The sequence below is a fragment of the Narcine bancroftii genome, chromosome 13 (genome assembly GCF_036971445.1).
Source record: "Narcine bancroftii isolate sNarBan1 chromosome 13, sNarBan1.hap1, whole genome shotgun sequence".
Lineage (NCBI taxonomy): Eukaryota > Metazoa > Chordata > Chondrichthyes > Torpediniformes > Narcinidae > Narcine > Narcine bancroftii.
The window spans coordinates 93,580,899-93,650,874 of record NC_091481.1 but is presented as its reverse complement, the minus strand read 5'-3'; positions in this window follow the sequence as shown (position 1 = coordinate 93,650,874).

Genomic DNA, 69,976 nt, shown 5'->3' with positions numbered 1-69,976 from the left:
ACATAGTGGTTGGAACGTGTGTTGAAAATGAGGTACACAGAACAGATCAAACAGAGTTGTTGAAATTGAGGGAGGGAAAGAGAGGCGCGGAAAGAGTGTAGGGGAAAAACGGAGTCGAAAGAGAGACATACAGACAGAGGTGGGGAATCAGAGGCGGGGAATCAGAGGCGGGGAATCAGAGGCGGGCAATCAGTGGCAGGCAATCAGAGGTGGGGAATCAGTGGCGGGGAATAAGAGGCCTGGAATCAGAGGCGGGGAATCAGAGGCGTGGAATCAGAGGCGGGGAATCAGAGGCGGGGAATCAGAGGCGGGGAAACAGAGGCGGGGAATCAGAGGCTGGGATTCAGAGGCGTGGATTCAGAGGCTGGGAATCAGAGGCGGGGAATCAGAGGCGGGGTATCAGAGGCGGGGAATCGGAGGCAGGGAATCTGAGGCAGGGAATCTGAGGCAGGGAATCTGAGGCAGGGAATCTGAGGCAGGGAATCTGAGGCGGGGAATCTGAGGCGGTAAATCTGAGTCGGGGTATCTGAGGCAGGGGATCTGAGGCAGTGAATCAGAGGCATGGAATCAGAGGCGGGTTATCAGAGGGGGCAAATCAGATGTGGGAAACTAGATGCAGAGAAAGAGGCACGGAAATAGAGGCAGGCAAAGAGAGGCAGGGTATCAGAGGCAGAGAATCAGAGGCAGGGAATCAGAGGCAGGGAATCAGAGACAAGGAAAGAGAGGCGTGGAATCAGAGGTGCGGAATCAGAGGCAGGGAATCAGAGGCAGGGAATCAGAGGCAGGGAATCAGAGGCAGGCAATCAGAGGCAGGGAATCAGAGGCAGGGAATCAGAGGCGGGGAATCAGAGGCAGGGAATCAGAGGCAGGGAATCAGAGGCAGGGAATCAGATGAAGGGAATCAGATGAAGGGAATCTGAGGCTGGGAATCTGAGGCAGGGAATCTGAGGCAGGGAATCTGAGGCGGGGAATCTGAGGCGGGGAATCTGAGGCGTGGAATCTGAGGCGGGGAATCTGAGGCAGGGAATCTGAGGCGGGGAATCTGAGGCGGGGAATCTGAGGCGGGGAATCTGAGGCAGGGAATCTAAGGCGGGGATTCTGAGGCATGGAATCTCAGGCAGGGAATCAGAGCCGGGGAATCTGAGGCGGGGAATCAGACACGGAGAATCAGACGCGGGGAAACAGAGGCAGGGAATCAGAGGCGGGGAATCAGAGGCGGGGAATCAGAGGCGGGGAATAAGAGGCGGGGTATCAGAGGCAGGGCATCTGAGGCAAGGAATCTGAGGCAGGGAATCTGAGGCAGGGAATCAGAGGCGGGGAATCAGAGGCGGGGAATCAGAGGCATGGAATCAGAGGTGGGTTATCAGAGGGGGCAATTGAGATGTGGGAAACTAGATGCAGAGGAAGAGGCACGGAAATAGAGGCAGGCAAAGAGAGGCAGGGTATCAGAGGCAGGGAATCAGAGGCGGGGAATCAGAGACACCGTCAGAGAGGCGTGGAATCAGCCGTGCGGAATCAGAGGCAGGGAATCAGAGGCAGGGAATCAGAGGCAGGGAATCAGAGGCAGGGAATAAGAGGCAGGGAATCAGAGGCAAGGAATCAGAGGCAGGGAATCAGAGGCAGGCAATCAGAGGCAGGGAATCTGAGGCAGGGAATCTGAGGCAGGGAATCTGAGGGAGGGAATCAGAGGCAGGGAATCTGAGGCAGGGAATCTGAGGCAGGGAATCTGAGGCAGGGAATCTGAGGCAGGGATTCTGAGGCAGGGAATCTGAGGCAGGGAATCTGAGGCAGGGAATCAGAGGCAGGGAATCTGAGGCAGGGAATCAGAGGCAGGGAATCTGAGGCAGGGAATCTGAGGCAGGGAATCTGAGGCAGGGAATCTGAGGCAGGGAATCTGAGGCAGGGAATCAGAGGCAGGGAATCAGAGGCAGGGAATCAGAGGCAGGGAATCAGAGGCAGGGAATCAGAGGCAGGGAATCAGAGGCAGGCAATCAGAGGCAGGGAATCTGAGGCGGGGAATCTGAGGCGGGGAATCTGAGGCGTGGAATCTGAGGCGGGGAATCTGAGGCGGGGAATCTGATGCGGGGAATCTGAGGCGGGGAATCTGAGGCGGGGAATCTGAGGCGGGGAATCTGAGGAGGGGAATCTGAGACGGTGAATCTGAGGCGGGGAATCTGAGGCGGGGAATCTGAGGCGGGGAATCTGAGGTGGGGAAACTGAGGCGGGGAATCTGAGGCGGGGTATCTGAGGCAGGGAATCTCAGGCAGGGAATCAGAGCCGGGGAATCTGAGGCGGGGAATCAGAGGCGGGGAATCAGAGGCGGGGAAACAGAGGCAGGGAATCAGAGGCGGGGAATCAGAGGAGGGGAATCAGAGGCGGGGAATAAGTGGCGGGGAATCAAAGGCGGGGAATCAGAGGCAGGGAATCTGAGGCAGGGAATCTGAGGCAGGGAATCTGAGGCAGGGAATCAGAGGCGGGGAATCAGAGGCAGGGAATCAGAGGCGGGGAATCAGAGGCAGGGAATCTGAGGCAGGGAATCTGATGCAGGGAATCAGAGCCGGGGAATCTGAGGCAGGGAATCAGACACGGGGAATCAGAGGCGGGGAATCAGAGGCGGGGAATAAGAGGCGGGGAATCAGAGGCGGGGAATCAGAGGCAGGGAATCTGAGGCAGGGAATCTGAGGCAGGGAATCTGAGGCATGGAATCTGAGGCGGGGAATCTGAGGCGGGGAATCAGAGGCTGGGAATCAGAGGCGGGGAAACAGAGGCAGGGAATCAGAGGCGGGGAATCAGAGGAGGGGAATCAGAGGCGGGGAATAAGTGGCGGGGAATCAAAGGCGGGGAATCAGAGGCAGGGAATCTGAGGCAGGGAATCTGAGGCAGGGAATCTGAGGCAGGGAATCAGAGGCGGGGAATCAGAGGCAGGGAATCAGAGGCGGGGAATCAGAGGCAGGGAATCTGAGGCAGGGAATCTGATGCAGGGAATCAGAGCCGGGGAATCTGAGGCAGGGAATCAGACACGGGGAATCAGATGCGGGGAATCAGAGGCGGGGAATAAGAGGCGGGGAATCAGAGGCGGGGAATCAGAGGCAGGGAATCTGAGGCAGGGAATCTGAGGCAGGGAATCTGAGGCAGGGATTCAGAGGCGGGGAATCAGAGGCAGGGAATCAGAGGCGGGGAATCAGAGGCGGGGAATCAGCGGGAGGAAAAGCGTTGTGGGGAAAGAGAGGCAGAGAAAGAGGTGCGGAAATAGAGGCAGGGAAAGAGAGGCGGGGAATGAAAGGTGGGGAATCAGAGGCGGGGAAACAGGCGGGTAAACAGAGGCAGGTAAACATAGGTGGATAAATAGAGGCTGGGAAAGTGATGGCTGAAACATTGTGGTTGGAACTTGTGTGTTGAAAATGAGGTACACAAAACAGATCAAACAGTGTTGTTGAAATTGAGGGAGGGAAAGACAGGCACGGAAAGAGTGGAGGGGAAAGAGTGGAGGCGACAGAGAGGCGTCGAGACAGAGGTGGGGAATCAGAGGCGGGGAATCAGAGGCAGTGAAACAGGTGGGTAAACAGAGGCGGGTAAACATAGGCGGAAAAATAGAGGCGGGGAAAGTGATGGGTGAAACATAGTGGTTGGAACTTGTGTGTTGAAAATGAGGTACACAGAACAGATCAAACAGAGTTGTTGAAATTGAGGGAGGGAAAGAGAGGCGCGGAAAGAGTGTAGGGGAAAAACGGAGTCGAAAGAGAGACATACAGACAGAGGTGGGGAATCAGAGGCGGGGAATCAGAGGCGGGGAATCAGAGGCGGGCAATCAGTGGCAGGCAATCAGAGGTGGGGAATCAGTGGCGGGGAATAAGAGGCCTGGAATCAGAGGCGGGGAATCAGAGGCGTGGAATCAGAGGCGGGGAATCAGAGGCGGGGAATCAGAGGCGGGGAAACAGAGGCGGGGAATCAGAGGCTGGGATTCAGAGGCGTGGATTCAGAGGCTGGGAATCAGAGGCGGGGAATCAGAGGCGGGGTATCAGAGGCGGGGAATCGGAGGCAGGGAATCTGAGGCAGGGAATCTGAGGCAGGGAATCTGAGGCAGGGAATCTGAGGCAGGGAATCTGAGGCGGGGAATCTGAGGCGGTAAATCTGAGTCGGGGTATCTGAGGCAGGGGATCTGAGGCAGTGAATCAGAGGCATGGAATCAGAGGCGGGTTATCAGAGGGGGCAAATCAGATGTGGGAAACTAGATGCAGAGAAAGAGGCACGGAAATAGAGGCAGGCAAAGAGAGGCAGGGTATCAGAGGCAGAGAATCAGAGGCAGGGAATCAGAGGCAGGGAATCAGAGACAAGGAAAGAGAGGCGTGGAATCAGAGGTGCGGAATCAGAGGCAGGGAATCAGAGGCAGGGAATCAGAGGCAGGGAATCAGAGGCAGGCAATCAGAGGCAGGGAATCAGAGGCAGGGAATCAGAGGCGGGGAATCAGAGGCAGGGAATCAGAGGCAGGGAATCAGAGGCAGGGAATCAGATGAAGGGAATCAGATGAAGGGAATCTGAGGCTGGGAATCTGAGGCAGGGAATCTGAGGCAGGGAATCTGAGGCGGGGAATCTGAGGCGGGGAATCTGAGGCGTGGAATCTGAGGCGGGGAATCTGAGGCAGGGAATCTGAGGCGGGGAATCTGAGGCGGGGAATCTGAGGCGGGGAATCTGAGGCAGGGAATCTAAGGCGGGGATTCTGAGGCATGGAATCTCAGGCAGGGAATCAGAGCCGGGGAATCTGAGGCGGGGAATCAGACACGGGGAATCAGACGCGGGGAAACAGAGGCAGGGAATCAGAGGCGGGGAATCAGAGACACCGTCAGAGAGGCGTGGAATCAGCCGTGCGGAATCAGAGGCAGGGAATCAGAGGCAGGGAATCAGAGGCAGGGAATCAGAGGCAGGGAATCAGAGGGAGGGAATCAGAGGCAGGGAATCAGAGGAAGGCAATCAGAGGCAGGGAATCTGAGGCAGGGAATCAGAGGCGGGGAATCAGAGGCGGGGAATAGGAGGCGGGGAATCAGAGGCGGGGAATCAGAGGCAGGGAATCTGAGGCAAGGAATCTGAGGCAGGGATTCTGAGGCAGGGAATCAGAGGCGGGGAAGGAGAGGCGGGGAATCAGAGGCGGGGAATCAGAGGCATGGAATCAGAGGCGGGTTATCAGAGGGGGCAAATGAGATGTGGGAAACTAGATGCAGAGAAAGAGGCACGGAAATAGGGGCAGGCAAAGAGAGGCAGGGTATGTGAGGCAGGGAATCTGAGGCGGGGAATCAGAGACACGGAAAGAGAGGCGGGGAATCAGAGGCGCGGAATCAGAGGCAGGCAATCAGAGGCAGGGATTTAGAGGCGGGGAATCAGAGGCAGGGAATCTGAGGCAGGGAATCTGAGGCAGGCAATCTGAGGCGGGGAATCAGAGGCGGGGAATCAGAGGCAGGGAATCAGAGGCAGGGAATAAGAGGCAGGGAATCAGATGAAGGGAATCAGATGAAGGGAATCTGAGGCAGGGAATCTGAGACAGGGAATCTGAGGCAGGGAATCTGAGGCGGGGAATCTGAGGTGGGGAATGTGAGGCGGGGAATCTGAGGTGGGGAATCTGAGGCGGGGAATCTGAGGCGGGGAATCTGAGGCGGTGAATCTGAGGCAGGGAATCTGAGGCAGGGAATCTGAGGCATGGAATCTCAGGCTGGGAATCAGAGCCGGGGAATCTGAGGCGGGGAATCAGACGCGGGGAATCAGAGGCGGGGATACAGAGGCAGGGAATCTGAGGCAGGGAATCAGACACGGGGAATCAGAGGCGGGGAATCAGAGGTGGGGAATAAGAGGCGGGGAATCAGAGGCAGGGAATCAGAGGCGGGGAATCAGAGGCAGGGAATCAGAGGCGGGGAATCAGAGGCGGGGAATCAGCGGGAGGAAAAGCGTTGTGGGGAAAGAGAGGCAGAGAAAGAGGCGCGGAAATAGAGGCAGGGTAAGTGAGGCGGGGAATGAAAGGTGGGGAATCAGAGGTGGGGAAACAGGCGGGTAAACAGAGGCAGGTAAACATAGGTGGATAAATAGAGGCGGGGAAAGAGGCGGGCAAAACATAGTGGTTGGAACTTGTGTGTTTAAAATCAGGTACACAAAACAGATCAAACAGTGTTGTTGAAATTGAGGGAGGGAAAGACAGGCAAGGAAAGAGTGGAGTGGAAAGAGTGGAGGCGAAACAGAGGCGTCGAGACAGAGGTGGGGAATCAGAGGCGGGGAATCAGAGGCGGTGAAACAGGTGTGTAAACAGAGGCGGGTAAACATAGGCGGAAAAATAGAGGCGGGGAAAGTGATGGGTGAAACATAGTGGTTGGAACTTGTGTGTTGAAAATGAGGTACACAGAACAGATCAAACAGAGTTGTTGAAATTGAGGGAGGGAAAGACAGGCGCGGAAAGAGTGTAGGGGAAAAAGCGGAGGCGAAAAAGAGGCATACAGACAGAGGGGGGAATCAGAGGCAGGGAATCAGAGGCGGGGAATCAGAGGCGGGCAATCAGTGGCAGGCAATCAGAGGTGGGGAATCAGAGGCGGGGAATAAGAGGCCTGGAATCAGAGGCGGGGAATCAGAGGCGTGGAATCAGAGGAGGGGAATCAGAGGCGGGGAATCAGAGGCGGGGAAACAGAGGCGGGGAATCAGAGGCGGGGATTCAGAGGCGGGGATTCAGAGGCTGGGAATCAGAGGCGGGGAATCAGAGGCGGGGAATCAGAGGCGGGGAATCGGAGGCAGGGAATCTGAGGCAGGGAATCTGAGGCAGGGAATCTGAGGCATGGAATCTGAGGCAGTGAATCAGAGGCATGGAATCAGAGGCGGGTTATCAGAGGGGGCAAATGAGATGTGGGAAACTAGATGCAGAGAAAGAGTCACGGAAATAGAGGCAGTCAAAGTGAGGCAGGGTATCAGAGGCAGGGAATCAGAGGCGGGGAATCAGAGACAAGGAAAGAGAGGCGTGGAATCAGAGTTGCGGAATCAGAGGCAGGGAATCAGAGGCAGGGAATCAGAGGCAGGGAATCAGAGGCAGGGAATCAGAGGCAAGGAATCAGAGGCAGGGAATCAGAGGCAGGCAATCAGAGGCAGGGAATCTGAGGCAGGGAATCTGAGGCAGGGAATCTGAGGGAGGGAATCAGAGGCAGGGAATCTGAGGCAGGGAATCTGATGCGGGGAATCTGAGGCGGGGAATCTGAGGTGGGGAATCTGAGGCGGGGAATCTGAGGAGGGGAATCTGAGACGGTGAATCTGAGGCGGGGAATCTGAGGCGGGGAATCTGAGGCGGGGAATCTGAGGCGGGGAAACTGAGGCGGGGAATCTGAGGCGGAGTATCTGAGGCAGGGAATCTCAGGCAGGGAATCAGAGCCGGGGAATCTGAGGCGGGGAATCAGAGGCGGGGAATCAGAGGCGGGGAAACAGAGGCAGGGAATCAGAGGCGGGGAATCAGAGGAGGGGAATCAGAGGCGGGGAATAAGTGGCGGGGAATCAAAGGCGGGGAATCAGAGGCAGGGAATCTGAGGCAGGGAATCTGAGGCAGGGAATCTGAGGCAGGGAATCAGAGGCGGGGAATCAGAGGCAGGGAATCAGAGGCGGGGAATCAGAGGCAGGGAATCTGAGGCAGGGAATCTGATGCAGGGAATCAGAGCCGGGGAATCTGAGGCAGGGAATCAGACACGGGGAATCAGAGGCGGGGAATCAGAGGCGGGGAATAAGAGGCGGGGAATCAGAGGCGGGGAATCAGAGGCAGGGAATCTGAGGCAGGGAATCTGAGGCAGGGAATCTGAGGCAGGGATTCAGAGGCGGGGAATCAGAGGCAGGGAATCAGAGGCGGGGAATCAGAGGCGGGGAATCAGCGGGAGGAAAAGCGTTGTGGGGAAAGAGAGGCAGAGAAAGAGGTGCGGAAATAGAGGCAGGGAAAGAGAGGCGGGGAATGAAAGGTGGGGAATCAGAGGCGGGGAAACAGGCGGGTAAACAGAGGCAGGTAAACATAGGTGGATAAATAGAGGCTGGGAAAGTGATGGCTGAAACATTGTGGTTGGAACTTGTGTGTTGAAAATGAGGTACACAAAACAGATCAAACAGTGTTGTTGAAATTGAGGGAGGGAAAGACAGGCACGGAAAGAGTGGAGGGGAAAGAGTGGAGGCGACAGAGAGGCGTCGAGACAGAGGTGGGGAATCAGAGGCGGGGAATCAGAGGCAGTGAAACAGGTGGGTAAACAGAGGCGGGTAAACATAGGCGGAAAAATAGAGGCGGGGAAAGTGATGGGTGAAACATAGTGGTTGGAACGTGTGTTGAAAATGAGGTACACAGAACAGATCAAACAGAGTTGTTGAAATTGAGGGAGGGAAAGAGAGGCGCGGAAAGAGTGTAGGGGAAAAACGGAGTCGAAAGAGAGACATACAGACAGAGGTGGGGAATCAGAGGCGGGGAATCAGAGGCGGGGAATCAGAGGCGGGCAATCAGTGGCAGGCAATCAGAGGTGGGGAATCAGTGGCGGGGAATAAGAGGCCTGGAATCAGAGGCGGGGAATCAGAGGCGTGGAATCAGAGGCGGGGAATCAGAGGCGGGGAATCAGAGGCGGGGAAACAGAGGCGGGGAATCAGAGGCTGGGATTCAGAGGCGTGGATTCAGAGGCTGGGAATCAGAGGCGGGGAATCAGAGGCGGGGTATCAGAGGCGGGGAATCGGAGGCAGGGAATCTGAGGCAGGGAATCTGAGGCAGGGAATCTGAGGCAGGGAATCTGAGGCAGGGAATCTGAGGCGGGGAATCTGAGGCGGTAAATCTGAGTCGGGGTATCTGAGGCAGGGGATCTGAGGCAGTGAATCAGAGGCATGGAATCAGAGGCGGGTTATCAGAGGGGGCAAATCAGATGTGGGAAACTAGATGCAGAGAAAGAGGCACGGAAATAGAGGCAGGCAAAGAGAGGCAGGGTATCAGAGGCAGAGAATCAGAGGCAGGGAATCAGAGGCAGGGAATCAGAGACAAGGAAAGAGAGGCGTGGAATCAGAGGTGCGGAATCAGAGGAAGGGAATCAGAGGCAGGGAATCAGAGGCAGGGAATCAGAGGCAGGCAATCAGAGGCAGGGAATCAGAGGCAGGGAATCAGAGGCGGGGAATCAGAGGCAGGGAATCAGAGGCAGGGAATCAGAGGCAGGGAATCAGATGAAGGGAATCAGATGAAGGGAATCTGAGGCTGGGAATCTGAGGCAGGGAATCTGAGGCAGGGAATCTGAGGCGGGGAATCTGAGGCGGGGAATCTGAGGCGTGGAATCTGAGGCGGGGAATCTGAGGCAGGGAATCTGAGGCGGGGAATCTGAGGCGGGGAATCTGAGGCGGGGAATCTGAGGCAGGGAATCTAAGGCGGGGATTCTGAGGCATGGAATCTCAGGCAGGGAATCAGAGCCGGGGAATCTGAGGCGGGGAATCAGACACGGGGAATCAGACGCGGGGAAACAGAGGCAGGGAATCAGAGGCGGGGAATCAGAGGCGGGGAATCAGAGGCGGGGAATAAGAGGCGGGGTATCAGAGGCAGGGCATCTGAGGCAAGGAATCTGAGGCAGGGAATCTGAGGCAGGGAATCAGAGGCGGGGAATCAGAGGCGGGGAATCAGAGGCATGGAATCAGAGGTGGGTTATCAGAGGGGGCAATTGAGATGTGGGAAACTAGATGCAGAGGAAGAGGCACGGAAATAGAGGCAGGCAAAGAGAGGCAGGGTATCAGAGGCAGGGAATCAGAGGCGGGGAATCAGAGACACCGTCAGAGAGGCGTGGAATCAGCCGTGCGGAATCAGAGGCAGGGAATCAGAGGCAGGGAATCAGAGGCAGGGAATCAGAGGCAGGGAATAAGAGGCAGGGAATCAGAGGCAAGGAATCAGAGGCAGGGAATCAGAGGCAGGCAATCAGAGGCAGGGAATCTGAGGCAGGGAATCTGAGGCAGGGAATCTGAGGGAGGGAATCAGAGGCAGGGAATCTGAGGCAGGGAATCTGAGGCAGGGAATCTGAGGCAGGGAATCTGAGGCAGGGATTCTGAGGCAGGGAATCTGAGGCAGGGAATCTGAGGCAGGGAATCAGAGGCAGGGAATCTGAGGCAGGGAATCAGAGGCAGGGAATCTGAGGCAGGGAATCTGAGGCAGGGAATCTGAGGCAGGGAATCTGAGGCAGGGAATCTGAGGCAGGGAATCAGAGGCAGGGAATCAGAGGCAGGGAATCAGAGGCAGGGAATCAGAGGCAGGGAATCAGAGGCAGGGAATCAGAGGCAGGCAATCAGAGGCAGGGAATCTGAGGCGGGGAATCTGAGGCGGGGAATCTGAGGCGTGGAATCTGAGGCGGGGAATCTGAGGCGGGGAATCTGATGCGGGGAATCTGAGGCGGGGAATCTGAGGCGGGGAATCTGAGGCGGGGAATCTGAGGAGGGGAATCTGAGACGGTGAATCTGAGGCGGGGAATCTGAGGCGGGGAATCTGAGGCGGGGAATCTGAGGTGGGGAAACTGAGGCGGGGAATCTGAGGCGGGGTATCTGAGGCAGGGAATCTCAGGCAGGGAATCAGAGCCGGGGAATCTGAGGCGGGGAATCAGAGGCGGGGAATCAGAGGCGGGGAAACAGAGGCAGGGAATCAGAGGCGGGGAATCAGAGGAGGGGAATCAGAGGCGGGGAATAAGTGGCGGGGAATCAAAGGCGGGGAATCAGAGGCAGGGAATCTGAGGCAGGGAATCTGAGGCAGGGAATCTGAGGCAGGGAATCAGAGGCGGGGAATCAGAGGCAGGGAATCAGAGGCGGGGAATCAGAGGCAGGGAATCTGAGGCAGGGAATCTGATGCAGGGAATCAGAGCCGGGGAATCTGAGGCAGGGAATCAGACACGGGGAATCAGAGGCGGGGAATCAGAGGCGGGGAATAAGAGGCGGGGAATCAGAGGCGGGGAATCAGAGGCAGGGAATCTGAGGCAGGGAATCTGAGGCAGGGAATCTGAGGCATGGAATCTGAGGCGGGGAATCTGAGGCGGGGAATCAGAGGCTGGGAATCAGAGGCGGGGAAACAGAGGCAGGGAATCAGAGGCGGGGAATCAGAGGAGGGGAATCAGAGGCGGGGAATAAGTGGCGGGGAATCAAAGGCGGGGAATCAGAGGCAGGGAATCTGAGGCAGGGAATCTGAGGCAGGGAATCTGAGGCAGGGAATCAGAGGCGGGGAATCAGAGGCAGGGAATCAGAGGCGGGGAATCAGAGGCAGGGAATCTGAGGCAGGGAATCTGATGCAGGGAATCAGAGCCGGGGAATCTGAGGCAGGGAATCAGACACGGGGAATCAGAGGCGGGGAATCAGAGGCGGGGAATAAGAGGCGGGGAATCAGAGGCGGGGAATCAGAGGCAGGGAATCTGAGGCAGGGAATCTGAGGCAGGGAATCTGAGGCAGGGATTCAGAGGCGGGGAATAAGAGGCAGGGAATCAGAGGCGGGGAATCAGAGGCGGGGAATCAGCGGGAGGAAAAGCGTTGTGGGGAAAGAGAGGCAGAGAAAGAGGTGCGGAAATAGAGGCAGGGAAAGAGAGGCGGGGAATGAAAGGTGGGGAATCAGAGGCGGGGAAACAGGCGGGTAAACAGAGGCAGGTAAACATAGGTGGATAAATAGAGGCTGGGAAAGTGATGGCTGAAACATTGTGGTTGGAACTTGTGTGTTGAAAATGAGGTACACAAAACAGATCAAACAGTGTTGTTGAAATTGAGGGAGGGAAAGACAGGCACGGAAAGAGTGGAGGGGAAAGAGTGGAGGCGACAGAGAGGCGTCGAGACAGAGGTGGGGAATCAGAGGCGGGGAATCAGAGGCAGTGAAACAGGTGGGTAAACAGAGGCGGGTAAACATAGGCGGAAAAATAGAGGCGGGGAAAGTGATGGGTGAAACATAGTGGTTGGAACTTGTGTGTTGAAAATGAGGTACACAGAACAGATCAAACAGAGTTGTTGAAATTGAGGGAGGGAAAGAGAGGCGCGGAAAGAGTGTAGGGGAAAAACGGAGTCGAAAGAGAGACATACAGACAGAGGTGGGGAATCAGAGGCGGGGAATCAGAGGCGGGGAATCAGAGGCGGGCAATCAGTGGCAGGCAATCAGAGGTGGGGAATCAGTGGCGGGGAATAAGAGGCCTGGAATCAGAGGCGGGGAATCAGAGGCGTGGAATCAGAGGCGGGGAATCAGAGGCGGGGAATCAGAGGCGGGGAAACAGAGGCGGGGAATCAGAGGCTGGGATTCAGAGGCGTGGATTCAGAGGCTGGGAATCAGAGGCGGGGAATCAGAGGCGGGGTATCAGAGGCGGGGAATCGGAGGCAGGGAATCTGAGGCAGGGAATCTGAGGCAGGGAATCTGAGGCAGGGAATCTGAGGCAGGGAATCTGAGGCGGGGAATCTGAGGCGGTAAATCTGAGTCGGGGTATCTGAGGCAGGGGATCTGAGGCAGTGAATCAGAGGCATGGAATCAGAGGCGGGTTATCAGAGGGGGCAAATCAGATGTGGGAAACTAGATGCAGAGAAAGAGGCACGGAAATAGAGGCAGGCAAAGAGAGGCAGGGTATCAGAGGCAGAGAATCAGAGGCAGGGAATCAGAGGCAGGGAATCAGAGACAAGGAAAGAGAGGCGTGGAATCAGAGGTGCGGAATCAGAGGCAGGGAATCAGAGGCAGGGAATCAGAGGCAGGGAATCAGAGGCAGGCAATCAGAGGCAGGGAATCAGAGGCAGGGAATCAGAGGCGGGGAATCAGAGGCAGGGAATCAGAGGCAGGGAATCAGAGGCAGGGAATCAGATGAAGGGAATCAGATGAAGGGAATCTGAGGCTGGGAATCTGAGGCAGGGAATCTGAGGCAGGGAATCTGAGGCGGGGAATCTGAGGCGGGGAATCTGAGGCGTGGAATCTGAGGCGGGGAATCTGAGGCAGGGAATCTGAGGCGGGGAATCTGAGGCGGGGAATCTGAGGCGGGGAATCTGAGGCAGGGAATCTAAGGCGGGGATTCTGAGGCATGGAATCTCAGGCAGGGAATCAGAGCCGGGGAATCTGAGGCGGGGAATCAGACACGGGGAATCAGACGCGGGGAAAGAGAGGCAGGGAATCAGAGGCGGGGAATCAGAGGCGGGGAATCAGAGGCGGGGAATAAGAGGCGGGGTATCAGAGGCAGGGCATCTGAGGCAAGGAATCTGAGGCAGGGAATCTGAGGCAGGGAATCAGAGGCGGGGAATCAGAGGCGGGGAATCAGAGGCATGGAATCAGAGGTGGGTTATCAGAGGGGGCAATTGAGATGTGGGAAACTAGATGCAGAGGAAGAGGCACGGAAATAGAGGCAGGCAAAGAGAGGCAGGGTATCAGAGGCAGGGAATCAGAGGCGGGGAATCAGAGACACCGTCAGAGAGGCGTGGAATCAGCCGTGCGGAATCAGAGGCAGGGAATCAGAGGCAGGGAATCAGAGGCAGGGAATCAGAGGCAGGGAATCAGAGGGAGGGAATCAGAGGCAGGGAATCAGAGGAAGGCAATCAGAGGCAGGGAATCTGAGGCAGGGAATCAGAGGCGGGGAATCAGAGGCGGGGAATAGGAGGCGGGGAATCAGAGGCGGGGAATCAGAGGCAGGGAATCTGAGGCAAGGAATCTGAGGCAGGGATTCTGAGGCAGGGAATCAGAGGCGGGGAAGGAGAGGCGGGGAATCAGAGGCGGGGAATCAGAGGCATGGAATCAGAGGCGGGTTATCAGAGGGGGCAAATGAGATGTGGGAAACTAGATGCAGAGAAAGAGGCACGGAAATAGGGGCAGGCAAAGAGAGGCAGGGTATGTGAGGCAGGGAATCTGAGGCGGGGAATCAGAGACACGGAAAGAGAGGCGGGGAATCAGAGGCGCGGAATCAGAGGCAGGCAATCAGAGGCAGGGATTTAGAGGCGGGGAATCAGAGGCAGGGAATCTGAGGCAGGGAATCTGAGGCAGGCAATCTGAGGCGGGGAATCAGAGGCGGGGAATCAGAGGCAGGGAATCAGAGGCAGGGAATCAGAGGCAGGGAATCAGATGAAGGGAATCAGATGAAGGGAATCTGAGGCAGGGAATCTGAGACAGGGAATCTGAGGCAGGGAATCTGAGGCGGGGAATCTGAGGTGGGGAATGTGAGGCGGGGAATCTGAGGTGGGGAATCTGAGGCGGGGAATCTGAGGCGGGGAATCTGAGGCGGTGAATCTGAGGCAGGGAATCTGAGGCAGGGAATCTGAGGCATGGAATCTCAGGCTGGGAATCAGAGCCGGGGAATCTGAGGCGGGGAATCAGACGCGGGGAATCAGAGGCGGGGATACAGAGGCAGGGAATCAGAGGCGGGGAATCAGAGGCGGGGTATCAGAGGCGGGGAATAAGAGGCGGGGAATCAGAGGCGGGGAATCAGAGGCAGGGAATCTGAGGCAAGGAATCTGAGGAAGGGATTCTGAGGCAGGGAATCAGAGGCGGGGAATCAGATGCGGGGAATCAGAGGCGGGGAATCAGAGGCATGGAATCAGAGGCGGGTTATCAGAGGGGGCAAATGAGATGTGGGAAACTAGATGCAGAGAAAGAGGCACGGAAATAGAGGCAGGCAAAGAGAGGCAGGGTATGTGAGGCAGGGAATCTGAGGCGGGGAATCAGAGACACGGAAAGAGAGGCGGTGAATCAGAGGCGCGGAATCAGAGGCAGTGAATCAGAGGCAGGGATTTAGAGGCAGGGAATCAGAGGCAGGGAATCAGAGGCAGGCAATCAGAGGCAGGGAATCTGAGGCGGGGAATCTGAGGTGGGGAATCTGAGGCGGGGAATCTGAGGTGGGGATTCTGAGGCAGGGAACCTCAGGCAGGGAATCAGAGTCGGGGAATCTGACGCGGGGACTCAGAGGCAGGGAATCATAGGCAGGGAATCTGAGGCAGGGAATCTCAGGCAGGGAATCAGAGGCTGGGAAACAGAGGCAGGGAATCAGAGGCGGGGAATCAGAGGCGGGTAATCAGAGGCGGGGAATAAGAGGCGGGGAATCAGAGGCGGGGAATCAGATGCAGGGAATCTGAGGCAGGGAATCTGAGGCAGGGAATCTGAGGCAGGGAATCAGAGGCGGGGTATCAGAGGCGGCGAGTCAGAGGCAGGGAATCAGAGGTGGGGAATCAGATGCATGGAATCAGAGGCGGGTTATCAGAGGGGGCAAATGAGATGTGGGAAACTAGATGCAGAGAAAGAGGCACCAAAATAGAGGCAGGCAAAGAGAGGCAGGGTATCAGAGGCGCGGAATCAGAGGCAGGGAATCAGAGGCAGGGAATCAGAGGCAGGGAATCAGAGGCAGGGAATCAGAGGCAGGCAATCAGAGGCAGGCAATCAGAGGCAGGCAATCAGAGGCAGGGAATCTGAGGCGGGGAATCTGAGGCGGGGAATCTGAGGCGGGGAATGTGAGGCGGGGAATGTGAGGCGGGGAATCTGAGGCGGGGAATCTGAGGCGGGGATTCTGAGGCGGGGAATCTGAGGCGGGGAATCTGAGGCGGGGAATCTGATGCGGGGAATCTGAGGCGTGGAATCTGAGGCGGGGAATCTGATGCGGGGAATCTGAGGCGGGGAATCTGAGGTGGGGAATCTCTGGCGGGGAATCTGAGGCATGGAATCTGAGGCGGGGAATCTGAGGCGGGGAATCAGAGGCTGGGAATCAGAGGCGGGGAAACAGAGGCAGGTAATCAGAGGCGGGGAATCAGAGGCTGGGATTCAGAGGCGGGGAATAAGAGGCGGGGAATCAAAGGCGGGGAATCAGAAGCAGTGAATCTGAGGCAGGGAATCTGAGGCAGGGAATCTGAGGCAGGAATCAGAGGCGGGGAATCAGAGGCAGGGAATCAGAGGCGGGGAATCAGAAGCAGGGAATCTGAGGAAGGGAATCTAATGCAGGGAATCAGACCCGGGGAATCTGACGCGGGGACTCAGAGGCAGGGAATCATAGGCAGGGAATCTGAGGCAGGGAATCTCAGGCAGGGAATCAGAGGCTGGGAAACAGAGGCAGGGAATCAGAGGCGGGGAATCAGAGGCGGGTAATCAGAGGCGGGGAATAAGAGGCGGGGAATCAGAGGCGGGGAATCAGATGCAGGGAATCTGAGGCAGGGAATCTGAGGCAGGGAATCTGAGGCAGGGAATCAGAGGCGGGGTATCAGAGGCGGCGAGTCAGAGGCAGGGAATCAGAGGTGGGGAATCAGATGCATGGAATCAGAGGCGGGTTATCAGAGGGGGCAAATGAGATGTGGGAAACTAGATGCAGAGAAAGAGGCACCAAAATAGAGGCAGGCAAAGAGAGGCAGGGTATCAGAGGCGCGGAATCAGAGGCAGGGAATCAGAGGCAGGGAATCAGAGGCAGGGAATCAGAGGCAGGGAATCAGAGGCAGGGAATCAGAGGCAGGGAATCAGAGGCAGGCAATCAGAGGCAGGCAATCAGAGGCAGGCAATCAGAGGCAGGGAATCTGAGGCGGGGAATCTGAGGCGGGGAATCTGAGGCGGGGAATGTGAGGCGGGGAATGTGAGGCGGGGAATCTGAGGCGGGGAATCTGAGGCGGGGATTCTGAGGCGGGGAATCTGAGGCGGGGAATCTGAGGCGGGGAATCTGATGCGGGGAATCTGAGGCGTGGAATCTGAGGCGGGGAATCTGATGCGGGGAATCTGAGGCGGGGAATCTGAGGAGGGGAATCTCTGGCGGGGAATCTGAGGCATGGAATCTGAGGCGGGGAATCTGAGGCGGGGAATCAGAGGCTGGGAATCAGAGGCGGGGAAACAGAGGCAGGTAATCAGAGGCGGGGAATCAGAGGCTGGGATTCAGAGGCGGGGAATAAGAGGCGGGGAATCAAAGGCGGGGAATCAGAAGCAGTGAATCTGAGGCAGGGAATCTGAGGCAGGGAATCTGAGGCAGGAATCAGAGGCGGGGAATCAGAGGCATGGAATCAGAGGCGGGGAATCAGAGGCAGGGAATCTGAGGCAGGGAATCTGATGCAGGGAATCAGAGCCGGGGAATCTGAGGCAGGGAATCAGACACGGGGAATCAGAGGTGGGGAATCAGAGGTGGGGAATAAGAGGCGGGGAATCAGAGGCGGGGAATCAGAGGCAGGGAATCTGAGGCAGGGAATCTGAGGCAGGGAATCTGAGGCAGGGAATCAGAGGCGGGGAATCAGAGGCAGGGAATCAGAGGCGGGGAATCAGAGGCGGGGAATCAGCGGGAGGAAAAGCGTTGTGGGGAAAGAGAGGCAGAGAAAGAGGCGCGGAAATAGAGGCAGGGAAAGAGAGGCGGGGAATGAAAGGTGGGGAATCAGAGGTGGGGAAACAGGCGGGTAAACAGAGGCAGGTAAACATAGGTGGATAAATAGAGGCGGGGAAAGAGGCGGGCAAAACATAGTGGTTGGAACTTGTGTGTTTAAAATCAGGTACACAAAACAGATCAAACAGTGTTGTTGAAATTGAGGGAGGGAAAGACAGGCAAGGAAAGAGTGGAGTGGAAAGAGTGGAGGCGAAACAGAGGCGTCGAGACAGAGGTGGGGAATCAGAGGCGGGGAATCAGAGGCGGTGAAACAGGTGTGTAAACAGAGGCGGGTAAACATAGGCGGAAAAATAGAGGCGGGGAAAGTGATGGGTGAAACATAGTGGTTGGAACTTGTGTGTTGAAAATGAGGTACACAGAACAGATCAAACAGAGTTGTTGAAATTGAGGGAGGGAAAGAGAGGCGCGGAAAGAGTGTAGGGGAAAAAGCGGAGGCGAAAAAGAGGCATACATACAGAGGGGGGAATCAGAGGCAGGGAATCAGAGGCGGGGAATCAGAGGCGGGCAATCAGTGGCAGGCAATCAGAGGTGGGGAATCAGAGGCGGGGAATAAGAGGCCTGGAATCAGAGGCGGGGAATCAGAGGCGTGGAATCAGAGGAGGGGAATCAGAGGCGGGGAATCAGAGGCGGGGAAACAGAGGCGGGGAATCAGAGGCGGGGATTCAGAGGCGGGGATTCAGAGGCTGGGAATCAGAGGCGGGGAATCAGAGGCGGGGAATCAGAGGCGGGGAATCGGAGGCAGGGAATCTGAGGCAGGGAATCTGAGGCAGGGAATCTGAGGCATGGAATCTGAGGCAGGGAATCTGAGGCGGGGAATCTGAGGCGGTAAATCTGAGTCGGGGAATCTGAGGCACGGAATCTGAGGCAGTGAATCAGAGGCATGGAATCAGAGGCGGGTTATCAGAGGGGGCAAATGAGATGTGGGAAACTAGATGCAGAGAAAGAGTCACGGAAATAGAGGCAGTCAAAGTGAGGCAGGGTATCAGAGGCAGGGAATCAGAGGCGGGGAATCAGAGACAAGGAAAGAGAGGCGTGGAATCAGAGTTGCGGAATCAGAGGCAGGGAATCAGAGGCAGGGAATCAGAGGCAGGGAATCAGAGGCAGGGAATCAGAGGCAAGGAATCAGAGGCAGGGAATCAGAGGCAGGCAATCAGAGGCAGGGAATCTGAGGCAGGGAATCTGAGGCAGGGAATCTGAGGGAGGGAATCAGAGGCAGGGAATCTGAGGCAGGGAATCTGAGGCAGGGAATCTGAGGCAGGGAATCTGAGGCAGGGAATCTGAGGCAGGGAATCTGAGGCAGGGAATCTGAGGCAGGGAATCAGAGGCAGGGAATCTGAGGCAGGGATTCAGAGGCAGGGAATCTGAGGCAGGGAATCTGAGGCAGGGAATCTGAGGCAGGGAATCTGAGGCAGGGAATCTGAGGCAGGGAATCAGAGGCAGGGAATCAGAGGCAGGGAATCAGAGGCAGGGAATCAGAGGCAGGGAATCAGAGGCAGGGAATCAGAGGCAGGCAATCAGAGGCAGGGAATCTGAGGCGGGGAATCTGAGGCGGGGAATCTGAGGCGTGGAATCTGAGGCGGGGAATCTGAGGCGGGGAATCTGATGCGGGGAATCTGAGGCGGGGAATCTGAGGCGGGGAATCTGAGGCGGGGAATCTGAGGAGGGGAATCTGAGACGGTGAATCTGAGGCGGGGAATCTGAGGCGGGGAATCTGAGGCGGGGAATCTGAGGCGGGGAAACTGAGGCGGGGAATCTGAGGCGGGGTATCTGAGGCAGGGAATCTCAGGCAGGGAATCAGAGCCGGGGAATCTGAGGCGGGGAATCAGAGGCGGGGAATCAGAGGCGGGGAAACAGAGGCAGGGAATCAGAGGCGGGGAATCAGAGGAGGGGAATCAGAGGCGGGGAATAAGTGGCGGGGAATCAAAGGCGGGGAATCAGAGGCAGGGAATCTGAGGCAGGGAATCTGAGGCAGGGAATCTGAGGCAGGGAATCAGAGGCAGGGAATCAGAGGCAGGGAATCAGAGGCGGGGAATCAGAGGCAGGGAATCTGAGGCAGGGAATCTGATGCAGGGAATCAGAGCCGGGGAATCTGAGGCAGGGAATCAGAGGCGGGGAATCAGAGGCGGGGAATCCGAGGCGGGGAATAAGAGGCGGGGAATCAGAGGCGGGAATCAGAGGCAGGGAATCTGAGGCAGGGAATCAGAGGCAGGGAATCTGAGGCAGGGAATCAGAGGCGGGGAATCAGAGGCAGGGAATCAGAGGCGGGGAATCAGAGGCGGGGAATCAGCGGGAGGAAAAGAGATGTGGGGAAAGAGAGGCAGGGAAAGAGAGGCGGGGAATGAAAGGTGGGGAATCAGAGGCGGGGAAACAGGCGGGTAAGCAGAGGCAGGTAAACATAGGTGGATAAATAGAGGCGGGGAAAGTGATGGGTGAAACATAGTGGTTGGAACATGTGTGTTGAAAATGAGGTACACAGAACAGATCAAACAGAGTTGTTGAAATTGAGGGAGGGAAAGACAGGCACGGAAAGAGTGGAGGGGAAAGAGTGGAGGCGACAGAGAGGCGTCGAGACAGAGGTGGGGAATCAGAGGCGGGGAATCAGAGGCAGTGAAACAGGTGGGTAAACAGAGGCGGGTAAAAATAGGCGGAAAAGTAGAGGCGGGGAAAGTGATGGGTGAAACATAGTGGTTGGAACATGTGTGTTGAAAATGAGGTACACAGAACAGATCAAACAGAGTTGTTGAAATTGAGGGAGGGAAAGAGAGGCGCGGAAAGTGTGTAGGGGAAAAAGCGGAGGCGAAAGAGAGACATACAGACAGAGGTGGGGAATCAGAGGCGGGGAAACAGAGGCGGGGAATCAGAGGCGGGCAATCAGTGGCAGGCAATCAGAGGTGGGGAATCAGTGGCGGGGAGTAAGAGGCCTGGAATCAGAGGCGGGGAATAAGAGGCCGGGAATCAGAGGCGGGGAATCAGAGGCGTGGAATCAGAGGCGGGGAATCAGAGGCGGGGAATCAGATGCGGGGAAACAGAGGCGGGGAATCAGAGGCTGGGATTCAGAGGCGTGGATTCAGAGGCTGGGAATCAGAGGCGGGGAATCAGAGGCGGGGTATCAGAGGCGGGGAATCGGAGGCAGAGAATCTGAGGCAGGGTATCTGAGGCAGGGAATCTGAGGCAGGGAATCTGAGGCAGGGAATCTGAGGCGGGGAATCTGAGGCGGTAAATCTGAGTCGGGGTATCTGAGGCAGGGGATCTGAGGCAGTGAATCAGAGGCATGGAATCAGAGGCGGGTTATCAGAGGGGGCAAATGAGATGTGGGAAACTAGATGCAGAGAAAGAGGCACGGAAATAGAGGCAGGCAAAGAGAGGCAGTGTATCAGAGGCAGGGAATCAGAGGCAGGGAATCAGAGACAAGGAAAGAGAGGCGTGGAATCAGATGTGCGGAATCAGAGGCAGGGAATCAGAGGCAGGGAATCAGAGGCAGGGAATCAGAGGCAGGCAATCAGAGGCAGGGAATCAGAGGCAGGGAATCAGAGGCGGGGAATCAGAGGCAGGGAATCAGAGGCAGGGAATCAGAGGCAGGGAATCAGATGAAGGGAATCAGATGAAGGGAATCTGATGCTGGGAATCTGAGGCAGGGAATCTGAGGCAGGGAATCTGAGGCGGGGAATCTGAGGCGGGGAATCTGAGGCGTGGAATCTGAAGCGGGGAATCTGAGGCAGGGAATCTGAGGCGGGGAATCTGAGGCGGGGAATCTGAGGCGGGGAATCTGAGGCAGGGAATCTAAGGCGGGGATTCTGAGGCATGGAATCTCAGGCAGGGAATCAGAGCCGGGAAATCTGAGGCGGGGAATCAGACACGGGGAATCGGACGCGGGGAAACAGAGGCAGGGAATCAGAGGCGGGGAATCAGAGGCGGGGAATCAGAGGCGGGGAATTAGAGGCGGGGTATCAGAGGCAGGGAATCTGAGGCAAGGAATCTGAGGCAGGGAATCTGAGGCAGGGAATCAGAGGCGGGGAATCAGAGGCGGGGAATCAGAGGCATGGAATCAGAGGTGGGTTATCAGAGGGGGCAATTGAGATGTGGGAAACTAGATGCAGAGGAAGAGGCACGGAAATAGAGGCAGGCAAAGAGAGGCAGGGTATCAGAGGCAGGGAATCAGAGGCAGGGAATCAGAGGCAGGGAATCAGAGGCAGGGAATCAGAGGGAGGGAATAGGAGGCGGGGAATCAGAGGCGGGGAATCAGAGGGGGCAATTGAGATGTGGGAAACTAGATGCAGAGGAAGAGGCACGGAAATATAGGCAGGCAAAGAGAGGCAGGGTATCAGAGGCAGGGAATCAGAGGCAGGGAATCAGAGGCAGGGAATCAGAGGCAGGGAATCAGAGGGAGGGAATCAGAGGCGGGGATTCAGAGGCGGGGAATAGGAGGCGGGGAATCAGAGGCGGGGAATCAGAGGGGGCAATTGAGATGTGGGAAACTAGATGCAGAGGAAGAGGCACGGAAATAGAGGCAGGCAAAGAGAGGCAGGGTATCAGAGGCAGGGAATCAGAGGCAGGGAATCAGAGGCAGGGAATCAGAGGCAGGGAATCAGAGGGAGGGAATCAGAGGCAGGGAATCAGAGGAAGGCAATCAGAGGCAGGGAATCTGAGGCAGGGAATCAGAGGCGGGGAATCAGAGGCGGGGAATCAGAGGCGGGGAATAGGAGGCGGGGAATCAGAGGCGGGGAATCAAAGGCAGGGAATCTGAGGCAAGGAATCTGAGGCAGGGATTCTGAGGCAGGGAATCAGAGGCGGGGAAGGAGAGGCGGGGAATCAGAGGCGGGGAATCAGAGGCATGGATTCAGAGGCGGGTTATCAGAGGGGGCAAATGAGATGTGGGAAACTAGATGCAGAGAAAGAGGCACGGAAATAGGGGCAGGCAAAGAGAGGCAGGGTATGTGAGGCAGGGAATCTGAGGCGGGGAATCAGAGACACGAAAAGAGAGGCGGAGAATCAGAGGCGCGGAATCAGAGGCAGGCAATCAGAGGCAGGGATTTAGAGGCGGGGAATCAGAGGCAGGGAATCAGAGGCAAGGAATCAGAGGCAGGGAATCAGAGGCAGGCAATCAGAGGCAGGGAATCTGAGGCAGGGAATCTGAGGCAGGGAATCTGAGGGAGGGAATCAGAGGCAGGGAATCTGAGGCAGGGAATCTGAGGCAGGGAATCTGAGGCAGGGAATCTGAGGCAGGGAATCTGAGGCAGGGAATCTGAGGCAGGGAATCTGAGGCAGGGAATCAGAGGCAGGGAATCTGAGGCAGGGAATCAGAGGCAGGGAATCTGAGGCAGGGAATCTGAGGCAGGGAATCTGAGGCAGGGAATCTGAGGCAGGGAATCTGAGGCAGGGAATCAGAGGCAGGGAATCAGAGGCAGGGAATCAGAGGCAGGGAATCAGAGGCAGGGAATCAGAGGCAGGGAATCAGAGGCAGGCAATCAGAGGCAGGGAATCTGAGGCGGGGAATCTGAGGCGGGGAATCTGAGGCGTGGAATCTGAGGCGGGGAATCTGAGGCGGGGAATCTGATGCGGGGAATCTGAGGCGGGGAATCTGAGGCGGGGTATCTGAGGCGGGGAATCTGAGGAGGGGAATCTGAGACGGTGAATCTGAGGCGGGGAATCTGAGGCGGGGAATCTGAGGCGGGGAATCTGAGGCGGGGAAACTGAGGCGGGGAATCTGAGGCGGGGTATCTGAGGCAGGGAATCTCAGGCAGGGAATCAGAGCCGGGGAATCTGAGGCGGGGAATCAGAGGCGGGGAATCAGAGGCGGGGAAACAGAGGCAGGGAATCAGAGGCGGGGAATCAGAGGAGGGGAATCAGAGGCGGGGAATAAGTGGCGGGGAATCAAAGGCGGGGAATCAGAGGCAGGGAATCTGAGGCAGGGAATCTGAGGCAGGGAATCTGAGGCAGGGAATCAGAGGCGGGGAATCAGAGGCAGGGAATCAGAGGCGGGGAATCAGAGGCAGGGAATCTGAGGCAGGGAATCTGATGCAGTGAATCAGAGCCGGGGAATCTGAGGCAGGGAATCAGAGGCGGGGAATCAGAGGCGGGGAATCCGAGGCGGGGAATAAGAGGCGGGGAATCAGAGGCGGGAATCAGAGGCAGGGAATCTGAGGCAGGGAATCAGAGGCAGGGAATCTGAGGCAGGGAATCAGAGGCGGGGAATCAGAGGCAGGGAATCAGAGGCGGGGAATCAGAGGCGGGGAATCAGCGGGAGGAAAAGAGATGTGGGGAAAGAGAGGCAGGGAAAGAGAGGCGGGGAATGAAAGGTGGGGAATCAGAGGCGGGGAAACAGGCGGGTAAACAGAGGCAGGTAAACATAGGTGGATAAATAGAGGCGGGGAAAGTGATGGGTGAAACATAGTGGTTGGAACATGTGTGTTGAAAATGAGGTACACAGAACAGATCAAACAGAGTTGTTGAAATTGAGGGAGGGAAAGACAGGCACGGAAAGAGTGGAGGGGAAAGAGTGGAGGCGACAGAGAGGCGTCGAGACAGAGGTGGGGAATCAGAGGCGGGGAATCAGAGGCAGTGAAACAGGTGGGTAAACAGAGGCGGGTAAAAATAGGCGGAAAAGTAGAGGCGGGGAAAGTGATGGGTGAAACATAGTGGTTGGAACATGTGTGTTGAAAATGAGGTACACAGAACAGATCAAACAGAGTTGTTGAAATTGAGGGAGGGAAAGAGAGGCGCGGAAAGTGTGTAGGGGAAAAAGCGGAGGCGAAAGAGAGACATACAGACAGAGGTGGGGAATCAGAGGCAGGGAAACAGAGGCGGGGAATCAGAGGCGGGCAATCAGTGGCAGGCAATCAGAGGTGGGGAATCAGTGGCGGGGAGTAAGAGGCCTGGAATCAGAGGCGGGGAATAAGAGGCCGGGAATCAGAGGCGGGGAATCAGAGGCGTGGAATCAGAGGCGGGGAATCAGAGGCGGGGAATCAGAGGCGGGGAAACAGAGGCGGGGAATCAGAGGCTGGGATTCAGAGGCGTGGATTCAGAGGCTGGGAATCAGAGGCGGGGAATCAGAGGCGGGGTATCAGAGGCGGGGAATCGGAGGCAGAGAATCTGAGGCAGGGTATCTGAGGCAGGGAATCTGAGGCAGGGAATCAGAGGCGGGGAATCAGAGGCGGGGAATCCGAGGCGGGGAATAAGAGGCGGGGAATCAGAGGCGGGAATCATAGGCAGGGAATCTGAGGCAGGGAATCAGAGGCAGGGAATCTGAGGCAGGGAATCAGAGGCGGGGAATCAGAGGCAGGGAATCAGAGGCGGGGAATCAGAGGCGGGGAATCAGCGGGAGGAAAAGAGATGTGGGGAAAGAGAGGCAGGGAAAGAGAGGCGGGGAATGAAAGGTGGGGAATCAGAGGCGGGGAAACAGGCGGGTAAACAGAGGCAGGTAAACATAGGTGGATAAATAGAGGCGGGGAAAGTGATGGGTGAAACATAGTGGTTGGAACATGTGTGTTGAAAATGAGGTACACAGAACAGATCAAACAGAGTTGTTGAAATTGAGGGAGGGAAAGACAGGCACGGAAAGAGTGGAGGGGAAAGAGTGGAGGCGACAGAGAGGCGTCGAGACAGAGGTGGGGAATCAGAGGCGGGGAATCAGAGGCAGTGAAACAGGTGGGTAAACAGAGGCGGGTAAAAATAGGCGGAAAAGTAGAGGCGGGGAAAGTGATGGGTGAAACATAGTGGTTGGAACATGTGTGTTGAAAATGAGGTACACAGAACAGATCAAACAGAGTTGTTGAAATTGAGGGAGGGAAAGAGAGGCGCGGAAAGTGTGTAGGGGAAAAAGCGGAGGCGAACGAGAGACATACAGACAGAGGTGGGGAATCAGAGGCGGGGAAACAGAGGCGGGGAATCAGAGGCGGGCAATCAGTGGCAGGCAATCAGAGGTGGGGAATCAGTGGCGGGGAGTAAGAGGCCTGGAATCAGAGGCGGGGAATAAGAGGCCGGGAATCAGAGGCGGGGAATCAGAGGCGTGGAATCAGAGGCGGGGAATCAGAGGCGGGGAATCAGAGGCGGGGAAACAGAGGCGGGGAATCAGAGGCTGGGATTCAGAGGCGTGGATTCAGAGGCTGGGAATCAGAGGCGGGGAATCAGAGGCGGGGTATCAGAGGCGGGGAATCGGAGGCAGAGAATCTGAGGCAGGGTATCTGAGGCAGGGAATCTGAGGCAGGGAATCTGAGGCAGGGAATCTGAGGCGGGGAATCTGAGGCGGTAAATCTGAGTCGGGGTATCTGAGGCAGGGGATCTGAGGCAGTGAATCAGAGGCATGGAATCAGAGGCGGGTTATCAGAGGGGGCAAATGAGATGTGGGAAACTAGATGCAGAGAAAGAGGCACGGAAATAGAGGCAGGCAAAGAGAGGCAGTGTATCAGAGGCAGGGAATCAGAGGCAGGGAATCAGAGACAAGGAAAGAGAGGCGTGGAATCAGATGTGCGGAATCAGAGGCAGGGAATCAGAGGCAGGGAATCAGAGGCAGGGAATCAGAGGCAGGCAATCAGAGGCAGGGAATCAGAGGCAGGGAATCAGAGGCGGGGAATCAGAGGCAGGGAATCAGAGGCAGGGAATCAGAGGCGGGGAATCAGAGGCGGGGAATCAGAGGCATGGAATCAGAGGTGGGTTATCAGAGGGGGCAATTGAGATGTGGGAAACTAGATGCAGAGGAAGAGGCACGGAAATAGAGGCAGGCAAAGAGAGGCAGGGTATCAGAGGCAGGGAATCAGAGGCAGGGAATCAGAGGCAGGGAATCAGAGGCAGGGAATCAGAGGGAGGGAATAGGAGGCGGGGAATCAGAGGCGGGGAATCAGAGGGGGCAATTGAGATGTGGGAAACTAGATGCAGAGGAAGAGGCACGGAAATAGAGGCAGGCAAAGAGAGGCAGGGTATCAGAGGCAGGGAATCAGAGGCAGGGAATCAGAGGCAGGGAATCAGAGGCAGGGAATCAGAGGGAGGGAATCAGAGGCGGGGAATCAGAGGCGGGGAATAGGAGGCGGGGAATCAGAGGCGGGGAATCAGAGGGGGCAATTGAGATGTGGGAAACTAGATGCAGAGGAAGAGGCACGGAAATAGAGGCAGGCAAAGAGAGGCAGGGTATCAGAGGCAGGGAATCAGAGGCAGGGAATCAGAGGCAGGGAATCAGAGGCAGGGAATCAGAGGGAGGGAATCAGAGGCAGGGAATCAGAGGAAGGCAATCAGAGGCAGGGAATCTGAGGCAGGGAATCAGAGGCGGGGAATCAGAGGCGGGGAATCAGAGGCGGGGAATAGGAGGCGGGGAATCAGAGGCAGGGAATCAAAGGCAGGGAATCTGAGGCAAGGAATCTGAGGCAGGGATTCTGAGGCAGGGAATCAGAGGCGGGGAAGGAGAGGCGGGGAATCAGAGGCGGGGAATCAGAGGCATGGATTCAGAGGCGGGTTATCAGAGGGGGCAAATGAGATGTGGGAAACTAGATGCAGAGAAAGAGGCACGGAAATAGGGGCAGGCAAAGAGAGGCAGGGTATGTGAGGCAGGGAATCTGAGGCGGGGAATCAGAGACACGAAAAGAGAGGCGGAGAATCAGAGGCGCGGAATCAGAGGCAGGCAATCAGAGGCAGGGATTTAGAGGCGGGGAATCAGAGGCAGGGAATCTGAGGCAGGGAATCTGAGGCAGGCAATCTGAGGCGGGGAATCAGAGGCGGGGAATCAGAGGCAGGGAATCAGAGGCAGGGAATCAGAGGCAGGGAATCAGATGAAGGGAATCAGATGAAGGGAATCTGAGGCAGGGAATCTGAGACAGGGAATCTGAAGCAGGGAATCTGAGGCGGGGTATCTGAGGTGGGGAATGTGAGGCGGGGAATCTGAGGTGGGGAATCTGAGGCGGGGAATCTGAGGCGGGGTATCTGAGGCGGTGAATCTGAGGCAGGGAATCTGAGGCAGGGAATCTGAGGCATGGAATCTCAGGCTGGGAATCAGAGCCGGGGAATCAGAGGTGCGGTATCAGAGGCGGGGAATAAGAGGCGGGGAATCAGAGGCGGGGAGTCAGAGGCAGGGAATCTGAGGCAGGGAATCAGAGGCAGGGAATCAGAGGCGGGGAATCAGAGGTGCGGTATCAGAGGCGGGGAATAAGAGGCGGGGAATCAGAGGCGGGGAGTCAGAGGCAGGGAATCTGAGGCAGGGAATCAGAGGCAGGGAATCAGAGGCAGGGAATCTGAGGCAGGGAATCTGAGGCAGGGAATCTGAGGCGGGGAATCAGAGGCAGGGAATCAGAGGCGGGGAATCAGAGGCAGGGAATCAGAGGCAGGGAATCAGATGAAGGGAATCAGATGAAGGGAATCTGAGGCAGGGAATCTGAGACAGGGAATCTGAGGCAGGGAATCTGAGGCGGGGATTCTGAGGCGGGGAATGTGAGGCGGGTAATTTGAGGCGGGGAATCTGAGGCGGGGAATCTGAGGCGGGGAATCTGAGGTGGTGAATCTGAGGCAGGGAATCTGAGGCGGGAAATCTGAGGCATGGAATCTCAGGCAGGGAATCAGAGCCGGGGAATGTGAGGCGGGGAATCAGACGTGGGGAATCAGAGGCGGGGAAACAGAGGCAGGGAATCAGAGGCGGGGAATCAGAGGAGGGTTATCAGAGGGGGCAATTGAGATGTGGGAAACTAGATGCAGAGGAAGAGGCACGGAAATAGAGGCAGGCAAAGAGAGGCAGGGTATCAGAGGCAGGGAATCAGAGGCAGGGAATCAGAGGCAGGGAATCAGAGGCAGGGAATCAGAGGGAGGGAATAGGAGGCGGGGAATCAGAGGCGGGGAATCAGAGGGGGCAATTGAGATGTGGGAAACTAGATGCAGAGGAAGAGGCACGGAAATAGAGGCAGGCAAAGAGAGGCAGGGTATCAGAGGCAGGGAATCAGAGGCAGGGAATCAGAGGCAGGGAATCAGAGGCAGGGAATCAGAGGGAGGGAATCAGAGGCGGGGAATCAGAGGCGGGGAATAGGAGGCGGGGAATCAGAGGCGGGGAATCAGAGGGGGCAATTGAGATGTGGGAAACTAGATGCAGAGGAAGAGGCACGGAAATAGAGGCAGGCAAAGAGAGGCAGGGTATCAGAGGCAGGGAATCAGAGGCAGGGAATCAGAGGCAGGGAATCAGAGGCAGGGAATCAGAGGGAGGGAATCAGAGGCAGGGAATCAGAGGAAGGCAATCAGAGGCAGGGAATCTGAGGCAGGGAATCAGAGGCGGGGAATCAGAGGCGGGGAATCAGAGGCGGGGAATAGGAGGCGGGGAATCAGAGGCGGGGAATCAAAGGCAGGGAATCTGAGGCAAGGAATCTGAGGCAGGGATTCTGAGGCAGGGAATCAGAGGCGGGGAAGGAGAGGCGGGGAATCAGAGGCGGGGAATCAGAGGCATGGATTCAGAGGCGGGTTATCAGAGGGGGCAAATGAGATGTGGGAAACTAGATGCAGAGAAAGAGGCACGGAAATAGGGGCAGGCAAAGAGAGGCAGGGTATGTGAGGCAGGGAATCTGAGGCGGGGAATCAGAGACACGAAAAGAGAGGCGGAGAATCAGAGGCGCGGAATCAGAGGCAGGCAATCAGAGGCAGGGATTTAGAGGCGGGGAATCAGAGGCAGGGAATCTGAGGCAGGGAATCTGAGGCAGGCAATCTGAGGCGGGGAATCAGAGGCGGGGAATCAGAGGCAGGGAATCAGAGGCAGGGAATCAGAGGCAGGGAATCAGATGAAGGGAATCAGATGAAGGGAATCTGAGGCAGGGAATCTGAGACAGGGAATCTGAAGCAGGGAATCTGAGGCGGGGTATCTGAGGTGGGGAATGTGAGGCGGGGAATCTGAGGTGGGGAATCTGAGGCGGGGAATCTGAGGCGGGGTATCTGAGGCGGTGAATCTGAGGCAGGGAATCTGAGGCAGGGAATCTGAGGCATGGAATCTCAGGCTGGGAATCAGAGCCGGGGAATCTGAGGCGGGGAATCAGACGCAGGGAATCAGAGGCGGGGATACAGAGGCAGGGAATCAGAGGCGGGGAATCAGAGGTGCGGTATCAGAGGCGGGGAATAAGAGGCGGGGAATCAGAGGCGGGGAATCAGAGGCAGGGAATCTGAGGCAGGGAATCAGAGGCAGGGAATCAGAGGCAGGGAATCTGAGGCAGGGAATCTGAGGCAGGGAATCTGAGGCGGGGAATCAGAGGCAGGGAATCAGAGGCGGGGAATCAGAGGCAGGGAATCAGAGGCAGGGAATCAGATGAAGGGAATCAGATGAAGGGAATCTGAGGCAGGGAATCTGAGACAGGGAATCTGAGGCAGGGAATCTGAGGCGGGGAATCTGAGGCGGGGAATGTGAGGCGGGTAATTTGAGGCGGGGAATCTGAGGCGGGGAATCTGAGGCGGGGAATCTGAGGTGGTGAATCTGAGGCAGGGAATCTGAGGCGGGAAATCTGAGGCATGGAATCTCAGGCAGGGAATCAGAGCCGGGGAATGTGAGGCGGGGAATCAGACGTGGGGAATCAGAGGCGGGGAAACAGAGGCAGGGAATCAGAGGCGGGGAATCAGAGGCTGGGAATCAGAGGCGGGAAATAGGAGGCGGGGAATCAGAGGCGGGGAATCAGAGGCAGGGAATCTGAGGCAAGGAATCTGAGGCAGGGATTCTGAGGCAGGGAATCAGAGGCGGGGAAGCAGAGGCGGGGAATCAGAGACAAGGAAAGAGAGGCGTGGAATCAGAGGTGCGGAATCAGAGGCAGGGAATCAGAGGCAGGGAATCAGAGGCAGGGAATCAGAGGCAGGCAATCAGAGGCAGGGAATCAGAGGCAGGGAATCAGAGGCGGGGAATCAGAGGCAGGGAATCAGAGGCAGGGAATCAGAGGCAGGGAATCAGAGGCAGGGAATCAGAGGCAGGGAATCAGAGACAAGGAAAGAGAGGCGTGGAATCAGAGGTGCGGAATCAGAGGCAGGGAATCAGAGGCAGGGAATCAGAGGCAGGGAATCAGAGGCAGGCAATCAGAGGCAGGGAATCAGAGGCAGGGAATCAGAGGCGGGGAATCAGAGGCAGGGAATCAGAGGCAGGGAATCAGAGGCAGGGAATCAGATGAAGGGAATCAGATGAAGGGAATCTGAGGCTGGGAATCTGAGGCAGGGAATCTGAGGCAGGGAATCTGAGGCGGGGAATCTGAGGCGGGGAATCTGAGGCGTGGAATCTGAGGCGGGGAATCTGAGGCAGGGAATCTGAGGCGGGGAATCTGAGGCGGGGAATCTGAGGCGGGGAATCTGAGGCAGGGAATCTAAGGCGGGGATTCTGAGGCATGGAATCTCAGGCAGGGAATCAGAGCCGGGGAATCTGAGGCGGGGAATCAGACACGGGGAATCAGACGCGGGGAAACAGAGGCAGGGAATCAGAGGCGGGGAATCAGAGGCGGGGAATCAGAGGCGGGGAATAAGAGGCGGGGTATCAGAGGCAGGGCATCTGAGGCAAGGAATCTGAGGCAGGGAATCTGAGGCAGGGAATCAGAGGCGGGGAATCAGAGGCGGGGAATCAGAGGCATGGAATCAGAGGTGGGTTATCAGAGGGGGCAATTGAGATGTGGGAAACTAGATGCAGAGGAAGAGTCACGGAAATAGAGGCAGGCAAAGAGAGGCAGGGTATCAGAGGCAGGGAATCAGAGGCGGGGAATCAGAGACACCGTCAGAGAGGCGTGGAATCAGCCGTGCGGAATCAGAGGCAGGGAATCAGAGGCAGGGAATCAGAGGCAGGGAATCAGAGGCAGGGAATCAGAGGGAGGGAATCAGAGGCAGGGAATCAGAGGAAGGCAATCAGAGGCAGGGAATCTGAGGCAGGGAATCAGAGGCGGGGAATCAGAGGCGGGGAATAGGAGGCGGGGAATCAGAGGCGGGGAATCAGAGGCAGGGAATCTGAGGCAAGGAATCTGAGGCAGGGATTCTGAGGCAGGGAATCAGAGGCGGGGAAGGAGAGGCGGGGAATCAGAGGCGGGGAATCAGAGGCATGGAATCAGAGGCGGGTTATCAGAGGGGGCAAATGAGATGTGGGAAACTAGATGCAGAGAAATAGGCACGGAAATAGGGGCAGGCAAAGAGAGGCAGGGTATGTGAGGCAGGGAATCTGAGGCGGGGAATCAGAGACACGGAAAGAGAGGCGGGGAATCAGAGGCGCGGAATCAGAGGCAGGCAATCAGAGGCAGGGATTTAGAGGCGGGGAATCAGAGGCAGGGAATCTGAGGCAGGGAATCTGAGGCAGGCAATCTGAGGCCGGGAATCAGAGGCGGGGAATCAGAGGCAGGGAATCAGAGGCAGGGAATCAGAGGCAGGGAATCAGATGAAGGGAATCAGATGAAGGGAATCTGAGGCAGGGAATCTGAGACAGGGAATCTGAGGCAGGGAATCTGAGGCGGGGAATCTGAGGTGGGGAATGTGAGGCGGGGAATCTGAGGTGGGGAATCTGAGGCGGGGAATCTGAGGCGGGGAATCTGAGGCGGTGAATCTGAGGCAGGGAATCTGAGGCAGGGAATCTGAGGCATGGAATCTCAGGCTGGGAATCAGAGCCGGGGAATCTGAGGCGGGGAATCAGACGCGGGGAATCAGAGGCGGGGATACAGAGGCAGGGAATCAGAGGCGGGGAATCAGAGGCGGGGTATCAGAGGCGGGGAATAAGAGGCGGGGAATCAGAGGCGGGGAATCAGAGGCAGGGAATCTGAGGCAAGGAATCTGAGGAAGGGATTCTGAGGCAGGGAATCAGAGGCGGGGAATCAGATGCGGGGAATCAGAGGCGGGGAATCAGAGGCATGGAATCAGAGGCGGGTTATCAGAGGGGGCAAATGAGATGTGGGAAACTAGATGCAGAGAAAGAGGCACGGAAATAGAGGCAGGCAAAGAGAGGCAGGGTATGTGAGGCAGGGAATCTGAGGCGGGGAATCAGAGACACGGAAAGAGAGGCGGTGAATCAGAGGCGCGGAATCAGAGGCAGTGAATCAGAGGCAGGGATTTAGAGGCAGGGAATCAGAGGCAGGGAATCAGAGGCAGGCAATCAGAGGCAGGGAATCTGAGGCGGGGAATCTGAGGTGGGGAATCTGAGGCGGGGAATCTGAGGTGGGGATTCTGAGGCAGGGAACCTCAGGCAGGGAATCAGAGTCGGGGAATCTGACGCGGGGACTCAGAGGCAGGGAATCATAGGCAGGGAATCTGAGGCAGGGAATCTCAGGCAGGGAATCAGAGGCTGGGAAACAGAGGCAGGGAATCAGAGGCGGGGAATCAGAGGCGGGTAATCAGAGGCGGGGAATAAGAGGCGGGGAATCAGAGGCGGGGAATCAGATGCAGGGAATCTGAGGCAGGGAATCTGAGGCAGGGAATCTGAGGCAGGGAATCAGAGGCGGGGTATCAGAGGCGGCGAGTCAGAGGCAGGGAATCAGAGGTGGGGAATCAGATGCATGGAATCAGAGGCGGGTTATCAGAGGGGGCAAATGAGATGTGGGAAACTAGATGCAGAGAAAGAGGCACCAAAATAGAGGCAGGCAAAGAGAGGCAGGGTATCAGAGGCGCGGAATCAGAGGCAGGGAATCAGAGGCAGGGAATCAGAGGCAGGGAATCAGAGGCAGGGAATCAGAGGCAGGCAATCAGAGGCAGGCAATCAGAGGCAGGCAATCAGAGGCAGGGAATCTGAGGCGGGGAATCTGAGGCGGGGAATCTGAGGCGGGGAATGTGAGGCGGGGAATGTGAGGCGGGGAATCTGAGGCGGGGAATCTGAGGCGGGGATTCTGAGGCGGGGAATCTGAGGCGGGGAATCTGAGGCGGGGAATCTGATGCGGGGAATCTGAGGCGTGGAATCTGAGGCGGGGAATCTGATGCGGGGAATCTGAGGCGGGGAATCTGAGGTGGGGAATCTCTGGCGGGGAATCTGAGGCATGGAATCTGAGGCGGGGAATCTGAGGCGGGGAATCAGAGGCTGGGAATCAGAGGCGGGGAAACAGAGGCAGGTAATCAGAGGCGGGGAATCAGAGGCTGGGATTCAGAGGCGGGGAATAAGAGGCGGGGAATCAAAGGCGGGGAATCAGAAGCAGTGAATCTGAGGCAGGGAATCTGAGGCAGGGAATCTGAGGCAGGAATCAGAGGCGGGGTATCAGAGGCATGGAATCAGAGGCGGGGAATCAGAGGCAGGGAATCTGAGGCAGGGAATCTGATGCAGGGAATCAGAGCCGGGGAATCTGAGGCAGGGAATCAGACACGGGGAATCAGAGGCGGGGAATCAGAGGTGGGGAATAAGAGGCGGGGAATCAGAGGCGGGGAATCAGAGGCAGGGAATCTGAGGCAGGGAATCTGAGGCAGGGAATCTGAGGCAGGGAATCAGAGGCGGGGAATCAGAGGCAGGGAATCAGAGGCGGGGAATCAGAGGCGGGGAATCAGCGGGAGGAAAAGCGTTGTGGGGAAAGAGAGGCAGAGAAAGAGGCGCGGAAATAGAGGCAGGGAAAGAGAGGCGGGGAATGAAAGGTGGGGAATTAGAGGTGGGGAAACAGGCGGGTAAACAGAGGCAGGTAAACATAGGTGGATAAATAGAGGCGGGGAAAGAGGCGGGCAAAACATAGTGGTTGGAACTTGTGTTTTTAAAATCAGGTACACAAAACAGATCAAACAGTGTTGTTGAAATTGAGGGAGGGAAAGACAGGCAAGGAAAGAGTGGAGTGGAAAGAGTGGAGGCGAAACAGAGGCGTCGAGACAGAGGTGGGGAATCAGAGGCGGGGAATCAGAGGCGGTGAAACAGGTGTGTAAACAGAGGCGGGTAAACATAGGCGGAAAAATAGAGGCGGGGAAAGTGATGGGTGAAACATAGTGGTTGGAACTTGTGTGTTGAAAATGAGGTACACAGAACAGATCAAACAGAGTTGTTGAAATTGAGGGAGGGAAAGAGAGGCGCGGAAAGAGTGTAGGGGAAAAAGCGGAGGCGAAAAAGAGGCATACAGACAGAGGGGGGAATCAGAGGCAGGGAATCAGAGGCGGGGAATCAGAGGCGGGCAATCAGTGGCAGGCAATCAGAGGTGGGGAATCAGAGGCGGGGAATAAGAGGCCTGGAATCAGAGGCGGGGAATCAGAGGCGTGGAATCAGAGGAGGGGAATCAGAGGCGGGGAATCAGAGGCGGGGAAACAGAGGCGGGGAATCAGAGGCGGGGATTCAGAGGCGGGGATTCAGAGGCTGGGAATCAGAGGCGGGGAATCAGAGGCGGGGAATCAGAGGCGGGGAATCGGAGGCAGGGAATCTGAGGCAGGGAATCTGAGGCAGGGAATCTGAGGCATGGAATCTGAGGCAGGGAATCTGAGGCGGGGAATCTGAGGCGGTAAATCTGAGTCGGGGAATCTGAGGCACGGAATCTGAGGCAGTGAATCAGAGGCATGGAATCAGAGGCGGGTAATCAGAGGGGGCAAATGAGATGTGGGAAACTAGATGCAGAGAAAGAGTCACGGAAATAGAGGCAGTCAAAGTGAGGCAGGGTATCAGAGGCAGGGAATCAGAGGCGGGGAATCAGAGACAAGGAAAGAGAGGCGTGGAATCAGAGTTGCGGAATCAGAGGCAGGGAATCAGAGGCAGGGAATCAGAGGCAGGGAATCAGAGGCAGGGAATCAGAGGCAAGGAATCAGAGGCAGGGAATCAGAGGCAGGCAATCAGAGGCAGGGAATCTGAGGCAGGGAATCTGAGGCAGGGAATCTGAGGGAGGGAATCAGAGGCAGGGAATCTGAGGCAGGGAATCTGAGGCAGGGAATCTGAGGCAGGGAATCTGAGGCAGGGAATCTGAGGCAGGGAATCTGAGGCAGGGAATCTGAGGCAGGGAATCAGAGGCAGGGAATCTGAGGCAGGGAATCAGAGGCAGGGAATCTGAGGCAGGGAATCTGAGGCAGGGAATCTGAGGCAGGGAATCTGAGGCAGGGAATCTGAGGCAGGGAATCAGAGGCAGGGAATCAGAGGCAGGGAATCAGAGGCAGGGAATCAGAGGCAGGGAATCAGAGGCAGGGAATCAGAGGCAGGCAATCAGAGGCAGGGAATCTGAGGCGGGGAATCTGAGGCGGGGAATCTGAGGCGTGGAATCTGAGGCGGGGAATCTGAGGCGGGGAATCTGATGCGGGGAATCTGAGGCGGGGAATCAGAGGCGGGGAATCTGAGGCGGGGAATCTGAGGAGGGGAATCTGAGACGGTGAATCTGAGGCGGGGAATCTGAGGCGGGGAATCTGAGGCGGGGAATCTGAGGCGGGGAAACTGAGGCGGGGAATCTGAGGCGGGGTATCTGAGGCAGGGAATCTCAGGCAGGGATTCAGAGCCGGGGAATCTGAGGCGGGGAATCAGAGGCGGGGAATCAGAGGCGGGGAAACAGAGGCAGGGAATCAGAGATGGGGAATCAGAGGAGGGGAATCAGAGGCGGGGAATAAGTGGCGGGGAATCAAAGGCGGGGAATCAGAGGCAGGGAATCTGAGGCAGGGAATCTGAGGCAGGGAATCTGAGGCAGGGAATCAGAGGCGGGGAATCAGAGGCAGGGAATCAGAGGCGGGGAATCAGAGGCAGGGAATCTGAGGCAGGGAATCTGATGCAGGGAATCAGAGCCGGGGAATCTGAGGCAGGGAATCAGAGGCGGGGAATCAGAGGCGGGGAATCCGAGGCGGGGAATAAGAGGCGGGGAATCAGAGGCGGGAATCAGAGGCAGGGAATCTGAGGCAGGGAATCAGAGGCAGGGAATCTGAGGCAGGGAATCAGAGGCGGGGAATCAGAGGCAGGGAATCAGAGGCGGGGAATCAGAGGCGGGGAATCAGCGGGAGGAAAAGAGATGTGGGGAAAGAGAGGCAGTGAAACAGGTGGGTAAACAGAGGCGGGTAAAAATAGGCGGAAAAGTAGAGGCGGGGAAAGTGATGGGTGAAACATAGTGGTTGGAACATGTGTGTTGAAAATGAGGTACACAGAACAGATCAAACAGAGTTGTTGAAATTGAGGGAGGGAAAGAGAGGCGCGGAAAGTGTGTAGGGGAAAAAGCGGAGGCGAAAGAGAGACATACAGACAGAGGTGGGGAATCAGAGGCGGGGAAACAGAGGCGGGGAATCAGAGGCGGGCAATCAGTGGCAGGCAATCAGAGGTGGGGAATCAGTGGCGGGGAGTAAGAGGCCTGGAATCAGAGGCGGGGAATAAGAGGCCGGGAATCAGAGGCGGGGAATCAGAGGCGTGGAATCAGAGGCGGGGAATCAGAGGCGGGGAATCAGAGGCGGGGAAACAGAGGCGGGGAATCAGAGGCTGGGATTCAGAGGCGTGGATTCAGAGGCTGGGAATCAGAGGCGGGGAATCAGAGGCGGGGTATCAGAGGCGGGGAATCGGAGGCAGAGAATCTGAGGCAGGGTATCTGAGGCAGGGAATCTGAGGCAGGGAATCTGAGGCAGGGAATCTGAGGCGGGGAATCTGAGGCGGTAAATCTGAGTCGGGGTATCTGAGGAAGGGGATCTGAGGCAGTGAATCAGAGGCATGGAATCAGAGGCGGGTTATCAGAGGGGGCAAATGAGATGTGGGAAACTAGATGCAGAGAAAGAGGCACGGAAATAGAGGCAGGCAAAGAGAGGCAGTGTATCAGAGGCAGGGAATCAGAGGCAGGGAATCAGAGACAAGGAAAGAGAGGCGTGGAATCAGATGTGCGGAATCAGAGGCAGGGAATCAGAGGCAGGGAATCAGAGGCAGGGAATCAGAGGCAGGCAATCAGAGGCAGGGAATCAGAGGCAGGGAATCAGAGGCGGGGAATCAGAGGCAGGGAATCAGAGGCAGGGAATCAGAGGCAGGGAATCAGATGAAGGGAATCAGATGAAGGGAATCTGATGCTGGGAATCTGAGGCAGGGAATCTGAGGCAGGGAATCTGAGGCGGGGAATCTGAGGCGGGGAATCTGAGGCGTGGAATCTGAAGCGGGGAATCTGAGGCAGGGAATCTGAGGCGGGGAATCTGAGGCGGGGAATCTGAGGCGGGGAATCTGAGGCAGGGAATCTAAGGCGGGGATTCTGAGGCATGGAATCTCAGGCAGGGAATCAGAGCCGGGGAATCTGAGGCGGGGAATCAGACACGGGGAATCGGACGCGGGGAAACAGAGGCAGGGAATCAGAGGCGGGGAATCAGAGGCGGGGAATCAGAGGCGGGGAATAAGAGGCGGGGTATCAGAGGCAGGGAATCTGAGGCAAGGAATCTGAGGCAGGGAATCTGAGGCAGGGAATCAGAGGCGGGGAATCAGAGGCGGGGAATCAGAGGCATGGAATCAGAGGTGGGTTATCAGAGGGGGCAATTGAGATGTGGGAAACTAGATGCAGAGGAAGAGGCACGGAAATAGAGGCAGGCAAAGAGAGGCAGGGTATCAGAGGCAGGGAATCAGATGCAGGGAATCAGAGGCAGGGAATCAGAGGCAGGGAATCAGAGGGAGGGAATAGGAGGCGGGGAATCAGAGGCGGGGAATCAGAGGGGGCAATTGAGATGTGGGAAACTAGATGCAGAGGAAGAGGCACGGAAATAGAGGCAGGCAAAGAGAGGCAGGGTATCAGAGGCAGGGAATCAGAGGCAGGGAATCAGAGGCAGGGAATCAGAGGCAGGGAATCAGAGGGAGGGAATCAGAGGCGGGGAATCAGAGGCGGGGAATAGGAGGCGGGGAATCAGAGGCGGGGAATCAGAGGGGGCAATTGAGATGTGGGAAACTAGATGCAGAGGAAGAGGCACGGAAATAGAGGCAGGCAAAGAGAGGCAGGGTATCAGAGGCAGGGAATCAGAGGCAGGGAATCAGAGGCAGGGAATCAGAGGCAGGGAATCAGAGGGAGGGAATCAGAGGCAGGGAATCAGAGGAAGGCAATCAGAGGCAGGGAATCTGAGGCAGGGAATCAGAGGCGGGGAATCAGAGGCGGGGAATCAGAGGCGGGGAATAGGAGGCGGGGAATCAGAGGCGGGGAATCAAAGGCAGGGAATCTGAGGCAAGGAATCTGAGGCAGGGATTCTGAGGCAGGGAATCAGAGGCGGGGAAGGAGAGGCGGGGAATCAGAGGCGGGGAATCAGAGGCATGGATTCAGAGGCGGGTTATCAGAGGGGGCAAATGAGATGTGGGAAACTAGATGCAGAGAAAGAGGCACGGAAATAGGGGCAGGCAAAGAGAGGCAGGGTATGTGAGGCAGGGAATCTGAGGCGGGGAATCAGAGACACGAAAAGAGAGGCGGAGAATCAGAGGCGCGGAATCAGAGGCAGGCAATCAGAGGCAGGGATTTAGAGGCGGGGAATCAGAGGCAGGGAATCTGAGGCAGGGAATCTGAGGCAGGCAATCTGAGGCGGGGAATCAGAGGCGGGGAATCAGAGGCAGGGAATCAGAGGCAGGGAATCAGAGGCAGGGAATCAGATGAAGGGAATCAGATGAAGGGAATCTGAGGCAGGGAATCTGAGACAGGGAATCTGAAGCAGGGAATCTGAGGCGGGGTATCTGAGGTGGGGAATGTGAGGCGGGGAATCTGAGGTGGGGAATCTGAGGCGGGGAATCTGAGGCGGGGTATCTGAGGCGGTGAATCTGAGGCAGGGAATCTGAGGCAGGGAATCTGAGGCATGGAATCTCAGGCTGGGAATCAGAGCCGGGGAATCTGAGGCGGGGAATCAGACGCGGGGAATCAGAGGCGGGGATACAGAGGCAGGGAATCAGAGGCGGGGAATCAGAGGTGCGGTATCAGAGGCGGGGAATAAGAGGCGGGGAATCAGAGGCGGGGAATCAGAGGCAGGGAATCTGAGGCAGGGAATCAGAGGCAGGGAATCAGAGGCAGGGAATCTGAGGCAGGGAATCTGAGGCAGGGAATCTGAGGCGGGGAATCAGAGGCAGGGAATCAGAGGCGGGGAATCAGAGGCAGGGAATCAGAGGCAGGGAATCAGATGAAGGGAATCAGATGAAGGGAATCTGAGGCAGGGACTCTGAGACAGGGAATCTGAGGCAGGGAATCTGAGGCGGGGAATCTGAGGCGGGGAATGTGAGGCGGGTAATTTGAGGCGGGGAATCTGAGGCGGGGAATCTGAGGCGGGGAATCTGAGGCGGTGAATCTGAGGCAGGGAATCTGAGGCGGGAAATCTGAGGCATGGAATCTCAGGCAGGGAATCAGAGCCGGGGAATGTGAGGCGGGGAATCAGACGTGGGGAATCAGAGGCGGGGAAACAGAGGCAGGGAATCAGAGGCGGGGAATCAGAGGCGGGGAATCAGAGGCGGGAAATAGGAGGCGGGGAATCAGAGGCGGGGAATCAGAGGCAGGGAATCTGAGGCAAGGAATCTGAGGCAGGGATTCTGAGGCAGGGAATCAGAGGCGGGGAAGCAGAGGCGGGGAATCAGAGGCGGGCAATCAGAGGCATGGAATCAGAGGCGGGTTATCAGAGGGGGCAAATGAGATGTGGGAAACTAGATGCAGAGAAAGAGGCACGGAAATAGAGGCAGGCAAAGAGAGGCAGGGTATGTGAGGCAGGGAATCTGAGGCGGGGAATCAGAGACACGGAAAGAGAGGCGGGGAATCAGAGGCGCGGAATCAGAGGCAGGCAATCAGAGGCAGGGATTTAGAGGCGGGGAATCAGAGGCAGGGAATCTGAGGCAGGGAATCTGAGGCAGGCAATCTGAGGCGGGGAATCAGAGGCGGGGAATCAGAGGCAGGGAATCAGAGGCAGGGAATCAGAGGCAGGGAATCTGATGAAGGGAATCAGATGAAGGGAATCTGAGGCAGGGAATCTGAGACAGGGAATCTGAGGCAGGGAATCTGAGGCGGGGAATCTGAGGTGGGGAATGTGAGGCGGGGAATCTGAGCTGGGGAATCTGAGGCAGGGAATCTGAGGTGGGGAATCTGAGGCGGTGAATCTGAGGCAGGGAATCTGAGGCAGGGAATCTGAGGCATTGAATCTGAGGCAAGTAATCTGAGGCAGGGATTCTGAGGCAGCGAATCAGAGACGGGGAATCAGAGGCGGGGAATCAGAAGCGGGGAATCAGAGGCATGGAATCAGAGGCGGGTTATCAGAGGGGGCAAATGAGATGTTGGAAACTGGATGCAGAGAAAGAGGCACGGAAATAGAGGCAGGCAAAGAGAGGCAGGGTATGTGAGGCAGGGAATCTGAGGCGGGGAATCAGAGACACGGAAAGAGAGGCGAGGAATCAGAGGCGCGGAATCAGAGGCAGTGAATCAGAGGCAGGGATTTAGAGGCAGGGAATCAGAGGCAGGAAATCAGAGGCAGGCAATCAGAGGCAGGGAATCTGAGGCGGGGAATCTGAGGTGGGGAATCTGAGGCGGGGAATCTGAGGCGGGGAATCTGAGGCGGGGAATCTGAGGCAGGGAATCTGAGGCGGGGATTCTGAGGAAGGGAATCTCAGGCAGGGAATCAGAGCCGGGGAATCTGACGCGGGGACTCAGAGGCAGGGAATCATAGGCAGGGAATCTGAGGCAGGGAATCTCAGGCAGGGAATCAGAGCCGGGGAATCTGAGGCGGGGAATCAGAGGCATGGAATCAGAGGCGGTTTATCAGAGGGGCAAATGAGATGTGGGAAACTAGATGCAGAGAAAGAGGCACCAAAATAGAGGCAGGCAAAGACAGGCAGGGTACCAGAGGCAGAGAATCAGAGGCGGGGAATCAGAGATACGGAAAGAGAGGCGTGGAATCAGAGGCGCGGAATCAGAGGCAGGGAATCAGAGGCAGGGAATTAGAGGCAGGGAATCAGAGGCAGGGAATCAGAGGCAGGGAATCAGAGGCAGGGAATCAGAGGCAGGCAATCAGAGGCAGGGATTTAGAGGCGGGGAATCAGAGGCAGGGAATCTGAGGCAGGGAATCTGAGGCAGGCAATCTGAGGCAGGCAATCAGAGGCAGGGATTTAGAGGCGGGGAATCAGAGGCAGGGAATCTGAGGCAGGGAATCTGAGGCAGGCAATCTGAGGCAGGTAATCAGAGGCGGGGAATCAGAGGCAGGGAATCAGAGGCAGGGAATCAGAGGCAGGGAATCAGATGAAGGGAATCAGATGAAGGGAATCTGAGGCAGGGAATCTGAGACAGGGAATCTGAGGCAGGGAATCTGAGGCGGGGAATCTGAGGTGGGGAATGTGAGGCGGGGAATCTGAGCTGGGGAATCTGAGGCGGGGAATCTGAGGCGGGGAATCTGAGGCGGTGAATCTGAGGCAGGGAATCTGAGGCAGGGTATCTGAGGCATGGAATCTCAGGCTGGGAATCAGAGCCGGGGAATCTGAGGTGGGGAATCAGACACGGGGAATCAGAGGCGGGGATACAGAGGCAGGGAATCAGAGGCGGGGAATCAGAGGCGGGGTATCAGAGGCGGGGAATAGGAGGCGGTGAATCTGAGGCAAGGAATCAGAGGCAGGGATTCTGAGGCAGGGAATCAGAGGCGGGGAATCAGAGGCGGGGAATCAGAGGTGGGTTATCAGAGGGGGCAAATGAGATGTGGGAAACTAGATGCAGAGAAAGAGGCACGGAAATAGAGGCAGGCAAAGAGAGGCAGGGTATGTGAGGCAGGCAATCTGAGGCGGGGAATCAGAGACACGGAAAGAGAGGCGGGGAATCAGAGGCACGGAATCAGAGGCAGTGAATCAGAGGCAGGGATTTGGAGGCAGGGAATCAGAGGCAGGGAATCAGAGGCGGGGAATCTGAGGCAGGGAATCTGAGGCGGGGAATCTGAGGTGGGGAATCTGAGGCGGGGAATCTGAGGCGGGGAATCTGAGGCGGGGAATCTGAGGCAGGGAATCTGAGGTGGGGATTCTGAGGCAGGGAATCTCAGGCAGGGAATCAGAGCCGGGGAATCTGACGTGGGGACTCAGAGGCAGGGAATCATAGGCAGGGAATCTGAGGCAGGGAATCTCAGGCAGGGAATCAGAGCCGGGGAATCTGAGGCGGGGAATCAGAGGCGGGGAATCAGAGGCTGGGAAACAGAGGTAGGGAATCAGAGGCGGGGAATCAGAGGTTGGTAATCAGAGGCGGGGAATAAGAGGCAGGGAATCAGAGGCGGGGAATCAGATGCAGGGAATCAGAGGCAGGGAATCAGAGGTTGGGAATCAGAGGCATGGAATCAGAGGCATGGAATCAGAGGCGGGTTATCAGAGTGTTCAAATGAGATGTGGGAAACTAGATGCAGAGAAAGAGGCACCAAAATAGAGGCAGGCAAAGAGAGGCAGGGTATCAGAGGCAGAGAATCAGAGGCGGGGAATCAGAGATACGGAAAGAGAGGCGTGGAATCAGAGGCGCGGAATCAGAGGCAGGGAATCAGAGGCAGGGAATCAGAGGCAGGGAATCAGAGGCAGGGAATCAGAGGCAGGGAATCAGAGGCAGGCAATCAGAGGCAGGCAATCAGAGGCAGGGAATCTGAGGAGGGGAATCTGAGGCGGGGAATCTGAGGCGGGGAATGTGAGGCGGGGAATCTGAGGCGGGGAATCTGAGGCGGGGAATCTGTGGCGGGGAATCTGAGGCGGGGAATCTGAGGCGGGGAATCTGAGGCGGGGAATCTGATGCGGGGAATCTGGGGCGTGGAATCTGAGGTGGGGAATCTGAGGCGGGGAATCTGAGGCGGGGAATCTGAGGCTGGGAATCTCAGGCGGGGAATCTGAGGCAGGGAATCTGAGGCGGGCAATCTGAGGCGGGGAATCAGAGGCTGGGAATCAGAGGCGGGGAAACAGAGGCAGGTAATCAGAGGCGGGGAATCAGAGGCTGGGATTCAGAGGTGGGGAATAAGAGGCGGGGAATCAAAAGCGGGGAATCAGAAGCAGTGAATCTGAGGCAGGGAATCTGAGGCAGGGAATCTGAGGCAGGAATCAGAGGCGGGGAATCAGAGGCAGGGAATCAGAGGCGGGGAATCAGAGGCAGGGAATCTGAGGCAGGGAATCTGATGCAGGGAATCAGAGCCGGGGAATCTGAGGCAGGGAATCAGACACGGGGAATCAGAGGCGGGGAATCGGAGGCGGGGAATAAGAGGCGGGGAATCAGAGGCGGGGAATCAGAGGCAGGGAATCTGAGGCAGGGAATCTAAGGCAGGGAATCGGAGGCAGGGAATCAGAGGCGGGTAATCAGAGGCAGGGAATCAGAGGCGGGGAATCAGAGGCGGGGAATCAGCGGGAGGAAAAGCGTTGTGGGGAAAGAGAGGCAGAGAAAGAGGCGCGGAAACAGAGGCAGGGAAAGAGAGGCGGGGAATGAAAGGTGGGGAATCAGAGGTGGCGAAACAGGCGGGTAAACAGAGGCAGGTAAACATAGGTGGATAAATAGAGGCGGGGAAAGAGGCGGGCAAAACATAGTGGTTGGAACTTGTGTGTTTAAAATCAGGTACACAAAACAGATCAAACAGTGTTATTGAAATTGAGGGAGGGAAAGGCAGGCAAGGAAAGAGTGGAGTGGAAAGAGTGGAGGCGAAAGAGAGGCGTCGAGACAGAGGTGGGGAATCAGAGGCGGGGAATCAGAGGCGGTGAAACAGGTGTGTAAACAGAGGCGGGTAAACATAGGCGGAAAAATAGAGGCGGGGAAAGTGATGGGTGAAACATAGTGGTTGGAACCTGTGTGTTGAAAATGAGGTACACAGAACAGATCAAACAGAGTTGTTGAAATTGAGGGAGGGTAAGAGAGGTGCGGAAAGAGTGTAGGGGAAAAAGCGGAGGCGAAAGAGAGTCATACAGACAGAGGTGGGGAATCAGAGGCGGGGAATCAGAGGCGGGGAATCAGAGGCGGGCAATCAGTGGCAGGCAATCAGAGGTGGGGAATCACAGGCGGGGAATAAGAGGCCTGGAATCAGAGGCGGGGAATCAGAGGCGTGGAATCAGAGGAGGGGAATCAGAGGCGGGGAATCAGAGGTGGGGAAACAGAGGCGGGGAATCAGAGGCGGGGATTCAGAGGCGGGGATTCAGAGGCTGGGAATCAGAGGCGGGGAATCAGAGGCGGGGAATCAGAGGCGGGGAATCGGAGGCAGGGAATCTGAGGCAGGGAATCTGAGGCAGGGAATCTGAGGCATGGAATCTGAGGCAGGGAATCTGAGGCGGGGAATCTGAGGCGGTAAATCTGAGTCGGGGAATCTGAGGCACGGAATCTGAGGCAGTGAATCAGAGGCATGGAATCAGAGGCGGGTTATCAGACGGGGCAAATGAGATGTGGGAAACTAGATGCAGAGAAAGAGGAACGGAAATAGAGGCAGGCAAAGTGAGGCAGGGTATCAGAGGCAGGGAATCAGAGGCGGGGAATTAGAGACAAGGAAAGAGAGGCGTGGAATCAGAGTTGCGGAATCAGAGGCAGGGAATCAGAGGCAGGGAATCAGAGGCAGGGAATCTGAGGCAGGGAATCTGAGGCAGGGAATCTGAAGCAGGGAATCAGAGGCAGGGAATCTGAGGCAGGGAATCTGAGGCGGGGAATCTGAGGCAGGGAATCTGAGGCAGGGAATCTGAGGCAGGGAATCTGAGGCAGGGAATCTGAGGCAGGGAATCAGAGGCAGGGAATCTGAGGCAGGGAATCTGAGGCAGGGAATCTGAGGCAGGGAATCTGAGGCAGGAATCAGAGGTGGGGAATCAGAGGCAGGGAATCAGAGGCGGGGAATTAGAGGCAGGGAATCTAAGGCAGGGAATCTGATGCAGGGAATCAGAGCCGGGGAATCTGAGGCAGGGAATCAGACACGGGGAATCAGAGGCGGGGAATCAGAGGCGGGGAATAAGAGGCGGGGAATCAGAGGCGGGGAATCAGAGGCAGGGAATCTGAGGCAGGGAATCTGAGGCAGGGAATCTGAGGCAGGGATTCAGAGGCGGGGAATCAGAGGCAGGGAATCAGAGGCGGGGAATCAGAGGCGGGGAATCAGCGGGAGGAAAAGCGTTGTGGGGAAAGAGAGGCAGAGAAAGAGGTGCGGAAATAGAGGCAGGGAAAGAGAGGCGGGGAATGAAAGGTGGGGAATCAGAGGCGGGGAAACAGGCGGGTAAACAGAGGCAGGTAAACATAGGTGGATAAATAGAGGCTGGGAAAGTGATGGGTGAAACATAGTGGTTGGAACTTGTGTGTTGAAAATGAGGTACACAGAACAGATCAAACAGAGTTGTTGAAATTGAGGGAGGGAAAGAGAGGCGCGGAAAGAGTGTAGGGGAAAAACTGAGTCGAAAGAGAGACATACAGACAGAGGTGGGGAATCAGAGGCGGGGAATCAGAGGCGGGGAATCAGAGGCGGGCAATCAGTGGCAGGCAATCAGAGGTGGGGAATCAGTGGCGGGGAATAAGAGGCCTGGAATCAGAGGCGGGGAATCAGAGGCGTGGAATCAGAGGCGGGGAATCAGAGGCGGGGAATCAGAGGCGGGGAAACAGAGGCGGGGAATCAGAGGCTGGGATTCAGAGGCGTGGATTCAGAGGCTGGGAATCAGAGGCGGGGAATCAGAGGCGGGGTATCAGAGGCGGGGAATCGGAGGCAGGGAATCTGAGGCAGGGAATCTGAGGCAGGGAATCTGAGGCAGGGAATCTGAGGCAGGGAATCTGAGGCGGGGAATCTGAGGCGGTAAATCTGAGTCGGGGTATCTGAGGCAGGGGATCTGAGGCAGTGAATCAGAGGCATGGAATCAGAGGCGGGTTATCAGAGGGGGCAAATGAGATGTGGGAAACTAGATGCAGAGAAAGAGGCACGGAAATAGAGGCAGGCAAAGAGAGGCAGGGTATCAGAGGCAGAGAATCAGAGGCAGGGAATCAGAGGCAGGGAATCAGAGACAAGGAAAGAGAGGCGTGGAATCAGAGGTGCGGAATCAGAGGCAGGGAATCAGAGGCAGGGAATCAGAGGCAGGGAATCAGAGGCAGGCAATCAGAGGCAGGGAATCAGAGGCAGGGAATCAGAGGCGGGGAATCAGAGGCAGGGAATCAGAGGCAGGGAATCAGAGGCAGGGAATCTGAGGCGGGGAATCTGAGGCGGGGAATCTGAGGCGTGGAATCTGAGGCGGGGAATCTGAGGCAGGGAATCTGAGGCGGGGAATCTGAGGCGGGGAATCTGAGGCGGGGAATCTGAGGCAGGGAATCTAAGGCGGGGATTCTGAGGCATGGAATCTCAGGCAGGGAATCAGAGCCGGGGAATCTGAGGCGGGGAATCAGACACGGGGAATCAGACGCGGGGAAACAGAGGCAGGGAATCAGAGGTGGGGAATCAGAGGCGGGGAATCAGAGGCGGGGAATAAGAGGCGGGGTATCAGAGGCAGGGAATCTGAGGCAAGGAATCTGAGGCAGGGAATCTGAGGCAGGGAATCAGAGGCGGGGAATCAGAGGCGGGGAATCAGAGGCATGGAATCAGAGGTGGGTTATCAGAGGGGGCAATTGAGATGTGGGAAACTAGATGCAGAGGAAGAGGCACGGAAATAGAGGCAGGCAAAGAGAAACAGGGTATCAGAGGCAGGGAATCAGAGGCGGGGAATCAGAGACACCGTCAGAGAGGCGTGGAATCAGCCGTGCGGAATCAGAGGCAGGGAATCAGAGGCAGGGAATCAGAGGCAGGGAATCAGAGGCAGGGAATCAGAGGGAGGGAATCAGAGGCAGGGAATCAGAGGAAGGCAATCAGAGGCAGGGAATCTGAGGCAGGGAATCAGAGGCTGGGAATGAGAGGCGGGGAATAGGAGGCGGGGAATCAGAGGCGGGGTATCAGAGGCAGGGAATCTGAGGCAAGGAATCTGAGGCAGGGATTCTGAGGCAGGGAATCAGAGGCGGGGAAGGAGAGGCGGGGAATCAGAGGCGGGGAATCAGAGGCATGGAATCAGAGGCGGGTTATCAGAGGGGGCAAATGAGATGTGGGAAACTAGATGCAGAGAAAGAGGCACGGAAATAGGGGCAGGCAAAGAGAGGCAGAGTATGTGAGGCAGGGAATCTGAGGCGGGGAATCAGAGACACGGAAAGAGAGGCGGGGAATCAGAGGCGCGGAATCAGAGGCAGGCAATCAGAGGCAGGGATTTAGAGGCGGGGAATCAGAGGCAGGGAATCTGAGGCAGGGAATCTGAGGCAGGCAATCTGAGGCGGGGAATCAGAGGCAGGGAATCAGAGGCAGGGAATCAGAGGCAGGGAATCAGATGAAGGGAATCAGATGAAGGGAATCTGAGGCAGGGAATCTGAGACAGGGAATCTGAGGCAGGGAATCTGAGGCGGGGAATCTGAGGTGGGGAATGTGAGGCGGGGAATCTGAGGTGGGGAATCTGAGGCGGGGAATCTGAGGCGGGGAATCTGAGGCGGTGAATCTGAGGCAGGGAATCTGAGGCAGGGAATCTGAGGCATGGAATCTCAGGCTGGGAATCAGAGCCGGGGAATCTGAGGCGGGGAATCAGACGCGGGGAATCAGAGGCGGGGATACAGAGGCAGGGAATCAGAGGCGGGGAATCAGAGGCGGGGTATCAGAGGCGGGGAATAAGAGGCGGGGAATCAGATGCGGGGAATCAGAGGCAGGGAATCTGAGGCAAGGAATCTGAGGAAGGGATTCTGAGGCAGGGAATCAGAGGCGGGGAATCAGATGCGGGGAATCAGAGGCGGGGAATCAGAGGCATGGAATCAGAGGCGGGTTATCAGAGGGGGCAAATGAGATGTGGGAAACTAGATGCAGAGAAAGAGGCACGGAAATAGAGGCAGGCAAAGAGAGGCAGGGTATGTGAGGCAGGGAATCTGAGGCGGGGAATCAGAGACACGGAAAGAGAGGCGGTGAATCAGAGGCGCGGAATCAGAGGCAGTGAATCAGAGGCAGGGATTTAGAGGCAGGGAATCAGAGGCAGGGAATCAGAGGCAGGCAATCAGAGGCAGGGAATCTGAGGCGGGGAATCTGAGGTGGGGAATCTGAGGCGGGGAATCTCAGGCGGGGAATCTCAGGCGGGGAATCTGAGGCGGGGAATCTGAGGCGGGGAATCTGAGGCAGGGAATCTGAGGCAGGGAATCTGAGGCGGGGATTCTGAGGCAGGGAACCTCAGGCAGGGAATCAGAGTCGGGGAATCTGACGCGGGGACTCAGAGGCAGGGAATCATAGGCAGGGAATCTGAGGCAGGGAATCTCAGGCAGGGAATCAGAGGCTGGGAAACAGAGGCAGGGAATCAGAGGCGGGGAATCAGAGGCGGGTAATCAGAGGCGGGGAATAAGAGGCGGGGAATCAGAGGCGGGGAATCAGATGCAGGGAATCTGAGGCAGGGAATCTGAGGCAGGGAATCTGAGGCAGGGAATCAGAGGCGGGGTATCAGAGGCGGGGAGTCAGAGGCAGGGAATCAGAGGTGGGGAATCAGATGCATGGAATCAGAGGCGGGTTATCAGAGGGGGCAAATGAGATGTGGGAAACTAGATGCAGAGAAAGAGGCACCAAAATAGAGGCAGGCAAAGAGAGGCAGGGTATCAGAGGCAGAGAATCAGAGGCAGGGAATCAGAGATACGGAAAGAGAGGCGTGGAATCAGAGGCGCGGAATCAGAGGCAGGGAATCAGAGGCAGGGAATCAGAGGCAGGGAATCAGAGGCAGGGAATCAGAGGCAGGCAATCAGAGGCAGGCAATCAGAGGCAGGCAATCAGAGGCAGGGAATCTGAGGCGGGGAATCTGAGGCGGGGAATCTGAGGTGGGGAATGTGAGGCGGGGAATGTGAGGCGGGGAATGTGAGGCGGGGAATGTGAGGCGGGGATTCTGAGGCGGGGAATCTGAGGCGGGGAATCTGAGGCAGGGAATCTGATGCGGGGAATCTGAGGCGTGGAATCTGAGGCGGGGAATCTGATGCGGGGAATCTAAGGCGGGGAATCTGAGGCGGGGAATCTCTGGCGGGGAATCTGAGGCATGGAATCTGAGGCGGGGAATCTGAGGCGGGGAATCAGAGGCTGGGAATCAGAGGCGGGGAAACAGAGGCAGGTAATCAGAGGCGGGGAATCAGAAGCAGTGAATCTGTGGCAGGGAATCTGAGGCAGGGAATCTGAGGCAGGAATCAGAGGCGGGGAATCAGAGGCATGGAATCAGAGGCGGGGAATCAGAGGCAGGGAATCTGAGGCAGGGAATCTGATGCAGGGAATCAGAGCCGGGGAATCTGAGGCAGGGAATCAGACACGGGGAATCAGAGGCGGGGAATCAGAGGTGGGGAATAAGAGGCGGGGAATCAGAGGCGGGGAATCAGAGGCAGGGAATCTGAGGCAGGGAATCTGAGGCAGGGAATCTGAGGCAGGGAATCAGAGGCGGGGAATCAGAGGCAGGGAATCAGAGGCGGGGAATCAGAGGCGGGGAATCAGCGGGAGGAAAAGCGTTGTGGGGAAAGAGAGGCAGAGAAAGAGGCGCGGAAATAGAGGCAGGGAAAGAGAGGCGGGGAATGAAAGGTGGGGAATCAGAGGTGGGGAAACAGGCGGGTAAACAGAGGCAGGTAAACATAGGTGGATAAATAGAGGCGGGGAAAGAGGCGGGCAAAACATAGTGGTTGGAACTTGTGTGTTTAAAATCAGGTACACCAAACAGATCAAACAGTGTTGTTGAAATTGAGGGAGGGAAAGACAGGCAAGGAAAGAGTGTAGTGGAAAGAGTGGAGGCGAAAGAGAGGCGTCGAGACAGAGGTGGGGAATCAGAGGCGGGGAATCAGAGGCGGTGAAACAGGTGTGTAAACAGAGGCGGGTAAACATAGGCGGAAAAATAGAGGCGGGGAAAGTGATGGGTGAAACATAGTGGTTGGAACTTGTGTGTTGAAAATGAGGTACACAGAACAGATCAAACAGAGTTGTTGAAATTGAGGGAGGGAAAGAGAGGCACGGAAAGAGTGTAGGGGAAAAAGCGGAGGCGAAAAAGAGGCATACAGACAGAGGGGGGAATCAGAGGCAGGGAATCAGAGGCGGGGAATCAGAGGCGGGCAATCAGTGGCAGGCAATCAGAGGTGGGGAATCAGAGGCGGGGAATTAGAGGCCTGGAATCAGAGGCGGGGAATCAGAGGCGTGGAATCAGAGGAGGGGAATCAGAGGCGGGGAATCAGAGGCGGGGAAACAGAGGCGGGGAATCAGAGGCGGGGATTCAGAGGCGGGGATTCAGAGGCTGGGAATCAGAGGCGGGGAATCAGAGGCGGGGAATCAGAGGCGGGGAATCGGAGGCAGGGAATCTGAGGCAGGGAATCTGAGGCAGGGAATCTGAGGCATGGAATCTGAGGCAGGGAATCTGAGGCGGGGAATCTGAGGCGGTAAATCTGAGTCGGGGAATCTGAGGCACGGAATCTGAGGCAGTGAATCAGAGGCATGGAATCAGAGGCGGGTTATCAGAGGGGGCAAATGAGATGTGGGAAACTAGATGCAGAGAAAGAGTCACGGAAATAGAGGCAGTCAAAGTGAGGCAGGGTATCAGAGGCACGGAATCAGAGGCGGGGAATCAGAGACAAGGAAAGAGAGGCGTGGAATCAGAGTTGCGGAATCAGAGGCAGGGAATCAGAGGCAGGGAATCAGAGGCAGGGAATCAGAGGCAGGGAATCAGAGGCAAGGAATCAGAGGCAGGGAATCAGAGGCAGGCAATCAGAGGCAGGGAATCTGAGGCAGGGAATCTGAGGCAGGGAATCTGAGGGAGGGAATCAGAGGCAGGGAATCTGAGGCAGGGAATCTGAGGCAGGGAATCTGAGGCAGGGAATCTGAGGCAGGGAATCTGAGGCAGGGAATCTGAGGCAGGGAATCTGAGGCAGGGAATCAGAGGCAGGAAATCTGAGGCAGGGAATCAGAGGCAGGGAATCTGAGGCAGGGAATCTGAGGCAGGGAATCAGAGGCAGGGAATCAGAGGCAGGGAATCAGAGGCAGGGAATCAGAGGCAGGCAATCAGAGGCAGGGAATCTGAGGCGGGGAATCTGAGGCGGGGAATCTGAGGCGTGGAATCTGAGGCGGGGAATCTGAGGCGGGGAATCTGATGCAGGGAATCTGAGGCGGGGAATCTGAGGCGGGGAATCTGAGGCGGGGAATCTGATGCGGGGAATCTGAGACGGTGAATCTGAGGCGGGGAATCTGAGGCGGGGAATCTGAGGCGGGGAATCTGAGGCGGGGAAACTGAGGCGGGGAATCTGAGGCGGGGTATCTGAGGCAGGGAATCTCAGGCAGGGAATCAGAGCCGGGGAATCAGCGGGAGGAAAAGAGATGTGGGGAAAGAGAGGCAGAGAAAGAGGTGCGGAAATAGAGGCAGGGAAAGAGAGGCGGGGAATGAAAGGTGGGGAATCAGAGGCGGGGAAACAGGCGGGTAAACAGAGGCAGGTAAACATAGGTGGATAAATAGAGGCGGGGAAAGTGATGGCTGAAACATAGTGGTTGGAACTTGTGCGTTGAAAATGAGGTACACAAAACAGATCAAACAGTGTTGTTGAAATTGAGGGAGGGAAAGACAGGCACGGAAAGAGTGGAGGGGAAAGAGTGGAGGCGACAGAGAGGCGTCGAGACAGAGGTGGGGAATCAGAGGCGGGGAATCAGAGGCAGTGAAACAGGTGGGTAAACAGAGGCGGGTAAACATAGGCGGAAAAATAGAGGCGGGGAAAGTGATGGGTGAAACATAGTGGTTGGAACATGTGTGTTGAAAATGAGGTACACAGAACAGATCAAACAGAGTTGTTGAAATTGAGGGAGGGAAAGAGAGGCGCGGAAAGTGTGTAGGGGAAAAAGCGGAGGCGAAAGAGAGACATACAGACAGAGGTGGGGAATCAGAGGCGGGGAAACAGAGGCGGGGAATCAGAGGCGGGCAATCAGTGGCAGGCAATCAGAGGTGGGGAATCAGTGGCGGGGAATAAGAGGCCTGGAATCAGAGGCGGGGAATCAGAGGCGTGGAATCAGAGGCGGGGAATCAGAGGCGGGGAATCAGAGGCGGGGAAACAGAGGCGGGGAATCAGAGGCGGGGATTCAAAGGCGTGGATTCAGAGGCTGGGAATCAGAGGCGGGGAATCAGAGGCGGGGAATCAGAGGCGGGGAATCGGAGGCAGGGAATCTGAGGCAGGGAATCTGAGGCAGGGAATCTGAGGCAGGGAATCTGAGGCAGGGAATCTGAGGCGGGGAATCTGAGGCGGTAAATCTGAGTCGGGCTATCTGAGGCAGGGGATCTGAGGCAGTGAATCAGAGGCATGGAATCAGAGGCGGGTTATCAGAGGGGGCAAATGAGATGTGGGAAACTAGATGCAGAGAAAGAGGCACGGAAATAGAGGCAGGCAAAGAGAGGCAGGGTATCAGAGGCAGGGAATCAGAGGCAGGGAATCAGAGACAAGGAAAGAGAGGCGTGGAATCAGAGGTGCGGAATCAGAGGCAGGGAATCAGAGGCAGGGAATCAGAGGCAGGGAATCAGAGGCAGGCAATCAGAGGCAGGGAATCAGAGGCAGGGAATCTGAGGCTGGGAATCTGAGGCAGGGAATCTGAGGCAGGGAATCTGAGGCGGGGAATCTGAGGCGGGGAATCTGAGGCGTGGAATCTGAGGCGGGGAATCTGAGGCAGGGAATCTGAGGCGGGGAATCTGAGGCGGGGAATCTGAGGCGGGGAATCTGAGGCAGGGAATCTGAGGCGGGGATTCTGAGGCATGGAATCTCAGGCAGGGAATCAGAGCCGGGGAATCTGAGGCGGGGAATCAGACGCGGGGAATCAGACGCGGGGAAACAGAGGCAGGGAATCAGAGGCGGGGAATCAGAGGCGGGGAATCAGAGGCGGGGAATAAGAGGCGGGGAATCAGAGGCAGGGAATCTGAGGCAAGGAATCTGAGGCAGGGAATCTGAGGCAGGGAATCAGAGGCGGGGAATCAGAGGTGGGGAATCAGAGGCATGGAATCAGAGGTGGGTTATCAGAGGGGGCAATTGAGATGTGGGAAACTAGATGCAGAGGAAGAGGCACGGAAATAGAGGCAGGCAAAGAGAGGCAGGGTATCAGAGGCAGGGAATCAGAGGCGGGGAATCAGAGACACGGTCAGAGTGGCGTGGAATCAGCCGTGCGGAATCAGAGGCAGGGAATCAGAGTCAGGGAATCAGAGGCAGGGAATCAGAGGCAGGGAATCAGAGGGAGGGAATCAGAGGCAGGGAATCAGAGGAAGGCAATCAGAGGCAGGGAATGTGAGGCAGGGAATCAGAGGCGGGGAATCAGAGGCGGGGAATTAGAGGCGGGGAATAGGAGGCGGGGAATCAGAGGCGGGGAATCAGAGGCAGGGAATCTGAGGCAAGGAATCTGAGGCAGGGATTCTGAGGCAGGGAATCAGAGCCAGGGAAGCAGAGGCGGGGAAATCAGAGGCGGGGAATCAGTGGCATGGAATCAGAGGCGGGTTATCAGAGGGGGCAAATGAGATGTGGGAAACTAGATGCAGAGAAAGAGGCACGGAAATAGAGGCAGGCAAAGAAAGGCAGGGTATGTCAGGCAGGGAATCTGAGGCGGGGAATCAGAGACACGGAAAGAGACGCGGGGAATCAGAGGCGCGGAATCAGAGGCAGGCAATCAGAGGCAGGGATTTAGAGGCGGGGAATCAGAGGCAGGGAATCTGAGGCAGGGAATCTGAGGCAGGCAATCTGAGGCGGGGAATCAGAGGCGGGGAATCAGAGGCAGGGAATCAGAGGCAGGGAATCAGAGGCAGGGAATCAGATGAAGGGAATCAGATGAAGGGAATCTGAGGCAGGGAATCTGAGACAGGGAATCTGAGGCAGGGAATCTGAGGCGGGGAATCTGAGGTGGGGAATGTGAGGCGGGGTATCGAAGGTGGGGAATCTGAGGCGGGGAATCTGAGGCGGGGAATCTGAGGCGGTGAATCTGAGGCGGGGAATCTGAGGCGGGGAATCTGATGCAGGGAATCTGAGGCGGGGAATCTGAGGCGGGGAATCTGAGGCGGGGAATCTGAGGCGGGGAATCTGAGACGGTGAATCTGAGGCGGGGAATCTGAGGCGGGGAATCTGAGGCGGGGAATCTGAGGCGGGGAAACTGAGGCGGGGAATCTGAGGCGGGGTATCTGAGGCAGGGAATCTCAGGCAGGGAATCAGAGCCGGGGAATCAGCGGGAGGAAAAGAGATGTGGGGAAAGAGAGGCAGAGAAAGAGGTGCGGAAATAGAGGCAGGGAAAGAGAGGCGGGGAATGAAAGGTGGGGAATCAGAGGCGGGGAAACAGGCGGGTAAACAGAGGCAGGTAAACATAGGTGGATAAATAGAGGCGGGGAAAGTGATGGCTGAAACATAGTGGTTGGAACTTGTGCGTTGAAAATGAGGTACACAAAACAGATCAAACAGTGTTGTTGAAATTGAGGGAGGGAAAGACAGGCACGGAAAGAGTGGAGGGGAAAGAGTGGAGGCGACAGAGAGGCGTCGAGACAGAGGTGGGGAATCAGAGGCGGGGAATCAGAGGCAGTGAAACAGGTGGGTAAACAGAGGCGGGTAAACATAGGCGGAAAAATAGAGGCGGGGAAAGTGATGGGTGAAACATAGTGGTTGGAACATGTGTGTTGAAAATGAGGTACACAGAACAGATCAAACAGAGTTGTTGAAATTGAGGGAGGGAAAGAGAGGCGCGGAAAGTGTGTAGGGGAAAAAGCGGAGGCGAAAGAGAGACATACAGACAGAGGTGGGGAATCAGAGGCGGGGAAACAGAGGCGGGGAATCAGAGGCGGGCAATCAGTGGCAGGCAATCAGAGGTGGGGAATCAGTGGCGGGGAATAAGAGGCCTGGAATCAGAGGCGGGGAATCAGAGGCGGGGAATCAGAGGCGGGGAATCAGAGGCGGGGAATCAGAGGCGGGGAAACAGAGGCGGGGAATCAGAGGCGGGGATTCAAAGGCGTGGATTCAGAGGCTGGGAATCAGAGGCGGGGAATCAGAGGCGGGGAATCAGAGGCGGGGAATCGGAGGCAGGGAATCTGAGGCAGGGAATCTGAGGCAGGGAATCTGAGGCAGGGAATCTGAGGCAGGGAATCTGAGGCGGGGAATCTGAGGCGGTAAATCTGAGTCGGGCTATCTGAGGCAGGGGATCTGAGGCAGTGAATCAGAGGCATGGAATCAGAGGCGGGTTATCAGAGGGGGCAAATGAGATGTGGGAAACTAGATGCAGAGAAAGAGGCACGGAAATAGAGGCAGGCAAAGAGAGGCAGGGTATCAGAGGCAGGGAATCAGAGGCAGGGAATCAGAGACAAGGAAAGAGAGGCGTGGAATCAGAGGTGCGGAATCAGAGGCAGGGAATCAGAGGCAGGGAATCAGAGGCAGGGAATCAGAGGCAGGCAATCAGAGGCAGGGAATCAGAGGCAGGGAATCTGAGGCTGGGAATCTGAGGCAGGGAATCTGAGGCAGGGAATCTGAGGCGGGGAATCTGAGGCGGGGAATCTGAGGCGTGGAATCTGAGGCGGGGAATCTGAGGCAGGGAATCTGAGGCGGGGAATCTGAGGCGGGGAATCTGAGGCGGGGAATCTGAGGCAGGGAATCTGAGGCGGGGATTCTGAGGCATGGAATCTCAGGCAGGGAATCAGAGCCGGGGAATCTGAGGCGGGGAATCAGACGCGGGGAATCAGACGCGGGGAAACAGAGGCAGGGAATCAGAGGCGGGGAATCAGAGGCGGGGAATCAGAGGCGGGGAATAAGAGGCGGGGAATCAGAGGCAGGGAATCTGAGGCAAGGAATCTGAGGCAGGGAATCTGAGGCAGGGAATCAGAGGCGGGGAATCAGAGGTGGGGAATCAGAGGCATGGAATCAGAGGTGGGTTATCAGAGGGGGCAATTGAGATGTGGGAAACTAGATGCAGAGGAAGAGGCACGGAAATAGAGGCAGGCAAAGTGAGGCAGGGTATCAGAGGCAGGGAATCAGAGGCGGGGAATCAGAGACACGGTCAGAGAGGCGTGGAATCAGCCGTGCGGAATCAGAGGCAGGGAATCAGAGTCAGGGAATCAGAGGCAGGGAATCAGAGGCAGGGAATCAGAGGGAGGGAATCAGAGGCAGGGAATCAGAGGAAGGCAATCAGAGGCAGGGAATGTGAGGCAGGGAATCAGAGGCGGGGAATCAGAGGCGGGGAATTAGAGGCGGGGAATAGGAGGCGGGGAATCAGAGGCAGGGAATCAGAGGCAGGGAATCTGAGGCAAGGAATCTGAGGCAGGGATTCTGAGGCAGGGAATCAGAGGCAGGGAAGCAGAGGCGGGGAAATCAGAGGCGGGGAATCAGTGGCATGGAATCAGAGGCGGGTTATCAGAGGGGGCAAATGAGATGTGGGAAACTAGATGCAGAGAAAGAGGCACGGAAATAGAGGCAGGCAAAGAAAGGCAGGGTATGTCAGGCAGGGAATCTGAGGCGGGGAATCAGAGACACGGAAAGAGACGCGGGGAATCAGAGGCGCGGAATCAGAGGCAGGCAATCAGAGGCAGGGATTTAGAGGCGGGGAATCAGAGGCAGGGAATCTGAGGCAGGGAATCTGAGGCAGGCAATCTGAGGCGGGGAATCAGAGGCGGGGAATCAGAGGCAGGGAATCAGAGGCAGGGAATCAGAGGCAGGGAATCAGATGAAGGGAATCAGATGAAGGGAATCTGAGGCAGGGAATCTGAGACAGGGAATCTGAGGCAGGGAATCTGAGGCGGGGAATCTGAGGTGGGGAATGTGAGGCGGGGTATCGAAGGTGGGGAATCTGAGGCGGGGAATCTGAGGCGGGGAATCTGAGGCGGTGAATCTGAGGCAGGGAATCTGAGGCAGGGAATCTGAGGCATGGAATCTCAGGCTGGGAATCAGAGCCGGGGAATCTGAGGCGGGGAATCAGACGCGGGGAATCAGAGGCGGGGATACAGAGGCAGGGAATCAGAGGCGGGGAATCAGAGGCGGGGTATCAGAGGCGGGGAATAAGAGGCGGGGAATCAGAGGCGGGGAATCAGAGGCAGGGAATCTGAGGCAAGGAATCTGAGGCAGGGATTCTGAGGCAGGGAATCAGAGGCGGGGAATCAGAGGCGGGGAATCAGAGGCGGGGAATCAGAGGCATGGAATCAGAGGCGGGTTATCAGAGGGGGCAAATGAGATGTGGGAAACTAGATGCAGAGAAAGAGGCACGGAAATAGAGGCAGGCAAAGAGAGGCAGGGTATGTGAGGCAGGGAATCTGAGGCGGGGAATCAGAGACACGGAAAGAGAGGCGGGGAATCAGAGGCGCGGAATCTGAGGCAATGAATCAGAGGCAGGGATTTAGAGGCAGGGAATCAGAGGCAGGGAATCAGAGGCAGGCAATCAGAGGCAGGGAATCTGAGGCGGGGAATCTGAGGTGGGGAATCTGAGGCGGGGAATCTGAGGCGGGGAATCTGAGGCGGGGAATCTGAGGCGGGGAATCTGAGGCGGGGAATCTGAGGTGGGGAATCTGAGGCAGGGAATCTGAGGCGGGGATTCTGAGGCAGGGAATCTCAGGCAGGGAATCAGAGCCGGGGAATCTGACGCGGGGACTCAGAGGCAGGGAATCATAGGCAGGGAATCTGAGGCAGGGAATCTCAGGCAGGGAATCAGAGCCGGGGAATCTGAGGCTGGGAATCAGAGGCGGGGAATCAGAGGCTGGGAAACAGAGGCAGGGAATCAGAGGCGGGGAATCAGAAGCGGGTAATCAGAGGCGGGGAATAAGAGGCGGGGAATCAGAGGCGGGGAATCAGATGCAGGGAATCTGAGGCAGGGAATCTGAGGCAGGGAATCTGAGGCAGGGAATCAGAGGCGGGGTATCAGAGGCGGGGAATCAGAGGCAGGGATTCAGAGGTGGGGAATCAGAGGCATGGAATCAGAGGCGGGTTATCAGAGGGGGCAAATGAGATGTGGGAAACTAGATGCAGAGAAAGAGGCACCAAAATAGAGGCAGGCAAAGAGAGGCAGGGTATCAGAGGCAGAGAATCAGAGGCGGGGAATCAGAGATACAGAAAGAGAGGCGTGGAATCAGAGGCGCGGAATCAGAGGCAGGGAATCAGAGGCAGGGAATCAGAGGCAGGGAATCAGAGGCAGGGAGTCAGAGGCAGGGAATCAAAGGCAGGCAATCAGAGGCAGGCAATCAGAGGCAGGGAATCTGAGGTGGGGAATCTGAGGCGGGGAATCTGAGGCGGGGAATGTGAGGCGTGGAATCTGAGGCGGGGAATCTGAGGCGGGGAATCTGAGGCGGGGAATCTGAGGCGGGGAATCTGAGGCGGGGAATCTGATGCGGGGAATCTGAGGCGTGGAATCTGAGGCGGGGAATCTGAGGTGGGGAATCTGAGGCAGGGAATCTGAGGCGGGGAATCTCAGGCGGGGAATCTGAGGCAGGGAATCTGAGGCGGGGAATCTGAGGCGGGGAATCAGAGGCTGGGAATCAGAGGCGGGGAAACAGAGGCAGGTAATCAGAGGCGGGGAATCAGAGGCTGGGATTCAGAGGCGGGGAATAAGAGGCGGGGAATCAAAGGCAGGGAATCAGAAGCAGTGAATCTGAGGCAGGGAATCTGAGGCAGGCAATCTGAGGCAGGAATCAGAGGCGGGGAATCAGAGGCAGTGAATCAGAGGCAGGGAATCTGAGGCAGGCAATCTGAGGCAGGAATCAGAGGCGGGGAATCAGAGGCAGTGAATCAGAGGCGGGGAATCTGATGCAGGGAATCAGAGCCGGGGAATCTGAGGCAGGGAATCAGACACGGGGAATCAGAGGTGGGGAATCAGAGGCGGGGAATAAGAGGCGGGGAATCAGAGGCGGGGAATCAGAGGCAGGGAATCTGAGGCAGGGAATCTGAGGCAGGGAATCTGAGGCAGGGAATCAGAGGCGGGGAATCAGAGGCAGGGAATCAGAGGCGGGGAATCAGAGGCGGGGAATCAGCGGGAGGAAAAGCGTTGTGGGGAAAGAGAGGCAGAGAAAGAGGCGCGGAAATAGAGGCAGGGAAAGAGAGGCGGGGAATGAAAGGTGGGGAATCAGAGGTGGGGAAACAGGCGGGTAAACAGAGGCAGGTAAACATATGTGGATAAATAGAGGCGGGGAAAGAGGCGGGCAAAACATAGTGGTTGGAACTTGTGTGTTTAAAATCAGGTACACAAAACAGATCAAACAGTGTTGTTGAAATTGAGGGAGGGAAAGACAGGCACGGAAAGAGTGGAGTGGAAAGAGTGGAGGCGAAAGAGAGGCGTCGAGACAGAGGTGGGGAATCAGAGGCGGGGAATCAGAGGCGGTGAAACAGGTGTGTAAACAGAGGCGGGTAAACATAGGCAGAAAAATAGAGGCGGGGAAAGTGATGGGTGAAACATAGTGGTTGGAACTTGTGTGTTGAAAATGAGGTACACAGAACAGATCAAACAGAGTTGTTGAAATTGAGGGCGGGAAAGAGAGGCGCGGAAAGAGTGTAGGGGAAAAAGCTGAGGCGCAAGATAGGCATACAGACAGAGGTGGGGAATCAGAGGCGGGGAATCAGAGGCGGGGAATCAGAGGCGGGCAATCAGTGGCAGGCAATCAGAGGTGGGGAATCAGAGGCGGGGAATAAGAGGCCTGGAATCAGAGGCGGGGAATCAGAGGCGTGGAATCAGAGGCGGGGAATCAGAGGCAGGGAATCTGAGGCAGGGAATCTGAGGCAGGGAATCTGAGGCAGGGAATCAGAGGCAGGGAATCTGAGGCAGGGAATCTGAGGCAGGGAATCTGAGGCGGGGAATCAGAGGCGGGGAATCAGAGGCAGGGAATAAGAGGCAGGGAATCAGAGGCAGGGAATCAGATGAAGGGAATCAGATGAAGGGAAGCTGAGGCAGGGAATCTGAGGCAGGGAATCTGAGGCAGGGAATCTGAGGCGGGGAATCTGAGGCGGAGAATCTGAGGCGGGGAATCTGAGGCGGGGAATCTGAGGTGGGGAATCTGAGGCGGGGAATCTGAGGTGGGGAATCTGAGGCGGGGAATCTGAGGCAGGAAATCTGAGGCGGGGAATCTGAGGCATGGAATCTCAGGCAGGGAATCAGAGCCGGGGAATCTGAGGCGGGGAATCAGACGTGGGGAATCAGAGGCGGGGAAACAGAGGCAGGGAATCTGAGGAGAGGAATCTGAGGCTGGGAATCTGAGGCAGGGAATCAGAGGCGGGGAATCAGAGGCGGGTAATCAGAGGCGGGGAATCAGAGGCATGGAATCAGAGGCGGGTTATCAGAGGGGGAAAATAAGATGTGGGAAACTAGATGCGGAGAAAGAGGCACGGAAATAGAGGCAGGCAAAGAGAGGCAGGGTATGTGAGGCAGGGAATCTGAGGCGGGGAATCAGAGGCGGGGAATCAGAGGCGGGGAATAAGAGGCGGGGAATCAGAGGCAGGGAATCTGAGGCAAGGAATCTGAGGCAGGGAATCTGAGGCAGGGAATCAGAGGCGGGGAATCAGAGGTGGGGAATCAGAGGCATGGAATCAGAGGTGGGTTATCAGAGGGGGCAATTGAGATGTGGGAAACTAGATGCAGAGGAAGAGGCACGGAAATAGAGGCAGGCAAAGTGAGGCAGGGTATCAGAGGCAGGGAATCAGAGGCGGGGAATCAGAGACACGGTCAGAGAGGCGTGGAATCAGCCGTGCGGAATCAGAGGCAGGGAATCAGAGTCAGGGAATCAGAGGCAGGGAATCAGAGGCAGGGAATCAGAGGGAGGGAATCAGAGGCAGGGAATCAGAGGAAGGCAATCAGAGGCAGGGAATGTGAGGCAGGGAATCAGAGGCGGGGAATCAGAGGCGGGGAATTAGAGGCGGGGAATAGGAGGCGGGGAATCAGAGGCAGGGAATCAGAGGCAGGGAATCTGAGGCAAGGAATCTGAGGCAGGGATTCTGAGGCAGGGAATCAGAGGCAGGGAAGCAGAGGCGGGGAAATCAGAGGCGGGGAATCAGTGGCATGGAATCAGAGGCGGGTTATCAGAGGGGGCAAATGAGATGTGGGAAACTAGATGCAGAGAAAGAGGCACGGAAATAGAGGCAGGCAAAGAAAGGCAGGGTATGTCAGGCAGGGAATCTGAGGCGGGGAATCAGAGACACGGAAAGAGACGCGGGGAATCAGAGGCGCGGAATCAGAGGCAGGCAATCAGAGGCAGGGATTTAGAGGCGGGGAATCAGAGGCAGGGAATCTGAGGCAGGGAATCTGAGGCAGGCAATCTGAGGCGGGGAATCAGAGGCGGGGAATCAGAGGCAGGGAATCAGAGGCAGGGAATCAGAGGCAGGGAATCAGATGAAGGGAATCAGATGAAGGGAATCTGAGGCAGGGAATCTGAGACAGGGAATCTGAGGCAGGGAATCTGAGGCGGGGAATCTGAGGTGGGGAATGTGAGGCGGGGTATCGAAGGTGGGGAATCTGAGGCGGGGAATCTGAGGCGGGGAATCTGAGGCGGTGAATCTGAGGCAGGGAATCTGAGGCAGGGAATCTGAGGCATGGAATCTCAGGCTGGGAATCAGAGCCGGGGAATCTGAGGCGGGGAATCAGACGCGGGGAATCAGAGGCGGGGATACAGAGGCAGGGAATCAGAGGCGGGGAATCAGAGGCGGGGTATCAGAGGCGGGGAATAAGAGGCGGGGAATCAGAGGCGGGGAATCAGAGGCAGGGAATCTGAGGCAAGGAATCTGAGGCAGGGATTCTGAGGCAGGGAATCAGAGGCGGGGAATCAGAGGCGGGGAATCAGAGGCGGGGAATCAGAGGCATGGAATCAGAGGCGGGTTATCAGAGGGGGCAAATGAGATGTGGGAAACTAGATGCAGAGAAAGAGGCACGGAAATAGAGGCAGGCAAAGAGAGGCAGGGTATGTGAGGCAGGGAATCTGAGGCGGGGAATCAGAGACACGGAAAGAGAGGCGGGGAATCAGAGGCGCGGAATCTGAGGCAATGAATCAGAGGCAGGGATTTAGAGGCAGGGAATCAGAGGCAGGGAATCAGAGGCAGGCAATCAGAGGCAGGGAATCTGAGGCGGGGAATCTGAGGTGGGGAATCTGAGGCGGGGAATCTGAGGCGGGGAATCTGAGGCGGGGAATCTGAGGCGGGGAATCTGAGGCGGGGAATCTGAGGTGGGGAATCTGAGGCAGGGAATCTGAGGCGGGGATTCTGAGGCAGGGAATCTCAGGCAGGGAATCAGAGCCGGGGAATCTGACGCGGGGACTCAGAGGCAGGGAATCATAGGCAGGGAATCTGAGGCAGGGAATCTCAGGCAGGGAATCAGAGCCGGGGAATCTGAGGCTGGGAATCAGAGGCGGGGAATCAGAGGCTGGGAAACAGAGGCAGGGAATCAGAGGCGGGGAATCAGAAGCGGGTAATCAGAGGCGGGGAATAAGAGGCGGGGAATCAGAGGCGGGGAATCAGATGCAGGGAATCTGAGGCAGGGAATCTGAGGCAGGGAATCTGAGGCAGGGAATCAGAGGCGGGGTATCAGAGGCGGGGAATCAGAGGCAGGGATTCAGAGGTGGGGAATCAGAGGCATGGAATCAGAGGCGGGTTATCAGAGGGGGCAAATGAGATGTGGGAAACTAGATGCAGAGAAAGAGGCACCAAAATAGAGGCAGGCAAAGAGAGGCAGGGTATCAGAGGCAGAGAATCAGAGGCGGGGAATCAGAGATACAGAAAGAGAGGCGTGGAATCAGAGGCGCGGAATCAGAGGCAGGGAATCAGAGGCAGGGAATCAGAGGCAGGGAATCAGAGGCAGGGAGTCAGAGGCAGGGAATCAAAGGCAGGCAATCAGAGGCAGGCAATCAGAGGCAGGGAATCTGAGGTGGGGAATCTGAGGCGGGGAATCTGAGGCGGGGAATGTGAGGCGTGGAATCTGAGGCGGGGAATCTGAGGCGGGGAATCTGAGGCGGGGAATCTGAGGCGGGGAATCTGAGGCGGGGAATCTGATGCGGGGAATCTGAGGCGTGGAATCTGAGGCGGGGAATCTGAGGTGGGGAATCTGAGGCAGGGAATCTGAGGCGGGGAATCTCAGGCGGGGAATCTGAGGCAGGGAATCTGAGGCGGGGAATCTGAGGCGGGGAATCAGAGGCTGGGAATCAGAGGCGGGGAAACAGAGGCAGGTAATCAGAGGCGGGGAATCAGAGGCTGGGATTCAGAGGCGGGGAATAAGAGGCGGGGAATCAAAGGCAGGGAATCAGAAGCAGTGAATCTGAGGCAGGGAATCTGAGGCAGGCAATCTGAGGCAGGAATCAGAGGCGGGGAATCAGAGGCAGTGAATCAGAGGCAGGGAATCTGAGGCAGGCAATCTGAGGCAGGAATCAGAGGCGGGGAATCAGAGGCAGTGAATCAGAGGCGGGGAATCTGATGCAGGGAATCAGAGCCGGGGAATCTGAGGCAGGGAATCAGACACGGGGAATCAGAGGTGGGGAATCAGAGGCGGGGAATAAGAGGCGGGGAATCAGAGGCGGGGAATCAGAGGCAGGGAATCTGAGGCAGGGAATCTGAGGCAGGGAATCTGAGGCAGGGAATCAGAGGCGGGGAATCAGAGGCAGGGAATCAGAGGCGGGGAATCAGAGGCGGGGAATCAGCGGGAGGAAAAGCGTTGTGGGGAAAGAGAGGCAGAGAAAGAGGCGCGGAAATAGAGGCAGGGAAAGAGAGGCGGGGAATGAAAGGTGGGGAATCAGAGGTGGGGAAACAGGCGGGTAAACAGAGGCAGGTAAACATATGTGGATAAATAGAGGCGGGGAAAGAGGCGGGCAAAACATAGTGGTTGGAACTTGTGTGTTTAAAATCAGGTACACAAAACAGATCAAACAGTGTTGTTGAAATTGAGGGAGGGAAAGACAGGCACGGAAAGAGTGGAGTGGAAAGAGTGGAGGCGAAAGAGAGGCGTCGAGACAGAGGTGGGGAATCAGAGGCGGGGAATCAGAGGCGGTGAAACAGGTGTGTAAACAGAGGCGGGTAAACATAGGCAGAAAAATAGAGGCGGGGAAAGTGATGGGTGAAACATAGTGGTTGGAACTTGTGTGTTGAAAATGAGGTACACAGAACAGATCAAACAGAGTTGTTGAAATTGAGGGCGGGAAAGAGAGGCGCGGAAAGAGTGTAGGGGAAAAAGCTGAGGCGCAAGATAGGCATACAGACAGAGGTGGGGAATCAGAGGCGGGGAATCAGAGGCGGGGAATCAGAGGCGGGCAATCAGTGGCAGGCAATCAGAGGTGGGGAATCAGAGGCGGGGAATAAGAGGCCTGGAATCAGAGGCGGGGAATCAGAGGCGTGGAATCAGAGGCGGGGAATCAGAGGCAGGGAATCTGAGGCAGGGAATCTGAGGCAGGGAATCTGAGGCAGGGAATCAGAGGCAGGGAATCTGAGGCAGGGAATCTGAGGCAGGGAATCTGAGGCGGGGAATCAGAGGCGGGGAATCAGAGGCAGGGAATAAGAGGCAGGGAATCAGAGGCAGGGAATCAGATGAAGGGAATCAGATGAAGGGAAGCTGAGGCAGGGAATCTGAGGCAGGGAATCTGAGGCAGGGAATCTGAGGCGGGGAATCTGAGGCGGAGAATCTGAGGCGGGGAATCTGAGGCGGGGAATCTGAGGTGGGGAATCTGAGGCGGGGAATCTGAGGTGGGGAATCTGAGGCGGGGAATCTGAGGCAGGAAATCTGAGGCGGGGAATCTGAGGCATGGAATCTCAGGCAGGGAATCAGAGCCGGGGAATCTGAGGCGGGGAATCAGACGTGGGGAATCAGAGGCGGGGAAACAGAGGCAGGGAATCTGAGGAGAGGAATCTGAGGCTGGGAATCTGAGGCAGGGAATCAGAGGCGGGGAATCAGAGGCGGGTAATCAGAGGCGGGGAATCAGAGGCATGGAATCAGAGGCGGGTTATCAGAGGGGGAAAATAAGATGTGGGAAACTAGATGCGGAGAAAGAGGCACGGAAATAGAGGCAGGCAAAGAGAGGCAGGGTATCTGAGGCAGGGAATCTGAGGCGGGGAATAGAGACACGGAAAGAGAGGCGGGGAATTAGAGGCGCGGAATCAGAGGCAGGGATTCAGAGGCAGGGAATCAGAGGCAGGGATTTAGAGGCAGGGAATCAGAGGCAGGGAATCAGAGGCAGGGAATCAGAGGCAGGGAATCAGAGGCAGGGAATCAGAGGCAGGGAATCAGAGGCAGGGAATCAGAGGCAGGCAATCAGAGGCAGGGAATCTGAGGCGGGGAATCTGAGGCGGGGAATCTGAGGCGGGGAATCTGAGGCGGGGAATCTGAGGCGGGGAATCTGATGCGGGGAATCTGAGGCGGGGAATCTGAGGCGGGGAATCTGAGGCGGGGAATCTGAGGCGGGGAATCTGAGACGGGGAATCTGAGGCGGGGAATCTGAGGCGGGGAATCAGAGCCGGGGAATCTGAGGCGGGGAATCAGAGGCGGGGAATCAGAGGCGGGGAAACAGAGGCAGGGAATCAGAGGCGGGGAATCAGAGGCGGGGAATCAGAGGCGGGGAATAAGAGGCGGGGAATCAAAGGCGGGGAATCAGAGGCAGGGAATCTGAGGCAGGGAATCTGAGGCAGGGAATCTGAGGCAGGGAATCAGAGGCGGGGAATCAGAGGCAGGGAATCAGAGGCGGGGAATCAGAGGCGGGTAATCCGAGGTGGGGAATAAGAGGCGGGGAATCAGAGGCGGGGAATCAGAGGCAGGGAATCTGAGGCAGGGAATCTGAGGCAGGGAATCTGAGGCAGGGAATCAGAGGCGGGGAATCAGAGGCAGGGAATCAGAGGCGTGGAATCAGAGGCGGGGAATCAGCGGGAGGAAAAGAGATGTGGGGAAAGAGAGGCAGAGAAAGAGGTGCGGAAATAGAGGCAGGGAAAGAGAGGCGGGGAATGAAAGGTGGGGAATCAGAGGCGGGGAAACAGGTGGGTAAACAGAGGCAGGTAAACATAGGTGGATAAATAGAGGTGTGGAAAGTGATGGCTGAAATATAGTGGTTGGAACTTGTGTGTTGAAAATGAGGTACACAAAACAGATCAAACAGTGTTGTTGAAATTGAGGGAGGGAAAGACAGGCACGGAAAGAGTGGAGGGGAAAGAGTGGAGGCGACAGAGAGGCGTCGAGACAGAGGTGGGGAATCAGAGGCGGGGAATCAGAGGCAGTGAAACAGGTGGGTAAACAGAGGCGGGTAAACATAGGCGGAAAAATAGAGGCGGGGAAAGTGATGGGTGAAACATAGTGGTTGGAACTTGTGTGTTGAAAATGAGGTACACAGAACAGATCAAACAGAGTTGTTCAAATTGAGGGAGGGAAGGAGAGGCGCGGAAAGAGTGTAGGGGAAAAAGCGGAGGCGAAAGAGAGACATACAGACAGAGGTGGGGAATCAGAGGCGGGGAATCAGAGGCGGGGAATCAGAGGCGGGCAATCAGTGGCAGGCAATCAGAGGTGGGGAATCAGTGGCGGGGAATAAGAGGCCTGGAATCAGAGGCGGGGAATAAGAGGCGGGGAATCAGAGGCGGGGAAACAGAGGCGGGGATTCAGAGGCGGGGATTCAGAGGCGTGGATTCAGAGGCTGGGAATCAGAGGCGGGGAATCAGAGGCGGGGAATCAGAGGCGGGGAATCGGAGGCAGGGAATCTGAGGCAGCGAATCTGAGGCAGGGAATCTGAGGCAGGGAATCTGAGGCAGGGAAACTGAGGCGGGGAATCTGAGGCGGTAAATCTGAGTCGGGGTATCTGAGGCAGGGGATCTGAGGCAGTGAATCAGAGGCATGGAATCAGAGGCGGGTTATCAGAGGGGGCAAATGAGATGTGGGAAACTAGATGCAGAGAAAGAGGCACGGAAATAGAGGCAGGCAAAGAGAGGCAGGGTATCAGAGGCAGGGAATCAGAGGCAGGGAATCAGAGACAAGGAAAGAGAGGCGTGGAATCAGATGTGCGGAATCAGAGGCAGGGAATCAGGGGCAGGGAATCAGAGGCAGGGAATCAGAGGCAGGCAATCAGAGGCAGGGACTCAGAGGCAGGGAATCAGAGGCGGGGAATCAGAGGCAGGGAATCAGAGGCAGGGAATCAGAGGCAGGGAATCAGATGAAGGGAATCAGATGAAGGGAATCTGAGGCTGGGAATCTGAGGCAGGGAATCTGAGGCAGGGAATCTGAGGCGGGGAATCTGAGGCGGGGAATCTGAGGCGTGGAATCTGAGGCGGGGAATCTGAGGCAGGGAATCTGAGGCAGGGAATCTGAGGGAGGGAATCAGAGGCAGGGAATCTGAGGCAGGGAATCTGAGGCAGGGAATCTGAGGCAGGGAATCTGAGGCAGGGAATCTGAGGCAGGGAATCTGAGGCAGGGAATCTGAGGCAGGGAATCAGAGGCAGGAAATCTGAGGCAGGGAATCAGAGGCAGGGAATCTGAGGCAGGGAATCTGAGGCAGGGAATCAGAGGCAGGGAATCAGAGGCAGGGAATCAGAGGCAGGGAATCAGAGGCAGGCAATCAGAGGCAGGGAATCTGAGGCGGGGAATCTGAGGCGGGGAATCTGAGGCGTGGAATCTGAGGCGGGGAATCTGAGGCGGGGAATCTGATGCAGGGAATCTGAGGCGGGGAATCTGAGGCGGGGAATCTGAGGCGGGGAATCTGAGGCGGGGAATCTGAGACGGTGAATCTGAGGCGGGGAATCTGAGGCGGGGAATCTGAGGCGGGGAATCTGAGGCGGGGAAACTGAGGCGGGGAATCTGAGGCGGGGTATCTGAGGCAGGGAATCTCAGGCAGGGAATTAGAGCCGGGGAATCAGCGGGAGGAAAAGAGATGTGGGGAAAGAGAGGCAGAGAAAGAGGTGCGGAAATAGAGGCAGGGAAAGAGAGGCGGGGAATGAAAGGTGGGGAATCAGAGGCGGGGAAACAGGCGGGTAAACAGAGGCAGGTAAACATAGGTGGATAAATAGAGGCGGGGAAAGTGATGGCTGAAACATAGTGGTTGGAACTTGTGCGTTGAAAATGAGGTACACAAAACAGATCAAACAGTGTTGTTGAAATTGAGGGAGGGAAAGACAGGCACGGAAAGAGTGGAGGGGAAAGAGTGGAGGCGACAGAGAGGCGTCGAGACAGAGGTGGGGAATCAGAGGCGGGGAATCAGAGGCAGTGAAACAGGTGGGTAAACAGAGGCGGGTAAACATAGGCGGAAAAATAGAGGCGGGGAAAGTGATGGGTGAAACATAGTGGTTGGAACATGTGTGTTGAAAATGAGGTACACAGAACAGATCAAACAGAGTTGTTGAAATTGAGGGAGGGAAAGAGAGGCGCGGAAAGTGTGTAGGGGAAAAAGCGGAGGCGAAAGAGAGACATACAGACAGAGGTGGGGAATCAGAGGCGGGGAAACAGAGGCGGGGAATCAGAGGCGGGCAATCAGTGGCAGGCAATCAGAGGTGGGGAATCAGTGGCGGGGAATAAGAGGCCTGGAATCAGAGGCGGGGAATCAGAGGCGGGGAATCAGAGGCGGGGAATCAGAGGCGGGGAATCGGAGGCAGGGAATCTGAGGCAGGGAATCTGAGGCAGGGAATCTGAGGCAGGGAATCTGAGGCAGGGAATCTGAGGCGGGGAATCTGAGGCGGTAAATCTGAGTCGGGCTATCTGAGGCAGGGGATCTGAGGCAGTGAATCAGAGGCATGGAATCAGAGGCGGGTTATCAGAGGGGGCAAATGAGATGTGGGAAACTAGATGCAGAGAAAGAGGCACGGAAATAGAGGCAGGCAAAGAGAGGCAGGGTATCAGAGGCAGGGAATCAGAGGCAGGGAATCAGAGACAAGGAAAGAGAGGCGTGGAATCAGAGGTGCGGAATCAGAGGCAGGGAATCAGAGGCAGGGAATCAGAGGCAGGGAATCAGAGGCAGGGAATCAGATGAAGGGAATCAGATGAAGGGAATCTGAGGCTTGGAATCAGAGGCAGGCAATCAGAGGCAGGGACTCAGAGGCAGGGAATCAGAGGCGGGGAATCAGAGGCAGGGAATCAGAGGCAGGGAATCAGAGGCAGGGAATCAGATGAAGGGAATCAGATGAAGGGAATCTGAGGCTGGGAATCTGAGGCAGGGAATCTGAGGCAGGGAATCTGAGGCGGGGAATCTGAGGCGGGGAATCTGAGGCGTGGAATCTGAGGCGGGGAATCTGAGGCAGGGAATCTGAGGCAGGGAATCTGAGGGAGGGAATCAGAGGCAGGGAATCTGAGGCAGGGAATCTGAGGCAGGGAATCTGAGGCAGGGAATCTGAGGCAGGGAATCTGAGGCAGGGAATCTGAGGCAGGGAATCTGAGGCAGGGAATCAGAGGCAGGAAATCTGAGGCAGGGAATCAGAGGCAGGGAATCTGAGGCAGGGAATCTGAGGCAGGGAATCAGAGGCAGGGAATCAGAGGCAGGGAATCAGAGGCAGGGAATCAGAGGCAGGCAATCAGAGGCAGGGAATCTGAGGCGGGGAATCTGAGGCGGGGAATCTGAGGCGTGGAATCTGAGGCGGGGAATCTGAGGCGGGGAATCTGATGCAGGGAATCTGAGGCGGGGAATCTGAGGCGGGGAATCTGAGGCGGGGAATCTGAGGCGGGGAATCTGAGACGGTGAATCTGAGGCGGGGAATCTGAGGCGGGGAATCTGAGGCGGGGAATCTGAGGCGGGGAAACTGAGGCGGGGAATCTGAGGCGGGGTATCTGAGGCAGGGAATCTCAGGCAGGGAATCAGAGCCGGGGAATCAGCGGGAGGAAAAGAGATGTGGGGAAAGAGAGGCAGAGAAAGAGGTGCGGAAATAGAGGCAGGGAAAGAGAGGCGGGGAATGAAAGGTGGGGAATCAGAGGCGGGGAAACAGGCGGGTAAACAGAGGCAGGTAAACATAGGTGGATAAATAGAGGCGGGGAAAGTGATGGCTGAAACATAGTGGTTGGAACTTGTGCGTTGAAAATGA